At 35.5% G+C, this 72,089-nt stretch overlaps 1 protein-coding gene across 4 annotated transcripts; it reads right to left on the bottom strand.

The window, feature by feature from the left end:
* Nucleotides 1-49,772: 49,772 nt before the first annotated feature.
* On the bottom strand, nucleotides 49,773-71,161 carry LOC133526148 (protein gooseberry). Of its 4 annotated transcripts, XR_009800697.1 has the most exons (7): nucleotides 62,095-63,204; nucleotides 59,434-59,606; nucleotides 59,080-59,338; nucleotides 56,121-56,320; nucleotides 53,621-54,231; nucleotides 53,168-53,282; nucleotides 50,510-50,649 (listed from the first exon to the last, which is right to left on the bottom strand). XR_009800697.1 is itself a non-coding variant. In XM_061862630.1 (6 exons), exons 1-6 carry the CDS (start codon nucleotides 70,242-70,244, stop codon nucleotides 50,532-50,534), a joined length of 1,416 nt encoding a protein of 471 aa, XP_061718614.1. In that variant the 5' UTR covers nucleotides 70,245-71,161; the 3' UTR covers nucleotides 49,773-50,531. The 4 variants fall into 4 exon arrangements, 3 of the variants coding, with proteins under 3 accessions (XP_061718614.1, XP_061718613.1, XP_061718615.1); XM_061862630.1 differs by lacking the exons at nucleotides 53,168-53,282; nucleotides 62,095-63,204 and adding an exon at nucleotides 70,190-71,161 and having other exon boundaries at nucleotides 49,773-50,649; XM_061862629.1 differs by lacking the exon at nucleotides 53,168-53,282 and having other exon boundaries at nucleotides 49,773-50,649.
* Between the last annotated feature and the right edge of the window lie 928 nt (nucleotides 71,162-72,089).

Here is a 72,089-nt window from a genome sequence, read left to right as displayed (position 1 = left end):
GAAAAATATACAATTGATTAAATTTAGAGGCAGACAACAGGCGGTCTTATCGCTAAAAAGCGATCTCTTCCAGACAACCTATGGGTAGCGGAAATAGAGAAGTTAATCGAATAAGTAGGTGTTGCTAAACCGTTATGAAGCCTACATTCACACACACAATTACAGTGAATAAACATACACATATAAGGAATACAAATAGACATACATAAACATACATATAAATATATATAAAATATATAGATAGTTAGTTAGTTAATATATAGTTTTGGAGTTATTATATCATATACTCGATAAAAGAGGGTACGGCCGTGCCCTCAGATCTAAAATTTTCATATTTTGCAGTTACTAAACGTGGTCGTGTGATCACAAACCCTCTAGTATTTACAGACAAAAACTTTTAAAACGTTATTTCAAAACGAGCCAACCAATCGTCGTGATAAGAATCGCTTTTAAAAGTTTGATTAAATATTTGCATACTTTCCAGAGCACGAATTCTCCATTCCCAGCCAAATTTTTGGATAGCTAATTCGGAATTTTTTTTCTGTTACACAATTGTGATTAAGAAATAAAGATATTAACAGATTTCGCCGTAGATGAAAGTAGACAAATATAATTTTCGCAGTAACGCTTAATTAGAAATAATTTAGAGTTCCTTATTCCCAAATAATGCCGCGCCGATCTATGAGTACCAGTTTTTTTTTTCACCTTAGTGCTGCCGATTCTTGTTAGCATGTTTAGTGCTCTGTTAAAGACTTTGTTCCCGAAGCCCTTTGGTCTGGAAAACCGGTTAAATTCGCATATTTAACATAACAGTTTTAACTTTTTGCTTTATCAATTACTTACTATGAAAGAGGGTGGGGTCAACTCACGATAAAAACTATATGGGCTACAAACGGGGAGGCACTTCATGCGACTGCTTGCAACTACTTATGGCTCAGTAAGTTTTTAGCATGATGCTCTTATTTTCTAATAAATATATAATTACTTTATTTTCCTCTTCCGCAAGTTACTAGACCAGGTTTTTGCAAATACCTATATTTTAATACATTTTTAATGCTCGTTAAGGAAATACAAATATTTGAGTAAATAATCCAAGAAATCAGCCAAGATGAAACAATAAATACATATTTGACGAGGTACGGAATTATACGCGCGAAAATTTAACTCGTACTTGACCAACTTCGTTTCTAGAAACTAGAAAGAAAGTAAGGAAAATGGTTATTTTTGTCACGATTGGCACGGACGTTAACACCTGATCCCGTGCCTCCAGCTGCTTGGGATTTGGCGCGCTCTAACCGATTCTCCAAGCTCGCGGAGGTCAGACGAGGTCGGTGTTTTACCGTTGCTTTCAGGTGCTTCAGTTTTCTTTTGAAATTGAAGCATGCCTAACAACCGGACTGAGTTAGATTTCGCTAGTAACTGTAAAGTATGGAACCGGAAGGGTTCAGTCGACGTTGGTCAGACAAGTAGGTAAGTAATGTGTTTTTGAAAATCATAATTTTTTTGTAAATTATTAATTTGAGACGTCAGATGACGGTGGATTTTTGAAAACTGTTGTTTTCGTTTTGACCTATGTTTTCTAGAAATAAGCATAAAACTTTAGACCTAATTTTCAATAATGCAAAATTCATACATACATGAATTGTCGTATATTTACAAAACCAAATACGTCCTTTCTACCGAAAGCTATCTACCGGTTTAGCATATCGGTTGCCAGAGAGTTGTTCAACCAGAACTCCCAACGCAACCAAATAACAATCATTCAATAAAAGCCACACCTTACCCAACGAACATTTATCACGATGAATTAACAAAACTGTAACACAATCAGTAATTAATAGCCCATATTTATCGGGCTCAGCATAAATACCATCATCGTGTTCTATCGCGAGACAACAACTCAAAATAAAACGCTCTCGGAGCGGTAGACCTCCAGGTGTGTGCATAAATATACTAGCCCGACGACCCGCTGGCACGCTCATGCCTGCTGTCATATTAACTGTTACATTAAATTACGGCCACGAAACTGATCAACCTTACATACTTATCATTGAAACCTAAAACAAATGAAATTAATTCTTGAGGATACAATAAAACAGACCATATTTAAATGCACCGTTTAAAGCTATTACTCCCTTTTAAATACGAGCCGTTGGTGCCGGCAATGTACCGCGGCTCGCACATTGATTTCGGCTCTTTCGAAAAGCCTTTTTTGTCGATTTGTTTGTTTTAATAATATTTTATCCGATTTGATGGAGCGGACGCATTTGTCAAAAGCGTGTGAAATATAGGGGGCCCTAAACTTCGCCCTGGACGAAGGCACTTCTGGCTAATTAATTAGTGGGTATTTTAATGAGGGGATGCTTATACAAACTAATGAGTTTTCACTATGAATATTTTATTTATATGACGAAGATAAATTGTAAGTTATCGGCTGCTTTCAAACTCATCTTTGCATATATTTTCTTTTTTTATCAATATGTAGGTATCTTATAGCATTAATGTTGACTTTCCATCACGGTGGCAAGGAATGGTGGAATAAACATTTTGTATAATTAGGGTTTTTAAATATGCAATATTTAATTTCTTTTTCGATTTAAATTAAACATTTACTTTATAGAACCAATGGCTGTAGCACGGTCGCATTTTTAAATATATATTTTTTTATCACATAATATTCTTGCCAAGTAAAAGCCTCAATCAACACTAAGAGTAAGCAATTTATAATAAATAATATATGTACATATATACAAACATCAAGAATATAATATTAAAAGCGGAAAAATTACTGCCTTGGGTGAGACTTGAGCTCACGGCCTCTGGATACAAAAACATCAGTAGATTCATATAGTTGTAAATGAGACTTTTAAATCTTCTAATTGACTTACAAAAAAATACACCACATCGCTTGACAGCGACACCTAGAGTCCTGGCGTTAGTCACAATAGACATAACGTAAAAGCAGCGTGTCGAATACGTTTCGGTGTCGCTTCGTTACGTGTCGTTTGGCTAACGACCTGTAATAGGCGAGTGTCATTAACTGTATTAACCCTAGTGTCGTTGGTAATTCGAATAGCGAAAATCGCAAGTCACTCTCAACTCACGCGCCGGGTTTTGGGACAATCGCCCCTATTAAGAGTCTTTTAGAGATGAGTGCTGCTCAGATACGGAAAACCCCTGACATAAGCGAAATTTAAGTATAAGTAGGTTAATATATCCATATAAACCTTATTGTATATTTTAGTCTTTCTGTATAAGTATGTGCACAATTTTTGCTAGATCAGTCTGCTTTCTTGGTGTTGCTTATGTAATTAATATACTTAAGGTGCAGTACGTTCAGAAAACGGGGTTTTAAAAAGTTGTAGCGTTTTTTTGGAACACAATACGGCTGCTATAAATTTTATTAGCAATCTTGAGGCCTTTCTCTGGGGACTGTAACAACTTGAATCCTGAGTTTTTGGTTTTTGACTTTCGCTCGGTAGAAAAAACCACGAACACTGCATTTTAAAAATGTTAAAAAATTATGCACACAAGTTAAAAATATGAAAATTGCTTCTTAAAAAACGTCATATCATGGTTGACGGAACGTATCAATTACTATTTTTATTTTATTTGAACATACAAAAAAAATATAATTAAGACACATGATAACCGCACTTCCGGGCACGCAGTTCCATCTCACTCACGCTTAGGCTCAGTGAGAGTGAGAGAAGACCACGACCTTACGGGGCCCTAAGCGGGAAAACAGAGAAATATGTAAAAATACGCCATAAGCTTCTATTTTTGGATATATTTACTTATATGTATAAAAATAATTTTGCTTCGTAAGGTCACTACCGACCATGCTAGGATGTAGTTTTATTCATAAATTTCATAATGCATAGGTATGTATTTATTAGTTATATTTCTTGTATATTTTTGGTGTATTGTTGAGTACCTTCTTTTGTTTTGTTATTACAACATGATTTTTGCATCAACTACAAATTATTTATTTGCTTTATCCGAAGATTAAGTCCGACTATTGTACGATTATATTTTCTTTTGTACAATAAATTTAAGTGCAATATTATTGCAATATTGATTCAACTTGGAACTTGAAAAAGGTAAACTTAAATGATTACTGTTTAGTACAATAATTTATACAACAATGGAAATATCAACTTTTACATGATCAATTAGAAATAAACCACAATTTATTTTAAAAGAAGTTATAAATGTTTTATGTATGTATCCTCTATTTACAGAACACTTCAACCTCTGGCCGATATAATCTTAGGGCACCAGCATCTGATTATGAGATACGATACAACCGTCGGCGTCTCTGATGTCTTTTTTGACAACAAAGGACTTAGTGAAATTAGTAAATCGTATTGTTTATTTTTTTAATAACAAGCACCTAATAAAAGTGCTCTTTTAGAAGGCATTTGAAAACTGATAAAAACGGCTGACCATATTATAAAGTGTGAAATATAAAATACTATCATAAATGTGACAATTCAACATGTATTTGGTCATTTATTTACTTTTCATTGCCCAATACTTGATGTCAGACGTAGTTAACTAGAATCCATTTCAAATTCACAAGTAGGACAAAATGTGAATTTTAAATATAATTACTTATACACGATTTAAATCTCCTGCAATATTAACTGGATAAGTAGAGAGTATAGTGTTTTGGTTAAAAAAGAAAGAGGTTTTCTATATAGGTAGTTAGGAGTGTCATAATAGGTCATGGACTATTTAACAATCAACTTTTTATAACAGGTGTCACAGACAGTCCCCTATGCCGGGGATGCATGGAGACAGAAAAAACAGCCTCTCCGGTGTGGCTCCATACAGGGCTAAAAATCTCGGATCCCCGAGAGACCTCCCCGAGGTCCTATTCAACATCAAAGGTTTGATAGGATTCCTCGAGTAGGCGCCAGTTGTCGAGTTGCAGAAAATCACCCGAATAGGGGGTATTACTGCAATGTTCTGCCGCCAGAGTGCAGCACTAGCACCTTTCGTAAACCATAGAGTATACACACTGTGCCTTAAACTGTTTTTTGACAAGTTTTCACAGATAATAAAATCATACATCAACATTGATACATCAAGACGGTTTGTTTACAAAGGGCCTACGCTGAAACGTGAAAAACGAAATTTAGTTATCTGCCTCTTCATCGCGCGAATATGCAAGAGTGATACAGAGGTTAAATAACGAAATGTTGATTTTCTTGTTTCGCGGTTAACCCTCAGATTGTGATGGATTGTGGTACAATGCAATAGGTGGCTAAGAAATTTTCGGCACTTAATAAATATGTTATTTTATTCTTATTTTTGAAAACAGCAGAAATGAGCCAAGCACGGCTGGTATTTTCTGGTAAAATAAAAAATAAGTTTTAGGCAAAATTTCGGTTTTAGTACAGTTTGTAGTGCGTTTATCGCTGACTGTACTTTTAGTAGTAACTTTTCTTACCACAGCCAACCTTCTTATTTTCTTTTGTCATCGGGAGAATTCTAAAAACCCCAAACTGTTTTATCACAGAGTTCCTCTAGCCACCTCCTGTCTCCATCATCAGGTGCCATAATATTGCATTATTGTCACCCGACTTACATATGCATGCTAATTTTTAGTTCAATCGGAAATCGGGAAGAGGGTCAAATTTAGCTTCAAAGCTTTTTCCCACACTAACATACATACATACTAATACTAACAGGGCAAATTAAATAAAAGCTTGTAAAAAGGTAACCTTATCATACCCTATTAATTTTTTTCATAATGATTCAAACTGCCATTAGTCTCTTTTCATGACTGCGACTGCTGTAACGCCTTACATAAAGTAAATGGAACAGACTGTCGCTGGCAGGATAATTTCCTAGTTAGGCTGTAGATCCTACAAACCGTACCATCATTATAAGATTTTACATATTGAATAGATGCCAGAAATCCTCGTAACTAATATCACGCCATTATCCTAAACATGCATAAATATGTTTAAACATTGGGGTTAGTTCAGCACGTCCCGTAACCGCTAAGGCTGTTTGAGCCTAATAACCTTTCATTAAGTCCAATTACGAACATTATTATATTCACTTAAGTCTGTCACGAGGATGACGACACGATGGGCCTAAGTGAATGTTCATTGTGATGGTCTAAGCGTTTCAAATGTGGGGGAAAACGGTTCTGTCCAACTAAAATGTATGGTTAGTTTGATAGGTACCTACTTTCGGGCATTCAGGCGGTGGCCCTTTCCAGGTTCATTGGGATAAGCTGCACAGGGCGTCTATCTGACTGTAATTTATTAGTTTTGTGTTATTAGTTTTAATTTCTATTTTTATTTGTTATTGATTGTAATTTTAATGTATTTCAATGTTTCTTTTTTTCTATATTTGTAAATCATTTATTGTGTAATTATGGATTACATGTATCTGAAATAAATGAATTTACTATTATTATTACACAAGTGTAGGTACTATTAAAAATATGTTTAAGACATGATTTCAATACTAGTATATATTAACTGCGTCGTGTTCTCACATGATTAGGTGTACTAGCCAGGCCTGAATCAGTAATTAGGTAAGATGAAGTTATAAAAAAAAAAATTAGTAAAAACATTCGATGATGTCATTTCGCGGCACGAAGTGAAAAAAGGTTTCTTACAAGCTCATACGTTAATTATTTCACACAATTATTTAGTTGAGATCCTTGGTATAGAATCAGTTTTGTATCTTTCTGCTTTATACAATACAATACACTATGTTCAATAACAATGAAACAATTGATATACTTAAAGTACATATTAATTTAATTTATTTAATTTTTATTTTATTTAATTTATATAACTCAAACTATGGCCGACAACAGGCTTTATGTGGATTTTATAAGGCGCAAGATTTTGGTATTACCTTTTTGAGATCTAAAAGACTATATGAGTAAGTTCGGGAAAACTAGCGTCTTTCCTGTGAACAATATTAAATTATAATTGATCAGACTTTCCCGGGGTAGCCTAGTGGGTAAATTTTCCCGTTGTTTAGCGTTGGCTCTCTCATCATTTATATCTTTTCAGCGTCAGACCAAGATAAGTTGTTAGCGATTTTGATAGCCCAGACGGTGCAAGTGTTATTTTCAACGTCAAACTTCTATGAAATTATGACGTTTACTTAACCCTTGCACCTTCTGGACTATCAGAATCGCTGCCAACTAATCTTGGTCTGCCTTCCTCAAAAAAAAAAAAACAATTTTACTTGAAAGATATGGTTCAAATATTTGAGTTGTTTTTTATATCACAAGTATGGTTGTTTACGAGTATTCTGATCCTTTTCCACCTAATTTTTGGCAGATTTTATTGATATTACAGGAGAAGTACTTTACATGCTAATTAGTATTCACAAGTATACATAAAGCTCAACGATCTGCGTACAAGTCCTACGTCCTGGTAGAACAAGCGATAAGTTTTATCGGCGTATTGTTGGCAGTGGTTCAGTATATCTACTCACCAAACATTTTCATTCGACTGTCACCTCACCTCCAACAAAACTTGACATTAGGAATCATAACAACCATTTGAAACCAGAGATCTAACAAATTAGCCCATTTGCCGCGAAGTGCCTTGTAAAAATCGTGAATAACAGTCCAGCTCTCCGACGAAACAGTGCTCAATAAAGTATTCGGAAACTGCTTTGGAATTTGTTTCACCTATTCGTTGAGTCTTTGGGCAGATTTCAAAAGGCCCATTGACAGTACAGACCACCGGGATAACTGGAAAAGTCGTAAAGTCGTCGGAATATTAATGATAAATGTTTGGGGAATCCGACGCGCTTTTTGCATATGATTAGTATAATGACGCTAAGAAATCTGACCAAGGTACCTTGTATTAGCCATTGTGCATGAACAATACATTGCTTAAACTTTATTTTTATATATTTTCGGTTTATAGCGTGATACTTGTCATATTGGAAGATACCTACGAAAAACGGTACTAAATCAACGGTAAAAACAACTTTCCGACCACGCGCAATGTTACCATCTCATTTATTCTGAATCGTATCTCTATTGCAAAGTCGGTCACCCGGAAAAGAAATAAACCATTTTACAAGCAATATTGGCTATTTTCGGAGAGAAAAACGTGAAGGGTTCGCGCCGAGGTTCCTTTGGTAGGAACATAAGGAAGGCTTTTTGAAGTTCAAAACAAGGTTTTCATTAAGTTTATTGCATTGCTCTACAATTGGGAAATAGTGGCTAACTATTTTGAACTGCCATCTAATGTTATGTTATTCCAGATTATTAAGTTATCCTAGACGAGCTTTGTTACAAGCTTTTATTTAACTTGCCCTGTTAGTATGTATGGGACAAATCTTATAAGTTAAATTTGACCCACTTCCCGGTTTCCGATGAAGCTAAAAAATTTGCATAGATATGTAAGTCGGGTGACAATGCAATATTATGGTACCATCAAGCTGATCTGATGATGGAGACAGGAAGTAGCCATAAGAACTCTGTGATAAAACAACGCAACCTAATTGTGTTTGGGGTTTTTAGAATTGTCTTGATGAGTATTAGTTGCCTGTGGAAAAAAGTACAGTCATCGATAAAAGCTTTGCCAAAAACTTATTATTTTTAGAAATTCACGCCAATAAAACGATGATATAGTTACTCATAACGAAGGTATTAAGTGATTTATGCCTGAATTTTCAAAGACAATTATGCTGTTCGAGCAAATCTCCAGCGGTAGCAGCATGGGTCCATTTTTATCACTTGAAACTATGCCCGTCACTTTTGCGCTTACATACTTGTTAGAACGTGACAGGCATTTGTCAATGACAAAGAGCCGACCATCTTAGCCCTACAGGCCTCTTTATTTTTTGACTAACCTGTAATATAAAAAAATATAAACATAACATTAATTCATTTCAAGTACCATAATTACTCATAAGTACATAATTTAAATAGTATTAACATTAAACATATAACATTTTAATTTAAAACATTAAGGCAATCATCACCATATTGTAACCATCCGTGCCATAATAAATTTCTTCATTATGACGCACAAAGATAAAAATGCGTATTATAATTATACTCGTAAGAATATAAATCTAAGTGCCTGATCATTTTGTAATAGTTACCTATATGGACAATAAGTTTCACGTACGAAGAAGGTAAATTTTGAGAATTTTATTATACTTATGATCATAATTAAATTCTAAGCTACTTTGGATTTGTTTTAAAAAAATTAACATTTTCGTATTTTTAAATTTTATTGCAGCATTTTGTAACGAGTACGAAGCAGAATCCCTTTCTAATCAATTTTAGTTTCAATTTCACCCTCGCAATGTATAATTAGTCAGCTAATTAAAAGTCTCTACATCTCCGTGTAGTTCTTACACTTCATGAATTCACATGGATGTTGGTTAAAACGGTACTGAATACCGCAGGCCATGCGGTACTTGACCGATAATTGTCGTTTCCAATCACCCGAACGTGGATCGTGCAGTGCTGCTGAAGTTAAATTTATGTATACATTTTTGGCCTTATTACAATGGGATAAGGCGCTCAAGTGTAAACATAAATTTGACGACGACCGTACAGTCAATTGCATGCCCATCGATCCGGCGAACAATTAAAAGCTCTATCAAAAATTCACAGAAATACCAATATCGTATTTCCCACGACTTCCAAAATCACCTATTCTTTATAACGATCAATATTACCTTGTAGTGTCTTCATTTTTTATTTTACAGTTTAAGCTGCAAATATTCTAAAGGAAAAAATGTGCAAATTATAACTGAAAAAATTAAGAACTGGGCTAGAAGTAGGGCAATAGTCCTCCCATTTTTTTCGACCATGAGTGGTTGAGGGATTATTTACCCTACAGCGGGATGTAGATAGCCTAATGACCATGAGGATTTTTTTGCTGCAAATCAGGAACAGGTGTCATTACCCGTATAATGTGCCTTTCCCATAATTTAAACAATAATAATTATCGCACTGATCAACAAAAGCTATAATGAAACCGGGACACAGAAAAATTAGACGTGCTACTATGAGCGCCGGCGGCTAGGAAACTAATTTCATGGTCCACAAAACTGTAAAAACCTGATCGATCAAAGGAGAACATCTGCTGAAAATTGTTAAAAATTATAAAAAATGCACTCATCGTGATACTTAAATAGGAGCTATCCATTCAGCGTGGCAACAATAGAGCTTCCTTCATTGGCACACTGACGGTTGATTACAGTTTTAGGACGGTTCGCAGAGAAAATTACATAAATTAATTATTACAACAAATAAATAATGAAATTAATTGATATCCTTATGTTTTACCATAAGTGTAATAATTAAACATATACGGGTTGTAGTTTGTAGTGATACGCGACTGTACTCGTTATTGTGAGCAACTTTTGTAATGACAGCAACCCTGAAATCACAACAATCAAAAACGGTTGAATGGTAAAGAATGCCTTATGGCATTAAGGTCGTCTTTTTGAACAGTGTTTTCTTATGTGCAATAAAGATTAAATAAATAAATAAATAAAAATAAAAAGATCAGTTTGCCTAGCCAAGGTGCCAATCATTACCGCCCCGTAGCGAACGAAATGCTAATGTCCCTATCGCACTAATATGGAAGAGTGATAGAGAGAGATTACCATTTCGTTCGCAAAGGGGCGAACGATTAGCATCTCGGCTATAGGCACCCAGGTGCTCCATACTAGTCCCGTTCGACAATTGTATGGAGAGTAGCATGCTTTGTGATTTTAGCGTTTATGCTATAATAAAAATTGGACTTAGCAATATCTTATATCTCCTAAAAATTACACCGTGTAAGTTTGGCATTAACAAAGCGTGAATAATATACCTATAATTAATATTTAGAATTAATGACAGTTCAATGAAACTAATATAGGGAATAAGCTTCAAATTTGATAGCCAAATAGACTGCAGGTTTTTTTAAGATGCATCCGGGAAAGAAACAATAAGCGACTACGAGTATTCCTTTGTAAACATTTTTATTGAAAATGTAATGTAATGTAATGAAAGTAGCAATTAAGAACAGTTCTTTAAAGTGCGTTTTTCTATGTAATCTTCTTTTACACCGGTTAATGTAAAATTTCGTTCCAAACTTTAATTTGATATAATATTACTCTAGCACCTTTATATATATTTTGCCGACCATACATCACCCATACCCAGCCAGTGTATGAGGAGCATAACTAGTTAATTTCCTTTGTGACACAGGCCGGCGCGGGATGGATGCGTGAAAATCGCGATGCGTCACGGTGAGCCACGCACCCGTCGCGGGTGCGGTGTGGGACGGCTGAAGCCTAGGCAAAAACTACTCTAAGCTGGGAACGCACTTTAAAAAACTGTTCTTAATTGCTACTTTTAGCTTATTTTAGAACTTTTAAATATTGCCAAATTGGGAACCTATAGAATAGAATTTATGAAATAAGTGAACCTGTTCATAGAAAATAGCAGTCTGTCATAAATGTAGTCAACCCTTTAGTGCATTTTTTTTATGACTTATGAAGTATGGAGTAGAAGTAATACAAAACGTATTTAACTTACAAACATAAATAGATGTAATGTATAATTTATACATACTAGTGTAACTACTTAAAAAAATACAAATCAAAATATTGGATGATATGATTTTAGAAACTTATCTACATAATGTTTCATTGAATATATCCAAAATCGAATCTAATTAAATATATATATATTATAGGGCATTATTACACAAATTGACTAAGTCCCACAGTAAAGCTCAATAAGGCTTGTATTGAGGGTACTTAGACAACGATATATGTATATATATTATATAAATATTTATAAATACTTAAATACATAGAAAACACCCATGACTCGCGAACAAATATCCATGCTCATCACACGAATAAATGCCCTTACCAGGATTTGAACCCGGGATCATCAGCTTCGTAGGCAGGGTCACTACTCACTAGGCCAAACTGGTCGTCAGAAATTTAAACATACTTAAGTGATCTCTTTTTTGTGTGGGACAAATGCAAAGATTTATGATAACAGAGTATTATTTTTTAATTAAGCATATTAAACGTAATATTTAAGCAGCCATTATGAGCAGTCAGCATTACTTCAGTTCACACTGCGTGTACGTCTTCTCCGCTGTTACATCTGGCCCATTTACTTATTTATGGAGAAGGCTTAGACTTTAAAGAATACTTATAGAAGCATTCGTGATGTGGCCGCATGCTATCTATATCGTGAAGTTTCCAACGTAGACGGTCACACAATGCAAAGTTGCTTATCTATGGCACGTTCTTACACCTAACAGATATAAACTCCGGCAGCTAATCATGATGGGAAAGGTCGCTGGGAAGGAAGTAACAAGGAAAAATGGCGATCGAAGGAAATCGTGGTTGCGTAACATCCGAGAATCGACCGGGATTCAAAAGATGGCCGAACTCTTTCACCTCGCCTAGGATAAACAAAAATATGCGGTCCTGACTGCTAACCTTCATAAGTTGGAGAGGCAATTGAAGAAGAAGACGCATAAATTGAAGAAGAAGACGCATAAAAAAGAAAATGCATAGATTACCTTCATTAATGAATTTATATTAAGAAATATCATAAATTGCCCTCAGCATACCTTACATTAACTATTAAGATAAGTCACACATTGGTGTGACACTGCAAATAAAGTTTTGGAGAGGACTGATATTGTCCTTAAGCTGAAAGTCTCGTGTTTCTCGCCAATTAACATAAAGGAGGGTACTTTAAAATATAAGCTTGAACCATCATTATGATGGTTCCCGACACATATCTAGTTTAGTTTTATTTGTTATTTTTTGATACAAATCATTTCTATATATCGTATAAAGGAACGCATCAATTTGCGGCAGTAAGTAGGGTAGTTTTTTCGAATATTTTTGACGTTTATAAAAGCCAGTTGAAGGTAGATCGAATTTGATGTCTGCTCATTGTCGTATGCTCAAGCTCATTCGTCGTGATAAAACAGAAATTCGTTTAAACTGTCGATTTGTGTGCTCAAAACCCTCGCCGGAGCCACTACAACATCAGCTCGCCAATAAAGAGTGTCGGTACCAACCAGCTGTTCGCCGTGCAGACACAGGGTGAGTTGGCTTTCGATTGATTCGCTTTCACTGGCATTCGATTGTTAAAATTCTCTCCAAAAAAATTCCCTAAAACTCGAGGGCGATTGTACACATATCATATTTTTAGGTTGCGACTCGCAAATCGCCAGTAATCTCTGACGCATACAGTTGGTATCGAAAGTTTTGCATCTCTCATGAAACTACCGATTTAGACCTACCTAGTAACTTGATGATGTCGCCTCGTCGTCTGCGGAGGTCCTCACTCAGACGCATTCCCAGAATATGGCTGCGATTAATAGCGACACAAACTATTTCCGGTAAACCGAAACAAATCATAATTACTCCTCCGGGTTCTTACGTCCCCCTTTGATGTTTTTATTTAAAATCCCGGTTACGGCCAACTTAAAACAAATAGGACTCACCGATTATACGTTTGCGTTAAAACAATTCGAAACGGTGATAGCTTTCTTGAATTTCGCGTGTGACTGTTTCTTTCTGTGTGGTCTAGCCGCTTGTTTGTTTTGGAAATTGCTGTTTTTATTGTTTGGCGTTCGGAAGTCATAATAGATTTATTTAGATATATTATATTTGTGGTAAGTTTGAATTTGAATGAAAGGCTTAATTCATATTTTTCAATTTCGTTACAATACTCGTTTATACATAGACGGCCGGTCTACCCTAGTGGGTGATGATGGTCCTGGGTTCGAATCCCGGTAAGGGTATTTATTTGTGTGAAGAGCGCAGATAGTTGTTCCTGAGTCATGAATGTTTTCTGTCTATTTAAGTACTTATATATTATATATATCGTTGTCTGGGTACCCACAACACAAGCCTTCTTGGCTCACCGTGGGACTTAGTCAATTTGTGTAAGAATGTCCCTAAACTATTTTATTTATTATTATTATTTATAAAATAAAAATATACATTATTTTTGTATTTTTCATACACTATTTTCCATAGTACTTTTTTTGTTATTAGATATAATCAATACGTATTCATAATTGAAAAACCTGGTTTAACTAAAAATATATATTTCCGTATATATGCAAAAAATAAATAACTATGTAAAATGGGCCTATCTTACACAAATTGACCTAGTTTCACAGTTAACAGGATGTTTGTATTGCAGATATATATTTATATAATAAATGTTAATAACTATGAAAATATTGATTTTATTACAAATGCATATGCATTGTAATTGTAATCAAACAGTAGCCTATTATTTCCCTCCGTAGCCGGCGCGTATTTCGGGCACAGACAGCGTATAGTCGGGCGCAGATGCATCCGTCGCGTCGGTCCCACGTGGAAATCGATTTTCCACGGTACAGCAGCTGGCGCGAGCGACAACTATAAACCACACCTATTTTGCACGTACATTAAAACAGCAACTGCTTTAATACCATTGCATAAAGATTGTTATGGTTTGATACATTATTTTGAGGTGTGTTGTATTAAAATTTGTTTCGGTATTATGTACTATGAACGTCAAAAGTTCCTTTGTTGATACTTTTAATGTTTCGCACATTGTTGGTCGGTGACGGACCCACCGCGTTTGAGCCGATTGCTGAGATTATTTATGATTATTAGAATGGCGTGCCGACGGCGAGTAATTAATTTTTAACGTTCAATTCTTTATTGTAATGTCCCGATATTGATGATCTTAATGTATTAAATATTAATGCCTCGTAGAAATTCAGTTTTGATATATTATGTATTATGTTTATTTCGGTTATATTAATTAATAATTAACGTTTTATAAAAAAGCGTTATTGGAATTTGTATCTATTGTACGAGAATATTTTGCATGTTTATTTCAGATTTACAACCATCCATATTTGTTAAGTATAACTTAGGACTTATGTTAATTTTGTACTAATGTATTTGTTTTCAAGTAAACACAAATAGGTGGAAAAACAATTAAAAACTTATAAATAAAAAATTTGTCCCAGATCGAGACCGCTTGGCAGGGTGCCCAGAAGGCTGGCTGCATTGCCCCTCTGGATAGCGATGCTTATCCGCTGGGCGAAGTACAGGCCAGCCCTCTGATCACCCGAAGCCTCTATAAGGCGTTTTGCTAACTCCTTATAGAGGCGGCGCGCGCTAGGCCCCCACAGCCCTAGGGTTTCAACCCCAAACGCCGCAAATATGTAACTACTGCCGAGGTTGACATACTTGCGACGCTTGAGGCTTTCGGCTGAGGATGCGGCCGCACCAGCGTCAACTTTGGTGCCTGGAATATGGGACGGTGCCAGGGTATCTACGCATGTAGCATCCCAGACAAGGGGCCGTCCCATACTCCAAGGCACCAACGTCATTCCATCAGGCCTCTTACCATCATCCCTGACCAGGCCGTTGGGCTCGAGGACCGCCGGCACCTTGGCACTAACAAAGGCCCTACGGATGACGTCATTGATGCTGGCGTGCCGAGGTATCCTCCCAGCACTTCGGCTGCAAGAGAGGCCGTGGTGGCCTAGGTTGTCTACCATGACGCCGCATTGGCATCGGTGAGGCATGTTTGTTGATGCTCCTATTCTAAGGCAAGTGGCCAACCGGAAAGTTGAGTTGTCCAGCAAAGTTCCTATTGTTGGTGATGGAAGTGCCTGCAACCACAGACCCGACTCCCACTCCGCTGTCGCAATGAGACGAGCTCGATCTGTTGGACTTAGTGCCGTCTCTAGGAGGCTGTTGTTTTGAGACGATTTATATATCGCTTATTTACCTCAAATATAATTTAAAACACTAGCCGCTCCATAGTTCCTAAGTAAACTTTCTTATTTAAACTACCAAAATAGGTATCTTTTATATTTTATCCGTACTTTTACACGTTCAATAAAATTGTATTAAGTAGAAACATATAAAATCAGAACATGCAAAAACTAGAGATCTACAGTGCTTAATGTATTTATTTTTATTCCCAATAAGAACCTATAAATATAAGGTAAAGCGGATAAGTCAAATACACAATAGTCAATACATAATCGCTTACCATCAGGTGATCCGTCTGTTCGTTTGCCTCCTCTACCATAAAAAAAGTCGAAGAATTGTGAACATATGAAAATACCTTTTATTTACCAATTGGCTTTACTTGAGCCTGAATCGATATAACATTGGCAGTGTGTGGTAGGTACACTATAAACTACCTATTACCCGCTAGTGCAAGCAGCGACAGCAACTTGGTATAATTAGTAAACAGAATTCTTAACATACAATAAATATTAGGGACACCTTATTTTAGGATTTTCTGAATGTAATAACGCAATACCCCCTAAATAGCTTTCTGTTATCCTAAACACTCTGAAAATAAATAATTTCAGGTAATTCCTATAACTGCAACCCGTGCCGATAAGATACTATAAGGGACACCCTAATGAATATGTTTATGATATACTATTAGATATACAAACTATATCCTTTCTAATAATATCAATAAAAAATATGTAGGTATAGGTTGGATTTACGTATTTTTACCGATTTTGTAATTTCTTTGCATATTTGTGGTCGGTATCGAAAGAATGTCTTTATACACGCAAAGAGTAAAAAAATTCTGAGGTCAGATTCCTATAAAGTATTTTATCAATACGTGACATTTGTAACAATATTAAAGTTCTTGTATAGAACTCCATTTAATTGTATGGCCCCATAAACTTTTTATTGATAAACACTAACATAGATACAAAATGTTACAGACCTACCTACATAATTATAGGTAGTTAATTGAGACAAGTAACTTTATATAGAAATATAATATATTTTATAGCCTAATTATTTGTTTTATTGTATTACCTAGAACTGTAACATTATCCGTATAACTTTTAATAGTTCCGCAAATTTATGTCTCCAGCAACTTTTGTGATTAATCATGTATTGTAGCAGGAAGAATTTTAATTAAACTTCGATACTCCTCAAACTCAAAAAGAAAAAGGCAAGTTTAAGGAACATGCAGTTGATTGACGAGCGACCGGCGCGAACGTAGCGCAGAAAGACGGATTGCAATCGTTCATCTCACTACCGGCCTTGCAATTGAGCGTAAGTCAGCGTATATGCAAGTTTAAGTGAGCTCTTTTGAACGGTTGTGGCTGCTCAAACGTCCAACTTTGATTGGTGATTCCCATGTGTAAAACTAGTAGCCTTTTCAACCTTCGCATAATGGCATGCGTTTGCTCGAACCATTCTTTTCGAAACGTCAATTTCAGTTGTAATGAGAACGGCAGTGCGCTCGCGATCCATCATTGTCCACTCCAGGCAAGGTCGCCCATAGAAAACAATACAAAAGGCTTATTCGACGAAATGAATAGGAAACGAGTCAAAATGTCGTTTACCGTTTATTGAGTTAACTCAAGAATGTTTCACTTAAAAAGGCTTGAAAATATAAACTGTGATCGGTTATAATCGGTTATAGTTTTAGGCTGCCGACTATACTAAGAATATATCTAAATTTTGATTTGTAAATATATTATGGCTGGTAACTTCAATAGCGGGATAATTTACAATATGGAAAATATTTATAAAACTAGGAACACTTCAGACTTTATGTTACTGAAACGCTTGCCAAGGCATCTCTTTCTTACTGTTGCTACGTAGATATTTGTAATTTTTAATACTAGCAAAGTTGGATATCATAAAATTACCTCTCTTTCAAAGTTAGCAACAACCTGTTAGTATTGATATCTTTTGTAATGCACATGACTTATAATGTTGAATAAATAAATTAAAGTTATCCTAATGTCCCTTACATTTTTAGAGTATTAAAGATTCGCAACAATCGTGTCGGAAAAAAATTAAATAGTGATTTACTTGTATGAAATGTATATAATATACTCGTACTCGTAAAAACTAAATAAAAATGAAAAAGAAAAACTGATTTAATAAGTAATAATATTATTGTAATATGTAATGTATGGATGTCACTTTGTATGCCTTAAGAAATGAAATAATAGATAACCATTACATTATTAGTATAATTACCATTATATTTTTCATTAAATTAGTCAATATATTCACCTTTATAAAGTAATCCAATCAACAACGTGGTCATTTACGAGATAAAGCTTCTTGCACCCGCATAATTTTACGACCGTTTCGTTCCAATCCGATTAAGCCGAGACTATTGATTGTGCACGTAGAATTAGACTAACATAATTAGCCATATGACATGAATTCACCGCCTATCACAATGGAACAAACGAAGCATAGCATTATGATATGACGCATGTTAGCGTCGGTGCGCTATGAGGATGTGACCGCTCAATCCAGCCACTGAATACCTGGAGCTAATCAGCATTTCTACACCCATTTTTAACACTTAATTTTACACGTATCTTACCATTATGCGTCTGATTTTACGGGTGGCCCGTACGTTCAATCTTGAGGGAAATTGTGGCGTGCGCTGCGTGGTGAATCAAATTAACGCTGTGTGACACTGTTGGTTTTTCTCCGAGGTTTTTTTGTGCTTCGTAATTAATAACGAGTAATCTTTGTATTAGTCAAAAATATTCTCGTGGGTGGGTTTTGCAGCGATGTAATATTTTAAACATGGTATTTTTCAATATTATCTCATACATCATCTTTTTATTGAATAATGTAAAAATACTAAAATAGTCAGACTAGTAGGTACGAATTAGCCTTAGACTGGCTAAAGTCATTTTGGAATAACTTCTGCTGCTGTTGCTTGATATAAATACATATGTTTTACATTAAGTAGATAATTTCAATACTACATACGTTTTCATTAGTTTTATTACATTTATTTACGCACAATAATTAAATGCGAACTTGGCTGACACTTTGCAGTGTGTCCACAATTTCACATACAAGGTAGATTAATGTTTTTTTTTTTGGACTTAATCGATTTCTACTTTCTTGTTTTATTTAACTTATTTAAATTATTGTCTATTCTATGCGCATTTCCCAACAAATAAAGTTATTTTCAAACTGTATTCTATTCATCTCGAGGAGCACGTTTGCATTACTTAACTAGAATAAAAGCTTTTAAAGAACTGTATAAACAAAGCAGAAAATCCATTAGTCAATCAGGATAAGTCACACCCTTTTACACACAACGACGTATGTGACTATGAAGTGTAGCGACGCATGTAACATTTGTTGACTAGCTGTATAACGTAGTCTTCAAAAAGATGGATGGTACAGTTAACTGTTCGGTGGACATTATTACAAAAGGCATAAGGTCCACCGATGGAAAGTTAACGAGTGTTGCTGTTTGTAGTACAGGCGGTCGAGTATTACCCTTCTTGTGTTCAGTGGCTGACCCGTCAACTCGCATATTCTATTCGTGAAACAACTTTTTGGAGATGTTGTTTCATAGAACACACGTTTTCCGATAGAAAGTACCTTGCATTTTTATAAATTAAACTAACACATCGAGAAAGGGAGAAAACGATAACACATTTCGCTATTTGGAGTTAATTTATCGTAGTACATGTGAGAATAATTTGAGAATAGTAATAATCAGTGATGAGTAGGTATAAGGTGCCTTTTACTTTACTGTTTTACTGATTAACCCCTTGAGTAGGCAAAGTACTCTTAGGCTTTCCTAGATACTATGTATTATATATAATATAACGCAGTTGTTACGAGAAAAAAGAAATAGCTCATAAACAATACTTATATAATTGTAGCGCCCTTAATATATGTATGTAATTTTTATATAACCAACACCAGACTAATAATACATAAAATTCCATATGTGTAACACATTGTTTCCCACAATCACGCCACGCTATCACGGTTTGGCAATATTCATAATACAATAATGGCCGCGTTATTCAACGTGAATCTTCATGCTCGTATGTTAAACGACGCGTGAAATCATAAGAACTCCAATATTCATAAGTAGTTCAATAAATGTCGAATGTGTATTGCTTAACTGCAAGCGCAATGTTCATCACGTCACTGATGCCGAAGTGAATACCAGGGTGGGAATGAAAAACATTCTAAGATGAGAGCTGATTTTAACGGCCGAGAATGAAATTTTTATTTAGTTCGATTTATAATTTTGTTGCAGTTGTTTACCAATATTGCTGTACATAGACATCATAGGTTTTACAATGCCAATTTAGTGAGTGCTTCAGGTCGCTGTTAAAATAAAAATAATTCTAACTAAAATGAAATTATTGAATATGAAATAAAACGTTTAACTTAATTACATTTACCTCGGAATTTTCAAATAATGGAAATTTTAGCCGCGATGATGTTTATCTACATTAACGAAACTCTTAGCCGGTCGATGCAATCAAATTTCGACCTATTCTTAACCGTTGAGACCGTACCTCAGGTGTAATAGGTAGGTATACCGACTACTATTACTTATGTTGAGGCATAGAAGAAATATGAATGAGTATTATACTAAATAAGTTAGAAATATAATATACATAAAGCATCAACCAAGAAAGCTCAGAGCACGATTGGAATACAGGCTTTAGACGTTGATCCGGGAAACCTCGAAACCTTTGTACTGTGGTAGTCGTAGAGAAGAAAAATACCTTCTTATTAAAAGGACGTAAGTCCTGAGAAGATATACCCCTTTTCTGGTATGGATTTTTATATCGAATCAAGGAACGGAACTCTCCATTATACGTAGCCTTGGCCGGCTTTTGTTAAAAAGTTTTTTTTAAAGATGTGCCAAGTAAATAGAGATAATGTAAGCATAACGTACAAGTCAAATCATTGTATTTCGTTTATTTTTAACAAAATAATAACTAAACATACGTTTGTTGCTGGATATTAAACGTAGAACTGGAAGTTAGTAAATACCAGTTCTAATGTTCTTTGCTAATGGTGTTTCCATAGCTCAGCTAAGTTGCTACTCACATTACTCACAAAATCCTACCAAATTCCCTTTAAACTTCATTTAAATTACAAATAATGAATGCAGAAGGAAAATCGTTGGAAAACCAGTAACGTTGGGCGACCAGATGATCGCCGACAAAACGTCATGCGTACTCGTTCAATCTTCATATTGATAGATCATTTTGTTTGACACATCCAAAAGTAACTATGGTGCTTACTCCCTATGGTTCCGTCAAGTCACTTTTGGTTAAGCTTAATATATTTTACAGTACATATGGTGCTAATTTATAGCACTAGTGCGAAAATTAGCAATATTAGCATATTACGTTACTGTGTCGAACATTTAAAGGACCATATGTACTGTAAAACATTGTACGATACATGTGCGAATAGGCAATTCGCAACTCGTGTCGATTTAAAACACTCCCTTCAGTCGTGTTTTAATTTATCGCCACTCGTTTCGAATTTCCTATTTTTCGCACTTGTATCGTAATGTACTATTTTAAGAAAAAAAATTCTGCCGTATTTTTATTACTTAAATTAAATGTTACATTTCTAAGTAAATTAATGTATTTTAACTTCCAAAAAATAACCAAATTATTTTACAAGACAGCTACTCCATATAAAAAATAACTGTCATAAAGACCATCATTCGACACTGGAGATAACTCGACTAATCAGTTTGATATCTGACTTAATGACGTCTAAAAAGTGGAACTAAAATCAAATTTAACTAAAGTTCCGAATAATTAGGAATATTATTATGTATAGGCGAGCAGCTATTTAGCTGATATGATGATTTTAACCAACTTTACACCATAACTATACGTATAGTGATATTCTTGTAATCATTGACAGATAGATATATAACTTCAAATAATCATTTCATTTAGGATCCCTATATGATCAGTATTTTAATGCAGAAATATAAACAAGTCATAATTAAATTAGTCGAATGAAAACGCATTCCCGCCATTCGATATGAGTTCTACCGACCCCGAACTATAACAATGTGTTGTCCCCCTCACAACGAGCCATGGCGGAACCGCCATCTCAAAGCCCCCACAAACGCTCCCTACTAACATAAATTGCCAAAAGTAAATAAAAGACCATCACTGCCCTGATTATTTCGTTCCCCTAAGTTAAGCGGCCATTTTGAATTTATTTTTAAATCCCATAAACGTTATGACGATAATAATCGGGCATGAAAAGTTATTAGAGTAACGAAAATATATATTTACATAGGAGAACATTTATCAGTATAAAGATTTTAGTAGTAATGTAAGTTTTATATATTTTTGAAACTTTAATATTAATAATAGTACATTATGATACAAGTGTACTAAGTTGGTCATTACACACGAGGCGATATTGTGCGCAATAAGAAAGCCGATGTGGGTAATGACCAATGCACACGCGTTTCATACGACGTTTTTCAACACACTTGCGAGGAAAAAACAAAACTAATAAATCAGATTTTATTGTCAAAATAGTAAAGGTACCTACAATTTTCAAAATAGTGGTTTACAGTTTTAATTTGCATCGAATAATTGCACCAAAGCGTGCTGGGCTTGTAGGCACTTATTCGCCAGTTCATTGGAATAAGCTACGAACACGTTTTCCAAGAAAGACTGGGCGTTTTTGCTGATTTTCCATTGAATAAAAGTTTCATATGCCGCCAATTATTTTTCAGCCGATTTTGATGGTGAAAAGCTATCGTTCTCGGCTCTTGCCTCTACGAGTATTATTAGAATTACTGGCAGCGTCAATTTTATGTGTTCTTCATTTTCAATCATTTTCAATGCTTGAAAATGACATGTTCGTCAATATATAAACTAAAAATATGCGAAACTATTCCAATTTTATGACAAATACGGAAAATGGCTGGCGCGTTATTTTTTTTACGCACGATTCGCGCGTCGAAGGCGCGCACGAAATCGACAAACAGCCAATTAAAAAAAGCTAATATTTTCGTATTTCTTTTCGACGGACGGAAATCAAATCGATAAAATGTTATGTTTATTCATTAATGTAATTTACGAGATAATTTAATCTATAAATTATGTTTGGTGTGATAAAACCTCTTTGAACTACCATTTGTAACCTAATAGTTGGTAAAAAAAAATGTATTACTCGACCAAATTAAGAAGGATCCGTTTCCATGCATATTATTTGCAATCAGTTACCTTCTTAACTCAGTCGGATAATATAACGAAAAAGCCCAAGTGCTCTAATTCTAATATGCTAAAAAAGCACGCGTGTTTAATATCTAGGATTATGAGCCAAAAATCGGTGTAATTAAAACGTCGTTTTGAGCAAGTGTGTTGAAATAGTACATTACGATACAAGTGCTAAACATGGGAAATTCGAAACGAGTGGCGATAAATTAAAACACGACCGAAGGGAGTGTTTTAAATCGACACGAGGTGCGAATTACCTATTCGCACATGTATCGTACAACGTTTTACAGTACATATGGCCCTTTAAATGTTCTACACAGTAACGTAATATGCTAGTTTTCGCACTAGTGCTATAAAGTAGCACCATATGTACTGTAAAATACTTTATTGCACACATCATAATAAAAGTTACAGAAAATTCATTGGAGTCTAAGAGTGTAGGTAACAGGCGGACTTATCGCTAAACATCTCTTTCTTGTATAGACATATAAGTTTTTTTTTATGATAGAGGCAAACGAGCAGACGGATCACCTGATAGTAAGCGATTACCGCGGTCCATGCAAACCTGCAACACCAGAGGGGTTGCTAGTGCGTTGCCGAAATTTAAGATGGGTGTACGCTCTTTTCTTGAAGGTTTGAAGGTCCATCCTGTAGCAACGCACAGTTGAGGACTGCAAACCATCTAAGTGGTGAGGATGGAAATGTTATCACGTAGGGTGATGGCGAAGAGAAGCGGCAGGGATTAATCCGAACAATTCCTCGGAGCACTCCCCGTTATACATGCGATAGAAAATACAGAGCGAGGCCACATCTCTACGCGGCGCCAAGGAGTCAAGCCGATCCGAAATACGTCGTCGAAATACGATATGCACTGTACTGTTTAAAGTTGATGTTCTTATTATTTGAGTAAACTCAAACATAATTCCGTTATGAGGTAACATAGGTTGACAGATAACGTTCTACAACCAGAAATGTCACTGTGTTAACAGCTGATAGATCATTTCCATAACCGTTCCATAAAAAGGTAATAAAGTATCGCCCTCCAATTGATTGCAGCATGAGCTAAATACAGGCATATAAATATTCACACAGGAGCTCACCACAGATTTGCTGACTTCACAATAGACTTAACCATGGAAATTAATAATAATAAATGTAGGATGACAAGTATTTGAATTTTGAAGTGATATATCTATACACCAATGTGGTTTAATAAATTAATCTTTATTAAAAATAATGGTAAATTTAGAACAAAGCTCCCAGACGAACAGCGCTTAATACATACAAGAATGTATAATCACGTAACCGGTGACATTGACATTGCGATTTTATAGGTCGGGGGAGGCTGGAATTTCGGCGGATCGATCCTTGATTCTCTTGCAGCTCCACATTTTCCTAATTCTGGACGTTTCCGTTTCTACGGCCCTATTCAAACTTTAAGATACGTTTTTGGACCCGGGTACGTCCTTAAACTACGTCCAAAAGAGAGGTATGGGCATTGTGAATGTCATCTCACTTTGTGTGGTAGGCCACAGCACAGCGGATGTCATTCCAGATCTAGAGCAGAGCCCAACTGGGGAAGTACTTCCACATTACAGAAAACCGCAGCCAAATAACACTAGACCCTACTCATAGTGTTGTGTTCCTGCCGGTGAGTAAGGTTGTCAGAGCTCAACGAGGTGCGGAGTGTTGGGGTCGGCAACGCGCATATAACTCCTCTGGAGTTGCAGGCGTACATAGATACGGAGACTGCTTACCATCAGGCGGGCCGTATGCTTGTTTGTCACCGACGTAGTATAAAAAAAAACCTTAAATATTAGGTCTAAATACGATATGGATCGGATATGTCAGTGCAATAGTGACGGTTTGTTTTGACGTCACTTTTGACACTGGCATATCCCATCCATATCGTATCTAGACGTAGTATTTGACTTATCTTAAAATTTGAATCGGGCCGTTAGAGTTCTATGATACATAGGTACTATGTTTGAAAATTTTATCGTAGAGTTAGACCAAGCTAACCCCGCCGCGAATTTGATAGCGCAGACTGTGGAAGTGTTATGTTAAACCTCATCATTTCATTTGTTTATTTATTTATAAGCTTAACAGGTGCACCAAATGGTTTCCAAAATAAATAGCTTATAGATAACAGTAGGATTTACAAAACAAAATACATATGTATTTATCGTAGACATTTGACGTTTATGATAACACTTCCACGCTCTGTGCTATCAAATTCGCTGCAGAGTTAGGTTGAACTCAATCAATATTGTTTTTCTAAAAATATCGAACGAAGTTAAAAGGTGATAATTTGATAAGTACACACCTACTCGTAGTAGTTAGATATAAAAATAATTTTACTAGCTTGTGTTAAAATTAGTTGAGTTACAATGTTTCATAAAATTATTCAGTAGGTCACGTTCAAAAATGCATAGATTGTTATGAAAATTTCAAAAACGGTGATTTATTTATTTAATTATATTATAAAATTGCGCATTTGCAGGAAAGGGTGAAAGTTTCCATTAAAAAATGAGAATTTTTAGGACAAACATACGTACATACTGCATGGTGCCATTTTATTTTCTTTAAGGATTTTTATCCTGTTTTCATTACACACTCTGAATAATATTATTTTATATCTACAGAAATGGCTTCCAAAAATTTTCGACAATCTGCCAAAAAAGGTTCTGCTAAATACGCGATACATAATTATGCGAATAGATATTATTTTGATAATTGTTATTGACAATGAATCAATCGAAATTAAACTTTCGTGAAACCTGTTCTAAAATATTTTGATACGACCACGGTTACACTCACTTGTTTTTTTTTCGCCAATGGCGACGGTAAAATTCAAATGAGTGTATACGATGAACTGATGATAATAATATACTATTAATAAAATTTAATTTAATATATACTTAGTTTCCAACTAACGGATGTAAATGTAAATAATTTTATTACGACTGGTAGGGAATGCAAACCGGTTATAACCGAAACCGAAAAAACCGGTTAAAACCGGTTTTTTGACGGAAATCCAAAACCGGGTTTTTAGAATTTGAAAAAACCGGTTTCGGTTTTATTCGATTTTTTTTTTACCTAAGTTGCATGTTTTATTCATTATAAGGGTATAAATCGGTCCTAAACCGGTTGAATCGACATCAAATCAAATAATGTGGTGTTGTGTTAGTTTGATCATTTGTAACGCTAAATGAATTTTTACGGTACAAAATACAGAAATACGAAAGATTTAAATAATTTAAAGTACTGGCAGTGGCAGAACATCCGTGCTAGTGTACGAATTTTATAGTAGTACTTTTTAATAAAAATGGGTATAAAAGGTCTTACTTATAATTTTATTATGCAGCGCATCTGTAGAAAAATTCCACGTAATCAATTATATCAATGGCAGCTTTAGTCTTTTGTTGGTTCGGTGATAACGACTTACCGACAACCTTTTTTGTCTCTTTCGCACCAATAGGAAAGGGTAGTTCAAACCCTAAAGAATGGAATTACTTGACTACCTGTGTTGGCCCAGTTTAAGCTAACACCATCAGTTTCTAATATACTAGAAGACACCGAAAAACTTAAAGCAAGATTTCGGATTGGGCCATTTGATTTAAGACAAATAACATTAAATTATAAATTGATATTGTCATATATTTAAGAAAAAATTACCTATCCCATCGGTGTCTAACCAACAAACCAAAAAAATTATTTAATAAAATTATTTTGTTCCTATTCCTAGTTACAAATAACATTAAGTCATTTGACAATTCCCATACAATACAATAAAATAGTCAGATATTCTGTCTTTAATTTCGTGATAAAATCGTGTATATACTATACTAGCATTCGTTTTTACACGTGAAGCAATCTTTTTTTTATTCCATGGCTATGAATTTAAGAATTGTTGATTCTAAAAACCGAAACCGGTTTTAACCGGTTTCGTTTTATTTTTTGTAAAACCGAAGAAAAAACCGGTTTTGAAAATCCTCCGGTTTTTGCATTCCCTAGACTGGGGGCATTTCATGCCCATTTAATCGTTGGAATGCCAGTTCGAATTATGTGCCCTATTTAAACAAGATGAGCACGTGTCCATATGTAAATACTTAGAAGTAATATGAAAGACTGTTAGGTAATGTTCTTTATTTGTATTGATCATACATTTTATATTACAGTATACAATAGGTGTGTCCGAAATATATACAATTAAAATCAGGTATCACTAATAAACACTGTAAAAAATTAAATTGATAATAAATTAACTACACCCCGCTCGGCATATAATACGATTTTTTTAACCTTCCAGGATTTTTTTATTTATTTATTTATTTTTATTAACACAACACAATAAAACGCCTTTTGGATCAGGATACGCTTAAGTTTCTTTATAAAGATGAGATCGGAGCTATATAATACTAAGCTAGCTTAGCTTTAGCAAATTTTTAGCGAAATACTTAGAGATATATTTCAGGAACAGTCAACAATAAGACTACGTAAGCATTCCAGCGTCCTAATAATTTACTTACTCGAGTAATTACGTGCAACCTGTTTCAGACATTTTAATTTAAAATCCGAAATTGTTTCTCTCTCTTCGTTTCGGTCGTAGATTGAAAATGTTCATACCGATGATGATGTACCGAGTAGTTGGGAAATTAGACTATCCGGCCTCATTTCTCGTCAGCGATTAGTCGGGTGCCAAGTGAGGAAAAAAGGCCGATTAGTTAGTACTTTATTACTATGCGGAAAGCAGGACCAAAGTAAATACAAACAATATTTTTCATTCGCTTTGTGGACATTTTTTTTTATTTTTGTTGTTTTTTTATTTAGATAAAATTTGATAGTTTTAAAAATCTCATTCTAGGCGGAATAAATACAAAACCCCAGTTTGAGACAAAATAAATATATGAACATTTCCGATAAGTTACGAAAATACCATACATTTTAGTTTTAGTTCAAAAAGTTTAGTATATATTATTGACCTGACCGCTTTCATATGTCTGGCTGCCTGGTATTCTCTTCTACTGGTCGCATTTCTCTATCGATTCTCGTAAATTTTTGTGAGCAGGATCGATACTGGGAGCTATCTATAGATGGATTTTTTGGCGATACAAATCTTGGATTTTCTTTTAGGTATCGGAGCCATGAGGGTACGCCAGTTTCACATCAGCAGCCAGTCATAAGAAAGTCAGGTACCGTACTACATAGTTATGTTTAGAGATGCCCCGAATAGTGGTCTCTCTCTCGGCCGAAGCGCCGAATGTTCGACGACCGAATATTCGGCATAACATGTGAACATTTTGAGTCACATTAATTATGAAAACGGCTCGCCAACGAAGCACAACGTTTGCTAAGATTTAATTTAGCGAGTAGCGTAGCGAGTCAATCAAATTGAACTCATGATAAAAATAAAATAATTTGTAATCGACAAATTCTAAAAAACAGGGTCTTCGTATTTACAACTTTAACAGAATGGACCGCGGCCGGCATGACGTTCCTCTTTGTAGCTTACCATAAGGGCGAGATTTGCTTGTATCTTTATACGAATAACCTGTCAACGCGTCCTTATGACGTTTTGATGGCTGCAGTCACATTTTAAATATTAAATGTAGTGGTCCGCGGTTATCTCTATTGTGTAATTTTTCTTTTTAGGTAGTTGTAATAAATATTTGGTATTCGGCCGAATACCGAATATGCGGCAAAGTGGCTGAATACGCCAAATCCAAATACTTGCCGAATATTCTAGGAATCTCTAGTTATGTCGCCGTAGCCCAGATTTTTTTGTAGCTGGCTACAATTCCATTCATAATATTATTTTACTGTAGGCCTTTTTTAAATGTATTCAGTATTTTAAGCTGCTTACACCAACTAAAATGCGGGCCTTCAAAACACGGGTCTCTTAAGAAGTCTATGTTGTTCAAGACTTGAGCTAGGAGTTTCCCTGTGAGAACGAATTAATAATGAGAATCCGCAGGAAAACTATTAATTTCATCGCGGTCTTACTAGCCAGCTAGTAGTCCGATTAATCGTCTATCTGAGCGCCAATTAGTCAGTTATTCGTCGGCTAGTCGGCCAAATCAATAATAGTCGGTATATCACTAGTTTTCATTCCGTCTCTACATCTTACGTGCGCGCTACGAGTACGTTACGAGCGCTAACGTCAAATCACATGTCGTATATTATTTGCAGATTCTGTCGACTTCTGATGGCATTACCTGTCTCGAAAAACAAGCAACAAAGGCCGAACACTTCACACCTATTACGATACACCCCGCTTCCATTCATAAATGTGACGCCACACACAAAGACTCGAACATAAACGTCACGGCGGTATTTTTTCAAAAATCGAACGGTCTTCATTTTATTTCTTTTCTGGCAGTATTTGATGCATTAGCCACGAATTAGTCGGCCAGTTCTTTCATAGCGAGATGTAATGTACAAGTTCTTTTGATGGTGTCTGTTGCATTCAGAAGGTGACAAAGTAGTAACGCCCATAGCTTGTGTGTGGGAATGCTTGGGTGGCTTAAGAGAAGTCTAGAGTGTTTTTGAACGTAATCATTAAGTTAACTAAATTCCAAGTTCTGGGTCCGATCGAACCTTTCTTTAACTTCCGCAAAGGCTTAGTTTTTACATAAGTATAATTAGACATATCCAAGAAGATCTTTTTAGGGTTCCGTAGTCAACTAGGAACCCTTATAGTTTCGCCATGTCCGTCTGTCTGTCTGTCTGTCTGTCCGAGGCTTTGCTCCGTGGTCATTAGTGCTAGAAAGCTGAAATTCGGCATGAATATATAAAACAAAGTCGTACAATAAAATCTAAAAATTTTTTTTTTTTTAGGGTACCTCCCCTACACGTAAAGTGGGGCTGAATATTTTTTTTTGCTTCAACCCTACAATGTGGGGTATCGTTGGAAAGGTCTTTCAAAACTAATAGGGGTCTTCAACAAACATTTTTTTATAAATTGAATCTAATCGGAGATAATCGCTCCGATAGAAAAAAAAATGTGTCCCCCCCCCCCCCCTCTAACTTTTGAACCATAGGTCCAAAAAATATGGAAAAAATCATGAAAGTAGAGCTTAAGAAAGACATTAAATGAAAACTATAGCGGACATGATCAGTTTAGCTGTTTTTGAGTTATCGCAAAAAGTTTCCCCTTCATAGTAAAAAGACTTACTTTAATTAGGTACTGATTATGCAAATTTGCCTATTTGTTTAACTCGCGTGAAAGGTACCGTTTCATCCCTTGGTTAACAATTTACTATACTTTAAGCTCCAGATTAGCTTATTGTGACGGAAGAGTAACTGCGGAACCCTACACTGAGCGTGGCCCGACATGCTCTTGGCCGGTTTTATTTCTATATATGTTTAAGTTCAACTCACTAAAATAGGAGGTATTTAAAATGTTACATTGAAAGTCACTCAATTAAAATGATAGATACGTACTTGACTTATAACGCTTGTAGACAATATTTATGATCAACAGTAGTCCACCAAACTAAAGCTATATGACTAAAGTTTTTACTCACTACTCACAAACTATATAGCTATTTGCCTTCATTTTGTAAGAAAAAAAACTCTTTCCACACAAATATTTACCAAGAAACACTTTAGGTACGCTTTGAAACAAAAAAATACCCGAAATTCAATTATATTGCCACAGAAACGGCCCAGATTGTTACCTCTTAATTTTCTGAGCGTGAAAAATTATTCGTTAATGTACGGCTTACCGCACAATTTCGGACCTCATGCCGTTATTAGAACAAAAGGACCTGGTTACTGTTCAGTAGCAAGTAAAACCCCCATGATGCCTTCGCGTTGTATCAAAACCACAAACAAGACTATTGAGACCAACGTCCTCTGGACGGCTTTTGTTTCGAATTGAATAGAGAGTCGCATACTGCATTGTTGGAAACCAAACTATGATGCTACCGGTGGGTGGCTGCACTCTTGCAAAGGCTTTACCCAATACCCAGCCGATGACAGATTTGCAACCTGTTATTGATTGCTTCCTCGCAGAATGATTTATAATGGATACATTTGCTACTGTAAAGAGTGAATTTGTTGATGGAAACAACCTTTACTAAAAATTCAGAAAATAGCTGTGAAATTAAATAAAGCTGTATATAGGGTTATCGCTTTCGAAGAAGAACAGAGCGTGTCGCTCGCGATACAAATCGCAATCTTAACTCTCAGGGGCGCAAAGTTACCATCAGACGACTGACATTAGAAGTTGCACGTTCTCAACATCACTGTCAGCTTGTCTCTTATCAAAGTTCTATTCACGCTCGCACTACTTACGTTAAAGCTCATTAAACAGGATACCTTTGAAACGATTCAAGATAGTAGGAATACAAACTTCCTTTCGAATTTCCATAACTTAATATAATTATATTATATTTTAATGAAGTCGTGTAAATTTGCTTGTGTATCCAACCATGTTTTCATTACGCTTGTGATAAGCGTTTGAATGTGAGGAAAAACAACTGCCAGAATGTCAATTAAGTAGCAGTGATAAGTTTTATAAAAGTTACCCTTACGTAAGCAATATCCCTCCAACTCTTATTATCCCCGTATCGGTAGTTTAAGATGAGATTTGAATTAATATCGTCTCAAAAAGATTTGTCTTATTTAATGTTGCCAATAATACCTATGTTTTTCTGAAAATTGTCAAACTGAAATTTCGCAAACGAGGTCTGTAGATGCACGACAGCCGCAGGCTAAAGTTCATTAAAGACTTGAGTTTGCAATATTCTTACCCCCGTATTTACACACAGTGTTTTTATTACATTTGCGAAGACAACACAAAATTATAAGCGTAATATTTCTTTTGTACATTGTGCACTTAAGTTTAAATAATTAAATAGAAATTAATACGGTGACATTTCAAACATAAGCCATCGAAGTCACAGACCTATCCGGAATTCAGCCATGATTGAAAATTCTGTAAAAATATTTTAAGCGGCTATTCAATTATCAAAAAAAAATGAAATATTTAGTAAATAAAAAAATATAATTCAATACCAAACACCTTTTAAGATGTTTCCAATAAAATCAGTAGTAAAGCAAGCAATAGTAGCAAATGCGGTTCCTTCTGCTTTAATGACAACAATGAACGTTTATTGTTCAAATAACGACGCTAGCAGGCGGTTCATTAAGGCCAACAGTAACTGCCACGAAAATTGCGGAGCAAACTGTGAAGATATAATTATTATACTTATAGGTAGGTAGTACCTACATGTTCAAGTATATTCTCTAGTTCTTCCGTATTTTTTTTTATATATTTATTTACCAAACTTTTTATACAAATTGACATAACAGATTTAACTTAACATAAATTAGATTTTACAATTAAGCTAATATCCATCGGCCCCAAACTAGGCTCAGCCTGTATCTCGGGAACAGGGAAAATAGATTTTACTGAGAGAGTTTAACTAAACTGAATATGATGGCCGTTTTTTGAATGAGAAATCTTAAATATACAATTACAAAAAGTGCATGAAGAAAAAACGCAAACAAAAAATACAATCATAAATACAACATACAGGAAGGACATGCGTATTTTTTATGCTAGGGAATATGCTAGTCAGTTTGCTCTGGCTCCTACACTAGGCTCAGCCTGTCTCGTTTGTTTTGTTCATATACGAAAGAATGGAATTTTTATCGAAAGTGTTTCGAATCGGTTGCAAACGGAGCCAGGTTACCTACCTGGCTTTATAATCAGTTTCACAATTAAAAGGATAACCTACATTTGTAAGTCAAATGAAACAAGTGACCCCTATTTCGATATAAGTAAGGTATGTAACGAATACGAATATTCGTATGCGCCGAATAGGTTATTTTTTTTAAGCTCATTTTAAAATTCTTACGTTAGCGTGTGCAGAAAATTGCAGGGGTATAATATTATTTTATAAGGATTTTTCAAAGTTATTTAAAAAAATCACTTTGACCATTGCGACGAGTGTTTATTAAATAATTATAGTTAACATTTTAGTTTTTCTTTTTTTTATTTACAGATAATCTTTGCGAGCTTTGTTTAAAACTTTAATGTCAGTGAAACTATAAATCAAATCACATAGTGGCAGCCTCGCCGCCGCAGCCAAAAAACCTTTTTTCAGTAAGTAATTACAGGAACAAATCTTCACAAATATTGTCATTATCTCTAAAACAAGACCGATTTTAGAAAACTTTGTATGATATTTTAGTCTCTAAATGCGGTCAAGAATACACCTTTAAACTTTGTTGGGTTATATGGGCCCACGGTGTATATTTTAAGGTTTCTTCTTTTTTCAGGTCCCCGCGGCAAATTTAAATATACAGAGGTAGCTATAAAATATAAAGTACAAAAACTCAATATTCAAAATGCTACAAAATACCTATAATTTTTACACAGCGGCCCAATTAAATATAGTACTTCTTGACCTTTTAATAGCATTCAGTAAGGGGTGGGTGTTAAGTACCACTTTTTATTTGTTTAACGAAATAAACCCAATAAATTGGTTTGAACCATAAAAAAAATCTGCACCAGATAATGTTAGGTTAAAATGTTGCCGTGTAAAATATTTTTGGTACCCGCTTTTATTGCTGACTGTACTTTTTCTCCTTTCCATGTCTCTCAAGAACTTTTGTGGACTTCTCTTATGTGTGTCAATGTGTTTATATTTTCCATCGTGGAGTACCTTTGGTTCCACAAAACTAATACTTTCACACTCTATTCTATCAAAGTCAGTGCAGAGTTAGCTGAGATCGGCTCCAGTACCTTTGAAAGTACAAATAAACGTTCCACTCGTAAACACTGAAACAAAAGAAATGTGTGTTTATTTTTCCTTTAGATTCTTACGTAATATAGGGGGGGGCTATACTTATATTTTCTTACATGGGGTGGGAGGGGGTCAAAAAGTGACAAAAATCGTCTTACGTAATAAATGAATGGCACCATAGATAATATTCACATATTTTTTTTTTTTTACTTTTTTTTTGTTATTTAATCGCATATTATATCCTATGAAAGCTTATTTTTAATATAACCTATCTGTCTGCCTTTAGGTTGCCTTATTAAGGGACCGGTCAAGTCCATGTTAGGTCCATTAAATATAAAAAAGTAAAAAAAAAAAAACATTTTTTTAGTGTCCCTACGCAATTTAACTAGGCATCTGTCTATTTGCAATGTGTCAATGTGAATATTATCTATCATTTATTTCTCAACACAAATAAATAACAGATGAAGGGATATATTTCTTATAACGTATCTTCTACTATTTGTACCTAATATATATACAAACTTATTCTACGACGCCCCTTTTATTCTAGAGATAAATAATAAATAAATAAATATTATAGGACATTATTACACAAATTGACTAAGTCCCACAGTAAGCTCAATAAGACTTGTGTTGTAGGTACCTAGACAACGATATATATAATATATTATAATTATAAATACTTAAATACATAGAAACACCCATGGCTCAGAAACAAATATCCGTGTCAGAAATGTAATATATAATTACTGAAACCCCCATAAAAGTTAAGTGGCCACGTAGAAGTAACTGCATTTACAGTACAGGAGTATTATTTTGATTGTAAAAATAGGTTATTTATGAATTTGGTCTCCGTTTGTTTTTGATATAATCTGCTATCTGTCAAAAGTGTAATTTATGGAGCCCGATAGTGATTTTGTTTTCTCTTCAATTTAAAAAGAAAAATCTGTTAAATTTGTAAGCAATAACTTTGCCGTAAATATAAATCTTAATGAAAGCTTTGAACAAATAATGCTTATATTAAACAGTTTAAAGCCTGTGAAATGTATAAAAGACAATAATTACTAGAAATTTTTAAGTCAAATAGCTACTCGTAAAGTCGTAAGTAGACTTTTGTAAATGTTCCGGGAACGGTGACGGTTGTAAATCTACTTAATTGCCAGTAATTTAGTTTAAACATTTTAGGGTTCCGTTAAATGCCCGCAGAGGGCAGAGCAACGCGAACCACGCTCGACGTGTTGCCTTTCTGTTGCACTTGTAAATTCTTACGTAAGTGTGACAGGGAAGCAACACGTCGAACGTCGTTCGCGGTAGGCCCTCAGGTAAGATAGGCCTCCGAGTGTTCATTACTCTACTTGTTTACGTCATTAAGACTATTATTGGGATTTGACATATCAAGCACTTGGGCCTTCATTACGTTTCATGAAAGTTTAGGTAAGACAAAAGCAGCAGTTTATTATGTCAAGCGCAAAAGGCTAGTATAATAATTAAAAACTTACATATTCGTTTCATTTGTACCCCTGCCCCGCCGCCGTTTCTCATGTACCCAGACCTTATGCATATTTTCCAAAAAATAAATAAACTACCAGGTAATAATTTCAATACACGCTATACTGCTATATTTTTTTTTTTTTCATTTTTTACTTGTTGTATATTTTTGTAAACCTAAAAAATATCTTTTTCACTGAGGGAACCCACGACTGCTAGCCTAGTCCACACTTATCTTGCTCCAACTCAATATTTAGGGTGCTACCTCCTGCGGCTTCGGGAGCCGTGCAGTAAAACAATAAAATCGCCCGTCTTACTGTTACCCGCTTTATGCGCAGGATTCGCCCTAACTGCCTCTTTGTTTCACCAGACAAATGAACGCGTTGGACAATGCTGTCCGCTTGTTAACGCCGTCAGAATAATTGCTCATTCAGTCCTCTATAGATTATGTCTTCATAAATAATAAATCAGTATATACCAGATTGTCGCTACGTGTGGAAAGTATCCACTTCCATGACTTGTTTCCACTTCCGGATTTTTCGTACCTATCACTAGAATCTTCTACGGACAGGCTTAGGGATTCAACTGCTTCTGCCGAATGGAACTATACTTTGAGCTGAGAACTCAGGTAATCTTGATTGAAAACACAATTGAGATAGGTGTATTTCGTTAGAAAAGGCTTAAGTATTTCTCACATCTCATGCTCGTATAGTTCGTCTTTATGTCGGAAGTAGGCGGAATAAAATTCAGTTTTATGCTCTGATGATGAAAAGATGTGATGACTAGAGATTTCAATCAAAAGAAGAAAGAAATTTGAACATGATGTATTTAATAAATAATCATGGTACGTTAAAAGCTTAGGTACCTACCTACTTTGCTTAGGAACTCTAAAGTCACTGTAAAAGTGGTCCCAAAGCCGTAGAGCCTTAGATGATTACAGTAAATGATCAATTTAATAATTCATCTAAACTCGCATTATGGAGTCTATCCAAAGCTCATATGAGATTATCTATATCTATAGATAGCTGGGCAGCCCAGACACCTTAATTGATTGACATCTACATAGTTGATTTCATTCGCAATGTCTTAAATAAATTCATTTTATCCTTAATGTAAATAAAGGTTTTATATGGGACACAACAATTTATATTATAACATATTTAGTTCATATTTAATTTTTATTTTCAAAACGCTATAGTTTATCAAGCACCACTAAGATATATCAATATAAATTTGATTATACTCGAGAAAGACATAAATCATTCATCTCCTATTGGAGAACATCTTCACTCAATCATTGTCAGTGTAACTCAATAGTCCACCTTCTAAAGGAGCCGTTAGACATAACACCTCAATAAAATGTTAGTAAACAAGCAAAGCCCTCCAGCAGCGCGCGCCGGGCGCAGGACGCGTCGTAAGACAATAATGCACGACTAATAGCTACCGATGACTCATGCACTATAAATAAATCATTGTTTTCATCGAAACTAAGAACCTATTTACAAGAATCACGAGCGATTGTCCTCCGCTCTATGCTAAACCAGACTAATAATTTGTTCAAAACAACATCCCAGACTCTTTCCTTTAAAGGGTCACAGCAAGAGGTCCAACGTCAAAAGAAATTGTCATGTCTATTGTTAATTACAAAACAAAACACCGTGTCGACACCCTCTTTCCCTTTGTCCATGGTAATATTAGCTGTTCTTAAAGGTGCATCACGAGTAAACAAATATGTGTACTTACAAAAACGACATGTCAAGATTTTTTATTTATTTTCAAAAAAATCACGTTTGCATTCGCGCAAACTTACCGTTAATATTTATTTCGATATTTAAAAAGTAAGTACGGAGAACTGTGGCTGCGGATTAAGAGGGAATTATATATTATGCTGAAGCGATCGAGATCAAAATTAAAGTGATTTGTTAAGATTTAATTAGTGAAAAACGTTTTCTCGCAAAATGGAATTTCATATAAATACCTAGTACCGTTATTTCGCTAGGATCGCAAAGCTATTCTTCCGTCTTAAATGTGGCTAGCATTAACATTGGGGTCTGTCTGGGGAGTGTACACCATTGCTTAGCGATCTATTGCGAGTTCATACATATTACCCCGCTGACACACTTGTCGTATTTACTTGCTTTTACTTATATTAACTTAATCAAAATCCTTAAGTAATTGCACTATGAGTATATGGGTCATATATTGGAGTTGTTCTGTTGTATTTTTGGTTCGTTGACTTCGATACTACAGATGTTTAATAAATTATGTTCCATATAGAAATATCTAATTGTTAGGTTAAACAAATAATACCGTCAAAATGACGTATTACATGGGCGTGATGAGACATAATGGTTATTTAACCTTATTTCGGACACACGTGCGTGTAGCATGAGCCCAACGAAAATAACTCATGCATCGTAGCCAACTTATATCAGGCTTGGAATGAGCAAAACGTCCATACCAATTAAATACATGGGAAGCCATCATTGTAAACCGGTATCTCGGCTGTTAGCTCTTGGTCTTTTCTGAGATCCATGAAGAACTGAGGGAGTTCCTAAAATTTTCATGAATCTTATTATTTACATAGTTCTGAAATGACAGATTTGACAATATATATATTCAACAATATATTTATTAAAAACTAAATTATGGTCAAAACAATCAATTGAATTTAGAACCTCTTTAGAATTCCTTTAAAGCTTGAAGTCGGCCAAAAATAAATTTCGTTGATTAATTCTTAAGCGCGCTACAAGACATGCTTTAGTTTCTTCTTCGATTGTCAATAAACGGGCAAAAAGCAGGAATCGATCTATTGAACTTACTACTTTTTTGTGTTAGCGATCGCTGGACATGCACGACTTTCGCGTTTGATCGAGAATTCTGTGGACATTTGTCCGGAATGCCGCCGAATGATTTCTCGTGAGAACCAATAATGGCTGGCAACAGTGGCAACGCGGACACAGCGACAAGTGCCGCTCCGAATTATTGTTGGGTGATTGTGGATTTTCGCCAAGCAAATGGTTTCGTTACGCCTCTAAACAGCTTTCTTAGGAAGCAATTTTGAACAGGTGAATTTTAATAGAATATGAAAGTTAAATTATCCAGTCCTGAGAATGGTGTCAAAATTAGTTCCGATAGATTTTCATGTTAAAATTTTGCGCATGTTAACTAATACTGAAATCGATGAGAGTTTCGGAAACCTAGGTTTAAAAAAAAACTTTTGTATCAAACTAATTGCAAAATAATGATACATGACAATGGCGGCATTAGCACAGTATATGGTTATGTGAACTAAATTATTTCTAGTTTATGTTATGAATTTTAAACTAGTGTATCTACATTAAATTAGGTAAAGTATACACCTGCCAAGGCTGAAGCAGGGACAGTAGATACAGCTCAATCGCGGCGCCGCAACTGCGTCGAATCGCAGCGACACGTGCGTGCACTATCCGACAGAAAATCGATCAGGCACCGAACTTTTCCGAAAAAACTTCAAGCTGACGACCGATTACTGACGATTTTCGATGCCCAAAATCCGAGACTCACGATCCACCTGTGATCACCCCACCTCGGAAAATTGTTTCCACAGTTAACCGTAAACCACGAAACTATCAGTGTATTTTACTCACATACTTCAAGCTGGAGTGGGATGACGATATCAATACGAGTATACATATACGATAGCAAAGAATCATATTCGGTCTGTATAACTGTCGCTGCCAGTCGAATAGTTAATTGCCGAACAGTTAGCCGTAACTCCGTTTTACTGTGATTTTTTTTCTCACGCACTGATGTGTGAGAAAAATCGTGATTCATATGTTTAGGTACTTATTTTTTGGTATTTTATGACTACATCGTCATACTTCGCACAAAATTTTATCAGATGATGTGTAACGCTTACCCTAGTCTTACTGAAGTAAAACCGTACATAACAATGAATGCTCGATAAATGCTTGCCTTGTTGCGTTTATAAAAATATTAAAGCAAATCGGCATCAATTTATGACTCTTTTAATGTTATTGGTAATCAGGACAACAATAGCCGTAGATATACAACTCACATAAGTATTTTTACACTTATTAGGCCAATGACCATTTGATGATACAATGCAAATCTTTAGATCCTAAAAACACTATGAACTACCCGATATGGAACACCATCGAATACTTGATTGATGAGTATATTCTTTACTTATAAGTAGCACGTAATACAATGTAAAATCTTACCTGTTTTTTTGTAAACGAGAGTCAGTGGAATATTTTATACGTAAAGGAAAAGCTACTATAAAAGAATATGTATTCTCATTTATTTCGGGAAGCTACGTACCTACGATCCGTGAGCAACATCGCATAAACAGAAGCCACATTATGTCGTAGCCATAAAATATTCACTGCATAAATTCGAAGTTCGTGCACCGTTCCTGAGATTCACGACCTATTTAGGTAAAGGCATATTTTGTTAAACCAGAATTTACTCAACGGCTTGGCTAAATGGTGGAAGTGGCATTTTCGTCCTATATTGTATTCACTTTTTTTATTAGTAAATTTTACGTTTCTTCGGGTATGTCGGAAAGATATCATTATAATAGGAGTAAACAGGCATATTTAGGGTGACGAGCCCCTAGATTAACTTATTAAATTATCTGCGTTATGAAAACAATAATAACGAATGTTTGTGTGAGTCACAATCCAAAGCAGATTCAGATTAAGAATTAGGTGGGAAAGTATTGACAGAAAACAGCAAAAATACCATCACGCAGTTCAGCTTCACAAACAGTCCCCGCCCAGTTTTTCCATCAAACTTGATTCGTTATGTCCAATTAAAATGGAGGCACGACTCTGCGGCGACAGCTTTGGACAGGCCACCTGGCTGGATGTAGATAAATAAACTTCTCGCTATTTATTAGGTAGACACCTATCTTTCTTTTTTAAAGCCGATTACCGTTTGCAAAACCTTTTAATACGGAACTCTAATATACTTCGAAAGACAAGGGTCTTTAAGTAAGTAGATTTAGGTAAAAACTTAAATAAGGTCCCTCTTGTTTGCATGATGGATAGAAGTTCCATACCTATTTGAAGTTTTGACATGAGGTAAGGTTTGTAGACTGATGTGAATGTCAAAAGTGATGATGCCTATACACCTAGTGTTGGGTAGACCTAGATGTGTACGGGTAAACGTCGAATACAGATTGATATTCTTTAAATTTTCGGACTTTATCCAAAAGGCTTGGGTAATACTAGTTATACTAAGATAAACTTGAGTTTGATTAACCATCCAACATTATCCGTAACATATACACAACTACTGTAATCGGTTTATTAACATTTAAATAAAGCCCAACTTCTTTCTATTTGGCATTCACCATGTTGCGGATTTTCAGTAGTACTAATTTATTTTACCGGCAACGAGTGCTCTTTGACAACAACAGATGTTCAATGCCATCGAATATCATCGATATAAACAAAAAGAAAATATTTTGAATACAATTTGCACCATAAAATATTTGCACCAAAAAAATAATGAAGAGTCGTTTTTTTATTTTTTTTCCGTGACCATGTAAAAAAAATAAAGACGAATATTGTAATAAAGGTATAATCGATGTTGGTGCTCCTGAAAGCGACACAATAGCTGACGAAAATCACTCTTCAACGGAGTCAGAATCTTAAAGATTAATATTTGAAATCAGATTTTGATGAATTGGTCTCTATTGATCGAATATAATGCTGCGATTCTCTGAAAACAGAGTTTTTACATTAGGTATACAACTATCAACACGAAGCCAATAGTACTGTACCGACTATACATGAAGTACGCACATTATTTCCATATGTAATCTGTTTTTAGCGACGCTATCTCAGGGTCAAGTACGAAGTTGTTGGGCTTTATATTAATCCAAAGTTTTATTTTTTAGATTATTTACTTTGAAATAGTTATTTTTTGCTAAGTACAGATTTGTAAGAGCTTTTTTTATCATAATTTTATTTGAGTTTATAATTTTTATCATCATATTATCATCATGTCTTTAGGGCGACCCTTGGCATGGGACGTGACTTGCGTGGATACTTTGGCTCCATCCCACGTCCAGCGCTCGGCCCGAAAACCGGGGACGGCCGCAGAAGACGCCCAATTTAATAAGTGCCGCAAATATGCATTTTTTTAAACAATTACATATTTGCGGCACTTGCACAGTACACTATCAAAACAATTTTTTTAAGAATTAAAGAATTAGTACTCAAGTTTTAGAATTAGAGCCACTTTTTCAATAATTGATAATTATTTATCTATCATATGGCAAAATATAAGATACTCTGTTTGAATGAAACTTCATGAAATTTATAAAACACTATGTTGCCAGTGCCAGGCTCCGTGGACATGAAAGGCGCACTTTTCTCGCAGCATAACTGCTAAACTGTGGAATGATCTGTCGCCTGCGGTATTTCCGGACCGATACGACCTTCAAACCTTCAAGAAAAGAGCGTACTCCCATCTTAAATGCCGGCAACGCACTTTTTGGTGTTTGATTGGTCAACAACCTACCCTACATTATTCAATAAACATACTTGGAATTTATATGTATTTCTGGCTATTATTATCTACCGGAATACATAAACAGCTATCAGATGAAGGTATCCTTATCACCAAATGATTTCCTATGATCTTAATCAGACTGTGAGTCATCCTCGCTTTCGCTCAAGAACATTTTTAGCCTGGTTGTGAGGCAATATAAGCTCACTGCCAGTCTGCCACTTTAAATATTAAAAGTTAGATATTAGATAGCTATCTACAATTCCATTTTAACATTAGATGCACTTAAGTTTTTTTCAAGGATTTTTAGTATTTATTAACCGCATAGCAACTCTAAAGTCTAGCTCAAGCTATCAACTAGTTCCCACGCGTGTGCTTTACCGTCGACTTTTTGCGCTCGACTTCCTTTACAGGAAAAAAGATGGCCCCGATCACGTTTTCCATTGAGCAGTTTTTCTGTTTACGCCTCTGCCGACGATTGGCCGCTGTGATACAATATGACGGCATCTAGTCGCCATTGCCATGACGATTGCATAATACCTAAATAACAGAGTGTCGCTATAGCCAAACTATAGCTATTGTTACTCCTTATTCAAGGTTAAAACCCTGGGCGGCGATTTTTGAATTTCGTGTAATAAAATTGAAAACGGGTGGTGAATTTTATTACTCGTATTTTAACAATTTGCGTTTCGCCGTTTTCCACCGGTTTTTGAGTGACAAAATCGAGTGATCGAAATTCAAAAATCGCCCTTTTGTACCAAAATTGCGATTAATTAGCATCACAAGATTTTTAAAGATGTTTGAGATGTTTTCTATAGGTATTTAATAAATGTATTATTCAACGCTAAAGCAGAGACGCTTTCCATATAGATACTAGTACATTAAACCCTCTGTTACTACCTCTATTGCACTCGCATAATTATATTGCTGTCCTGCCCATTATGCCGGTTGTCAATGTCACTGTGCAAACTTGACAGCAATATAATTACGCGCGAGCAATAGAGACAGCAACAGGCAGGTCAATATAGAAAAATCTATATGGAAAGTGTCTCTGCTTTACATAAAAATGTTGTTTGGTTAACAATTAAATTTTTTTAAAAGCACTCAACTAATGAGATCCGTTATAGTGACCAACTTGAGCTGTAATAGATTATTGAATATGATAAATCTTTAAAAAATCCTACATAATAAGTACATATAAGATAGGTACCTAGTGTATTTAATACTAGTAGCCTTCCCACAATGATTTGAAGAGTAATAAAGATAGGCGTTTAAAAGAAAAAAGATTTGTTTTAAACAAGAAATTAATGTATTCTTAAATGATTTACCGATGATATGAAATCACAGAAATGAATTTGATTTTTTTGTAATACTTTTTAAACCCTTTCATGACACACCTAGCCATTTTTATAATTTGGAAATGGCATTACGTGACAACTTCACACTGCGCCACTTAGCTCCCGACTGAGCGCGCTGGTGTAACTGAATGCGATTTTGACACCCATGAACTGGCCATGGCCCTATTCGTAGTGCCCGTAAGGCCCGTCTCTACAAGGACGATGCCTTACCACGACGCCTTCGCAGTGTCAAACTGACATATTCGCTAACGTCTGCGTAACTTATTTTCTATATATCTCGCTCGCACCAATATGCAATACAAGTGACATGACACCAAAAGAGGGATGATTATTTTTCGGTCTAACCCTATAGTGTGGCGTGTCGTTGGATAGGTCTTTTAAAACTAATAAGGGTCGTTAATAGCCATTTTTTTAATAAACGTAATATTTTCGGAAATCTTTTGAACAATGGGTCCAAAAAATATTAAAAAAAAAGTAAAAGTAAAGCGTAGCTGAGAGTTTCAAGAAAATCTATAGGGAACCTGATCGGTCTTGCCGTCTTTGAGTTTTTGCTAAAGGCTATTTTGACGGATGGGTAACTACGGTAACTACGGAACCCTACAATGAGCATGGCGCGACATGCTCTTGGCCAGTTTTTTTTTTGTATCTGATCAGCAGGTTTAAGCTTGCACATTCTAAAGAAAAAAAAATAGTTACGTTGAACAGTTACGAAAAAACGACGTTTTCTTAAATCGTCTATATTTTGTCTCTTCATTAACTTAAACATCCTGTTGCTCCTAAAGAATTTTATGGTTAAACTTTAGTCCGTAGTAATTATAATGCTATTCGTAAAGATATTCGAGATATGAGCAAAAATCTGGAAAAAATGTACCTTCACCTGACCAAATATATCTACAGTCATCATCAATACGAGTAGACGTAGAGTAATGTATGAAACAACGCGCCAAAAGTATCTGCCACCCTCGATTACTTTTCCAAATACATATAGAGATACAGTAGATTGGTAAATCAGGTTTTTTTTTTATTTTATTTTTTTCTTTATTGGGGGAAAAAACAGATACAGTTTTAAGTTACTTTCCGTTCAATTCATCTCGGATATGTGTATATATGGTATCAATGCCTTCAGTATGATGCCCTGAATACAAATATATGAGATAACAAGCGCGAAAATGGTGGGGGTAGTAACTGTGACGTCATAAAGTCGGCTGTACAAAGTATACCATGTGACATATCAAATGAAAGGAATTGTTGAGTAGATTACAAATATGTAACCTATGAACCTATGATAACATTTTCGCTACTTGATCTGACAAATTATTAGAAATCATCCAAAAAATTCATAATTCAGAGTTAACTTTTAACTGCTTTAGAATGAAAATGGCTGAATGGAGTATTTCAAATTAATTAACCACATATAACAAAAAATAAGAGTAGTATATCAATTTGAATAACACTTAATTTTCTGTTACAAAAATATTATTTTTATACTGAAAACATACCAAATAAGTACATACATAGGTCACTAGATAAGTTTTGCAATAGACAAATATGAAACAAATAGGTGGCCTATCGCATATATTTTATAAAACTATATTTCCATAGACAATGTTTATAAATAGATTATAACTTTGAAAACGTCGGCGTGGGCTAAGGAAAATTTACGCATATTTTATACAACATTTTCATTTCGTACAAAGTAAAGATTTTTTAATAAGTAAATTTAAAAGAAAAGTAAATGTTTTGCGGCCAATCATTGTCTATGGAAATATAGTTTTAACAAGTATATGTGATAGGCCACCTCTTTGTTTCATATTTGTCTATTGCAAAACTTATCTAGTGAGCTACGTATATAACACAGCATTTATTTGTTTGATTGTTCCTACTTTTGATTTCGTAGGTATTTTGTGTAAACCAAAGATATAGATGTAAGAATTAGATATAAGTAAAAATATTTGTACACCGCCTTCACGGTAGAATATGAAAGCACTAATTCTAATTTAATATCAAATCAATGTACCATATTCTGACAAATAAATACATTTCATTTCATTTCATATCTTCTTCCCGCTGACTCGGTTTTATAGCAACGGCTCCGCCAGGGGTCCGTTTGGCAACTAATCCCAAGAATTGGCGTAGGCACTAGTTATTGTGAAAGCGACTGCTATGTATATTGTATATAAGTTGATATACGTATGTATTTTCTGTATCCGTATGTATATCGTTGCCTAGTGCCCATAGTACAAGCTTTGCTTAGTTTGGAGCTAGGTTGTCCCCAAATATTTATTTATTTTATTAATACGATTTTTTTTATATTTCAGTCATTGAAAGCATAAGATAGAGAAAACATATGCTGATATCTTAAGACCTATTGTAATTACACAGATTTTTTTATTCTTAAAATGCAGTCCATGTATGTACTCGTATGACTGAATGCAAACGCAATATATGTATGTATGTATGTATGTATGTATGTATGACTACTGCGGAATCTTATACATGTAAGTATTGATTGATGCATAGTTCGGTATTACATAAATGACGTAGCCAATTAAGATAAGTAAACATGACGAGAAGCGTACGTGTATATACTATCAATAACTAATTTCACAAGCTACTAAACAGCCAGGAAAGGCTTTCATGCACTGTCAAATGCAGATGTAATGATAGTAAAGTACAGTACGTAAATGTAATCTGGTGTATGAATACCGTGAAAGCTGCTGTTTTCTAAAGCTCTTACACTGTTAAGAGGCTTTGGAAAATCAATTTAATACCTCTTTACTTTAAGGTTTACATTTGACAACAGCCATAGTAGATACGAGATTGGTAAAGTATAGGTATGTTAATTTCAGAAACGCCGTTTATCTGCACACGTCGACTGCAGACTAAGGGGCCCTTAGTATTATGTACATTCCTGTTAACAACGTCGTATTTCATACTCACAGTATATACAATAAGAAGTATGTAGTTCAGTTTATAAGTAGTATATAGTTTCATAATATATACAGTACCATACAAATCCTCTTTATTGCACAACCTCAGAATAAATTTACATGGAAAACATATAATACATGAAGATAGAGGTAAACAACAGGCGGCCTTATCGCTACAGAGCGACCTCTTCCTGACAACCTTTAGGTAGTGGAGAAATCAAACTCATAATTTAACTAATTATATATATACATACATACATATAATCACGCCTAGTTCCCGGAGGGGCAGGCAGAGACCACGGATTTCCACTTGCTACGCTCCTGACATACCTCTTGCGCTTCCTTCACTATCATAACATTCCTCATACATGCTCACCGGTTTAGGGTGCTCTTGACCTGGCCTTTCTTCAGGATTTCCCCGATTTGATCAGAAAAAGTCCGCCGAGGTCTACCCCTTCCAGCTCCCTCTTTTACTTCTCCCTTGTACACTCTCTTTATTAACCTTCTTTCACTAATTCTTTCCACCACGTGTCCAAACATACCTTTCTTAATTTTTGTCACTACATCTTCGTTCAGTCCACACTTTTCCCTTATCACACTGTTCCTAATTCTATCTTGTAACTAATTAGGAGGTGAAAAAACTTTGACTTTTTTTAATTATATACTATACTATATAATTCTAAGTCTATATGTCTGCGCTAAGTCACGCTACGTCAAGCATATGTCACAGTCAAGTCAATACAAATCACCGATCTACACGATACACAATCTCAATCTAAAGTGCGATTAAAATCGGAATGATATCAGAAGTCATTGAAAGTATTGAATTCAGAAATACATTGTTTGTTTTTTAACAGTATATTCTGAAATATAATCAGCCACCATATCTTCTGAATACAGTTTATTTGTATTTTCCATTCTGCTAACCTTACATTTTAGCGAATTCAAAAAACCACTAGCGTCCATAATGAAGCTCAAAAATGGGGACGTTTTTTTGATTCGTAGTCTTTTTCGCACCCATGAAATGTTCATATACGTAAAGGCGAGAAGCACATTTCAATTATATTTAAGCGTACGCGTCATTCCAGGCCGCGTAGCCAACATGCATTTCGCTTACGCTCCATAGCGATTGAAACGCAACTGTCACTGTCGCACTAACATGGAAGAGTGACAGAGGGACACAAGGCGTTTCGTTATCGTAGCGATAGCGATTGGCTTAGCGTAACTTACGCAGCGGCTTACGTGAGCGATGACTCGCGAATGCGACGCGACGCGGCGCGGCGCGGCAGCCCAAAGGAACTCGGAGATCGCCCACGTAGGACACTTCCATAGGTATCAAAGGATTGAATTCACCCGCGCCGCGCCGCACCGCTTCGCGTTCGCGAATTATTCGCTCACGTAAGACACTGCCTTAGCGTAAGCGACGCGACTATAGATGCGAATGATCACTTACAACTCCGATCGAAGCGAGTGTCATTCGCAGAGATGCTGATTTATAGATCGTGTCATTCTCGACGACGTGTTTTTGACTCGTATGCAGATGTATTAGATTAGATTTGACAAATCTGCGCGTCATTGTGGAGTACACGAACTAAAGACGAAAGACGTTTAATTTAGGACAATCATATAAACGATAAGCCTGGCTACACATATCACACGTATTGTTTGATTTCCCATCCAGTGTAGTCGCAAAACTTTTAAATTGAGTTGCTTGCCCTTTTGGTTTTTGTTCCCGATCCCGAGACCCAAACTTATGGTCACCCTTGTCCAAGTGATTATTGTAAGATGTTTCTAAAACAAAAAACGAATAAAATTCATTTAGAGTAGGCAAATCTTTAAGACTACATTTAATTTCGTCCCACTTTTTACTTGTTGTTACATCCAATTTAGCAGATACTATGAATATAATAAACGCATCTCGCTTGTCTGTAGGCTGCCTTAATGTTTCGAGAACTCGCAAATGCTTAGAAAAATGGTCGACAACAAACCTCAGAGCTTTGAAAGACTCTTTTGACATGCATTCGAAATTAAATAGTGTATTTAAATGGTTATTGATTAAAATGTTTTTGTTGTTTACCGTTCGCATAAAAGATCGTTCTGAACGTTACTGACAAAGGCTTTCTATTTTTAGTATTTTTTCGAATTTTTGTCTTCGCAGATTTTGCATGATTAAAAAATCCTAAGGCATTGATGCATTAATTAGAATTGCATTTGTGCATCAGTCATACTTAAGCAAGATTGACAATAACGAATAATAACGTAGGTCCGCTTGATTAATTGATCGTCTCTGGGCCGTCTTAGACAAGTAGTCAGGGCTATAACCGGGAAAATCGAAGTTCGTCAATTGCGGGCATTTCTCTCTGTCACTTTAATTACGTCTTAGTGAGAGTAAAACAGAAAGATCCCCGCAATTTGCGAATTTCAGTTTTCGCGGTAGATCCTCTGTACCTATGATAAACGGTGAAGTACTTATAAAACACTTCACCGTTTACTATAAGTACTAACTGTGACTTGATTAATAGTAGATTGTTAACCAGGGGATGACCGACACACATTTTTGTCGAGGCAAATTTGGAAAGTAAAAGGCTCTAGTGCAGAAACGCGTCATTTTCTGCACACTTGTTAGAATATCGATGACCCACTTTCACAGCATGAGAAATGATAAAAATAATTATGTTTCAAATTGATTTAGCTTCGTTATTTTTTTTTTAAACAAAGTATCTACCTACACCTACGTATTTTAGATGGCGGCCATCAGCTTCCTTTAAATACTTATACATGTATTCGAGAAATTAGAAAATGCAAGAAGTTATAAATATTATTTCTGCCATATCTTTTCTCGATTATGCATAAACCTTCTGTCTACAAAACAGGAGCGGGGACGTTGCTAGTGAACAGTTCCATATCAATTTTATCTCCTATGTAATACGAGTATCTACTTTGCTTGCCATTACGCGAATGAATAAAGGATCCGTCTAACCAATTCGACAATAGCTGTCTTTCAGCGCCGGGCAATTAACGTCAGATGCAATTTACCTCATGCTATCGCTACCGCAACAGGCTGAAAGAGCCTAGCTACAGAAGATTTTCAAGTCGTGTGCGACATTATTGACTCGCACATAACTGAGTCTAACACAATATGCATGCGAGGCCACAATTTATACTATTTTCAGGAGCATTTAATTAATGGATGGAAGGAGCATTATGTGGCCCTATTAAATTTTCTTGCGGCATTTCAACGTCTGAGCTTTGACGACTAATTTATTTAATATTCTATTGGTATGTAATTTAATTTGAGAACGCAGTGCCGCATCCTGTACCCCTAGTGTAACTTTGATCGACATCATAACGTGACGAACGCGTTTGCGTTAAGTCTCATTTTGTATAGGATTTTGAGGTTCCAAAACGTCCCGCTTGGCGCGCTCTTTCGAAATCCAATACAAAATGAGACTAAACGCAAACGCGTACGTCACGTTTGGAAATCGAATTTATTTACACTAGGGGTACTGAATACCTTACTGACATTAAGATTTAAATCATTAGATGACATTTTGAGTACAATCACCCTATTAATGAATGAATGATATGAATGAAATTAATTTCATCCAGAAAATTATTTCCATATTAAGAAGGAAAAATTAAAACAAGTTTTTCATTGCATTAGGATTCATTTATTTTCAGTTAAGTAATTATTATTACAGGGGTGCTTAATTCTATATACATATATGATAAAACTCCTATAAAATAAATACATTCGTCATTATTTAATGTAAAATGTCTAATTACAATTTAGTATAAGGCATTTTGTGGGAACAATCGTGTTTATTGAAGCGTGATTTAGTAATATAGGTAAATAGATTTGATATAGGTACAGTACACAAAAATCACTCATAAATGACATACTTAACTAATATTCAACAACTTATTTATATATTTAACAACATTTTATTTAATCTACGAATACTAGTAGAAATTATACAAGAGATATTAACAATATGTGTGCCGAACTGTATAGTTAATATTTACATCTTAGAACTGAGAAGAATATTGTCAGTTCGAATTAATGAGGAACTCCAAAACTCCTTAACTAAATGAAAAATTAATTTATTAATTCTATCTTAACCTAGATAAAGCTGTAAATATAATACAATTTATACAGTAAGGCTAATTTAGTCTCACAATGTTTTAAAGGATAACTTAGTTTAACAGATTACCAAGGCACTATTGATATGTTTTTCGTAGTCATATTTTCAAAATAGCACAGGATAAAGACATTCAGAATATATTCGTGGGGAAAAATGCACCAACATTTTGGAGGTGTATTATTACTTCAAGAATAAATTCATTCATTTTTCCAATTAATGTTTTTTTTTTCAGATACGTCTTGTTCAATATTTTTAAACAAGGTTAATGAACTCTGCCCATATCCATGCCGCCGAGTTGTCCTAAGTACGGGTACCCGGACTTGGCTTCGCCGGGCGAGTGCGCGTGCGACGCGTAGTGAGCGTTCGTGCCGAAGAATGAACTGCAACAAAGGAAAACAAATGTTAGTTCCCACTTAATAATAAGTGTATCAAAACCAGAAATATTCACATTTATAGGAAAATGTGTGGCTACTTTTTAATAAGACACGTCAAGCAAAAAATATTCCGATTCACACAAAAAGTTAAACGCTACACGTGTTTTAATCAATCAAGCCATCAAGATGTAATACATTTATTAATTTGAATCAATCCATCACAGGGTTTAACCCTAGCTTAGCACTTAATCCGCTTGTAAGGGAAGAATAAGTGTTTCGCAGTTTTATATTGTGTTCCTTATGTAAACCACAAATAAAGCGTGGGAGGAAAATAATTATGAATGGATTAACGTATGTCGAGTGTAATTGACATACATACGCCGATCATTGAATACCGCTGAGAACCTATCGACCAACGAATTATTATGAACGTGTAATAATACGGTAGAGGCCCCTAATGCCCGTCTATACTTATGTATAAATGCTACTTAGTTTTGGCCTACCGGAGTGCGCAGTTTAAGTGAGGTCGGAATGATATGCAAGAGTTATATTTGACCGAACCAAATGGCATTCTCAAAAAGAACTCGTGACTAGAGCGCGCAGTTAAACTCTTTTTAGTGAATATGGTGGCTAATATGGTGGCTTAGTTATGTTATTAACGGTCATTAGTGTTGGTTAATTCTTGTCATAAGAAGTCGAATAAAGTTTTACAAATTTCTTAAACAATCCTGCGTGTTTCTCAAACGTTCAACTAGCCTACGTATTCAGGTTCATTTTAGGTTTTAATTACCTGCCATCTACATAGAATATAAGAAAGATTAAGTACTGAAAACATTTTTTTAAATAACGCAGACCGTCACAAAATGTTTATTGATATAGGTCGCAGCAAATTTTATTTTAATAAAATATGTAGCATAGTTTACTCTGAAAAGCCTCATTACCTAAAGAATTTTTGTGATTTTATGTTTTTTTTATTTCAATAAAATATAAATTACTTGATGTTTTGTTTATTTAGCCTTAATTTTGTATAACACCGAAAGATATACTTCTCTTAAACGCCCTATAAATAAGTCTGTTCTACAGGTGCAACTCCTCTATATAAATTTCCGCGGGCGATTATCGCGTGAGCCGAGAGCTCGATATCAAAATCGCATTGAACACTCGAAGTCGAACACGCGAACCGTGTGCCGCAGTTAGGAAGTCGAATGTAAATAGCTGCAGATAAGTTTTAATACTAGGCTCGCGTTAGTTTAATGCTCGGGTTCACTGCACTAATGTCACGTTCGGCCTCTCATTAATTGCCGCTATGCTCTCTACAAAGGAACGTGTGTTTATCCGTGTTTTCCGCCATGAATTGTGGTTACGAACATTGTTGCTCATAATCACACTTGACCTACGAATGTCGATGGAAAATTGTATTTGTATTAGTTTGCCCGAATAACTTAGACACAAGAGTTGAAGAAATATTCAGGAACACGTAACATTAAAAAGTCTCTCCCACTACATTCTACCTACACCAACTCAAAATTGCAAATCTAAAACCTTGTATTGGATCTCATGGAAGTAAATTAATTAAAACTTTGACGGATAATGAAATACAGGCTAAGCTGCTACACACCCGGCAGCAAACTGGCAATCACAATCGCTGTTTACGACCAATGACTGTGTTCTTAATTACAAGTTGCAAATGCATTACAATATCTTAGATGACTAAATAACTAACTCCTGCCCTATACAATCATAAAATATAACGATCAAAACACGTAACTTGCTGTATAATTGTAGAAACGTTTATAAAAGCGCTTATGAATTTAAATTGTAAATGCTTCGTCTACCGCGCGGAGCCGGAACGCGCCATATGGACGTAGGATAATTCGTTCTCCATATTCTCTGCTTTGCATTATATTTTTTGGCAGGCAGAGTAATAAGTACAATGCCGAGCACAATGGAGTTGCGTCAATCAAGCCACGTACAGGACTAGATAAGACAGACCGCCGAATAAACGTGGCTAACCTATATATTATTAGTGTGTCCGTCATTGTACGCGAAGAGATATTGTGTGTGGTCCAATGTGAGGTTTATAGACGTGCTTTGTCTCGATAACACAGATAAATGTCGTTGCCGTATAGAGTACAAAGCGACAATGAGTATGTCACATTCTCTTTCGACAAATTCACTTTGGTAGTAACACATTCTACGGCATACCTACCTAAATGCCTACACGACAACAAAACATGATTCTACCGCCTCGACGCTTTTACTCTTTCAAATTAACGTCTGACGGCAATATTTTAAGATTTCGTGAGAATTGAAATTAAGTGAGCAAAATTTTAATTAAAAATCGATCAAAAATCTCTATAAAATTCGCAGCCCTATGCATTCACGATCAGATCGGCGTATTACGAAGCTCGGGCTGTAATAACCACCCGCGCGCGGATAATGGCCGACTTCTTACACTCTTAATTGATTAGCGGCCGCTCGGACTAATGATAAAGGAAGGTGAAAAGAAATAAAATGGACGCACCCCGATTTGCGATCGAGCTCCCCGCTCCTGATAGCCACCGGTCGTTTTGCTACTCTAGTACCTTCGTCAATGAGTTCACCTATGCGTCTAGTAGCTTGTCCCTCCTCGCCAAACGCTAGTGACCAAAGAACAAATTATGTCATTGATAAATACAAACAGAAACCTACTTATTACAAAAACAATACTCATATCTGAGATTAGCCTAATGGGTAGCTATTTGTATCGTCAGCTGCAAAGGTCAGTTTTTATTAATGTAATTGTATATTCATCCGCACAATCACAGTCAGAATATGAGTAGCTGAGTATCAATCAATAATTCATAAGGCTACCTGCCCGCCGCCGGGCATTATTAAGACGTCATAGTTTGTGTTTATGAATTCAATGTGTTATTTTGTTTATATATTCAATGTGTTAGTTGCAATTTTAAATAATAGATAAGAGGTAAAAACTCACCTATAATTTTCTGGCCATGCACCGACTTCGGCTAATTTGTTCGAGGCATGTCCGCTGAGCTGTCTCGAGGTCCAGTGATTATGTGCGGACATGGCATGATCTTGTTTCGCATAGTCCCCGTAGCCATAAGGGTGGGATACAGGGTCGCTCGGACTCGCATATGTGGGGTGTTGGTAGGTTATCCCAGCACTCTGGTTAACTGACGGACTAGAAGCAGTGGGACTCGAACTGGGAGGTGTAGCATCGGCTGCTACTTGAAGAGGCGTGGCAAGTTCGGAGGAGTGGGAAAGCGGAGTCAGGTTTCCTGATGTGAATGAACTGGAGGTAGGAGGGTGTAAGGACGAAGCAGCTAATGCTGACTGACAAACTGACGGCGTTAACGCTGATTGATGCAAAGATGGAGCCAAGGCGGGGTTCAGAACGGAGCTTGATCCTAGTGCGGAGGAATATGACTGCTGCCAAGAAGCGCACTGAGCGTTGAAACTACTTGGAGGCTCGTATTGCTGGTGGACTGACGGGAAAGCGGATTGTAAGGACATCGTATTAAAGGCACTGAGTTGTTGAGAGTTAAGTTGCTTGCGTAGACGAGCTCTTCTGTTCGAAAACCATACCTACGGAAGAGAAAATTCAGTTGAAAACACATACTGGATTCATTTTGCCTTCGCTAAGCCTTGTAAAAGGCACTCATTTAAATTAATCCACTTCAGTCAAATGAAACTTGTCGCACAAAATATCCCCAGAGGCAATCGCTTAATAGATTTCATCCAAATTGAGATGCATTAGTTTGTATATTATTTCGTTAAAGTTCGCCTCAAATATATGTGAAAATGCTCTTTGATAGTATTTTGTTTACAAATTGTGTATTTACAGAGTCAATAAGAATAATGTTTAAGTTTGTAATAAAAACCTTATATAAAATTACATTGTAATGATACAATAAAAAAACTGAAAGGAAACAGTAGCGGCGCAACATATGGTAGCTAGATTACATGCGTAGGTTATAATTAATTATCAATGTAATTACGTCATTTTTAGGGTTCCGTAGCCAAATGGCAAAAAACGGAACCCTTATAGATTCGTCATGTCCGTCTGTCTGTCCGATTCTGTCACAGCCACTTTTTTCCGAAACTATAAAAGCTATACTGTTCAAACTTGGTAAGTAGATGTATTCTATGAACCGCATTATGATGTTTACACAAAAATAGAAAAAAAACAATAAATTTTGGGGGTTCCCTATACTTTGAACTGAAACTCAAAAAATCTTTTTTCATCAAACCCATACGTGTGGGGTATCTATGGATAGGTCTTTAAAAATGATATTGAGGTTTCTAATATCATTTTTTTCTAAACTGAAAAGTTTGCGCGAGAGACACTTCCAAAGTGGTAAAAAGTGTGTCCCCCCCCCCCCCCCCGTAACTTCTAAAATAACAGAATGAAAAATCTAAAAAAAATATATGATATACATTGCCATGCAAACTTCCACCGAAAATTGGTTCGAACGAGATCTAGTAAGTAGTTTTTTTTTAATACGTTATAAAAATTAAAAAAAAATTTTTTTTTCATCAAACCTATACGTGTGGGGTATCTAGGGATAGGTCTTCAAAAATGATATTTAGGTTTCTAATATCATTTTTTTCTAAGCTGAATAGTTTGCGCGAGAGACACTTCCAAAGTGAAAAAAAGTGTGTCCCCCCCCCTGTAACTTCTAAAATAACAGAATGAAAAATCTAAAAAAAATATATGATATACATTACCATGCAAACTTCCACCGAAAATTGGTTCGAACGAGATCTAGTAAGTAGTTTTTTTTTAATACGTTATAAAAATTAAAAAAAATTTTTTTTTTCATCAAACCCATACGTGTGGGGTATCTAGGGATAGGTCTTCAAAAATGATATTTAGGTTTCTAATATCATTTTTTTCTAAGCTGAATAGTTTGCGCGAGAGACACTTCCAAAGTGAAAAAAAGTGTGTCCCCCCCCCTGTAACTTCTAAAATAACAGAATGAAAAATCTAAAAAAAATATATGATATACATTACTATGCAAACTTCCACCGAAAATTGGTTTGAACGAGATCTAGTGAGTAGTTTTTTTTTAATACGTCAATAAATTTAAAAAAAAAAAATTGTCATCAAACCCATACGTGTGGGGTATCTATGGATAGGTCTTCAAAAATGATATTTAGGTTCCTAACACCATTTTTTTCTTAACTGAATAGTTTGCGCGAGAGACAGTTCCAAAGTGGTAAAATGTTGAACAAGATCTAGCAAGTAGATTTTTTTTAATACGTCTTAAATGGTACGGAACCCTTCATGCGCGAGTCCGACTCGCACTTGGCCGCTTTTTTACTATGCTCTTGCCTTAGGGGCGGGAATTGACTGTGATCCACAATACGTATTATTTATTGTACCCATCCATTTTCGAAATACAACATATTTCTTTCTTTGTTCACCCATCAAATTAGGAAAGTATAAAATGGTTTGCTGGGAAGCTACGTACCTGAACTCTGGCTTCAGTTAATTTGGTCTTCTGAGCAAGCTCTTCCCTGGTGTAAACGTCAGGGTACTGGGTCCTTGTGAACGCTCTCTCCAAGGCTTCGAGCTGATCACCAGAAAAAGTTGTTCGAGATCGGCGTTGCTTCCTTTTTAACGTAATTCCAGGTTCCGATTCAGTGTCAGAGTCTTCGCAAGAAGAGGGTCCTTCGAACAATGAAATAATTTGCTATCAGAAAAGGACATCTTAAAAACCTAGAGGATATTAAAATAGTTGCCAAACTGAGTTAATAAAAACAATTTCATGTTGTCATAAATCTTAACTTTCTAACGTTTCATAATTTTTCTGTTGTTTTATGTCGATTATCGTCGAGCTACCGCGGGGACCACACGCGGTCTTGATTAAATTAAACGTAACCACATTATAACAGCTAGTGAGTTTTTTTAGGCCTTTACAAAATTACATTACTTACGTCAAGACGTTGAATTAGATTAGTAAGCGACAGATGACGTAGATTTATAATTTGATTCGGTGTGCTTATTGTGATAAAATGTAATAAAAATGTGATTTGTAATGGGAGTGGGTGTCGGGAGATGCGAAAGTGCGGTACATGGTAATATTTCAGCGTAGGTAAGACTCGTGCGAGTTGCAAGCCGACCGTTAGTCGTCGTCACAGGGCGAGCACGAACTGCAAATTTTCAATACGCGCTTGGCAAAGGCGAATGGTAAAGGGGCCGCTTTTCCAGTGTACTTTAGCCGCGCACAACTTAATATGCATAATCTTATCGCGCGCAGAATCTCTCCGGCGAAACCGCCGTCGCCGAACCGGGATATTAGGAGCGCCATTTTATATTGGATAGCTATACGGTACAAGACGTGCAGTACGGACAGATTGTCGTAATGCAAGGCCCGCGGCCAAACGCGATGGGATAATAACAGCTTTGGGTACTAATTTCATTTTTATAACCTACAATTTCGAAGCCGACACAAGGGGCGCTGCCGTGGCGTGCGCCCGCTTCACTTTTACCTTGATTATTAACTTTATACGCCATTTTGCGAAGTTTGCAAACGTTCCGACAATCTCATTATAGGTATAAATTTATAATAATAGTGGGCTTTGAACTAAATTAAGTGATTATGGGCTTAAATGAGCGTTAAGGACTACGATGACACGGCGAGTTATTAACGCATCATTAGCTCGAAGGTTCCGTCAGAGTCGGAAACTTCTCAAACAAATTTGTAAATCACCAAGGATTTCTGCATAAACCCCGGTTGCTAAACGAGAGGAGCAAATAAGTTCAACCTAACTAAAAATAAATATAAAAAGATACTACGCAGTATAGGCAGCGTTTTTAGGGTTCCGTAGCCAAATGGCAAAAAACGGAACCCTTATAGATTCGTCATGTCCGTCTGTCTGTCCGATTCTGTCACAGCCACTTTTTTCCGAAACTATAAAAGCTATACTGTTCAAACTTGGTAAGTAGATGTATTCTATGAACCGCATTATGATGTTTACACAAAAATAGAAAAAAAACAATAAATTTTGGGGGTTCCCTATACTTTGAACTGAAACTCAAAAAATCTTTTTTCATCAAACCCATACGTGTGGGGTATCTATGGATAGGTCTTTAAAAATGATATTGAGGTTTCTAATATCATTTTTTTCTAAACTGAAAAGTTTGCGCGAGAGACACTTCCAAAGTGGTAAAAAGTGTGTCCCCCCCCCCCGTAACTTCTAAAATAACAGAATGAAAAATCTAAAAAAAATATATGATATACATTGCCATGCAAACTTCCACCGAAAATTGGTTCGAACGAGATCTAGTAAGTAGTTTTTTTTTAATACGTTATAAAAATTAAAAAAATTTTTTTTTTTCATCAAACCTATACGTGTGGGGTATCTAGGGATAGGTCTTCAAAAATGATATTTAGGTTTCTAATATCATTTTTTTCTAAGCTGAATAGTTTGCGCGAGAGACACTTCCAAAGTGAAAAAAAGTGTGTCCCCCCCCCTGTAACTTCTAAAATAACAGAATGAAAAATCTAAAAAAAATATATGATATACATTACCATGCAAACTTCCACCGAAAATTGGTTCGAACGAGATCTAGTAAGTAGTTTTTTTTTAATACGTTATAAAAATTAAAAAAATTTTTTTTTTCATCAAACCCATACGTGTGGGGTATCTAGGGATAGGTCTTCAAAAATGATATTTAGGTTTCTAATATCATTTTTTTCTAAGCTGAATAGTTTGCGCGAGAGACACTTCCAAAGTGAAAAAAAGTGTGTCCCCCCCCCTGTAACTTCTAAAATAACAGAATGAAAAATCTAAAAAAAATATATGATATACATTACTATGCAAACTTCCACCGAAAATTGGTTTGAACGAGATCTAGTGAGTAGTTTTTTTTTAATACGTCAATAAATTTAAAAAAAAAAAATTGTCATCAAACCCATACGTGTGGGGTATCTATGGATAGGTCTTCAAAAATGATATTTAGGTTCCTAACACCATTTTTTTCTTAACTGAATAGTTTGCGCGAGAGACAGTTCCAAAGTGGTAAAATGTTGAACAAGATCTAGCAAGTAGATTTTTTTTAATACGTCTTAAATGGTACGGAACCCTTCATGCGCGAGTCCGACTCGCACTTGGCCGCTTTTTTATATACTGAGAGGTAAGTACAATAGCGAACTCGAGTAATAAAAAGTTTTATGCAAACACTCGCAGGAAGTGTTTCCTTCAAACATCGGAACGTGCGAAACTCGGTCTAGTGCTCAGTGCAGTCTACATATGCGAATATTTTTTTCACGAAATGAAGTGTCCTTTACGGATAGTTCACACTTCGTTTGTAGAGAACGTGAACAAAAAACACTTATATCCACTTTTAACGGGCGCTCAAATCATAGACAAATCACAATTATCATTGCAAATGGAGACAAATCATAGGTAAGTTTGTACACTTACCTAGAATACCATCAATGCTGTGATTTCTCCTAGGATCTGATTCATCCCTTTTGCCTCCTCTTATTAGCCTCGATATGGAACTGACTGACGGTGCAGTGTTTTTATCACAGATTCCTTCTTTTATAAGTTTATCTCTAATTTCCCAGGAAAATATACCTGGGTTTTGTCTCTTCAGTTCTTCGATCCTGTTTTCAACTTCAGGCGTCGCCACTCTCGGTTTAGATCCTCCGATCACACCAGGGCGGATTGAACCAGTTTCCTGATGACAAAACAATACAGATTAAAGTATCTGTTAAATTATGTCAAGTCCAAATCACAGAAAACAAATCACGAATAAACTCTTTATGTGCTCACCTGATATCTATTGAGGATCTTGGAGACGCAGCCGTGCGAGACCCGTAGTTGACGTGAGATGACGCAGGGCCTAACGCCCGCCGCGGCCATCTCCACGATTTTCAGCCGGATATGGTTGGGCAAAGGTCTCCCATTAATAAAAACCCCACCCAGTTGGTTCATTCGGCCCTGACCTGAAACAAGCAACACATATTGAATCGGATTCAACAACAGCAGTTTGCGAATGAGTTTATTATTAAAGCAAGTTCAAAATGTTTTCTTTCATTTTCAATGCAGCGTAAACGGATGGATAACAACAACTACTACATACATGAGTTTATAAGTGCGCATTGCCAACGTTCATCTAGCAATTTAACGTTCCATTTCATGTGTTCTCAACCGGGAGTATCGAATTTCTTTAACACGAATGCGGTGAAGCGGAGGCCATAATGTTTTTCTGATAATTTGGAACCAAGATAATATATGTCAGATTTATAACTTAATTGGATTTTAAGAAGTCTTGTATAAAATAAAACTCCTACATTGTTTCTCTTGAGAAAAGTTAGTGATAATTTGTGTAATAGGCAAAATATCTTTTTATAGTTAAATTAGAACTACATACGTAGACCCGCAAAATGAATTTCTTAAGAACTAATATTAAGATGCATTGAAAACTAATTGCAAATAAGCCCTATGGGAAACGGAGGTGGGTTAAAAGTGTCGCTATTATAATCGCATCACGCGCTGGGACCACCTATCGTCAAAGGACGCCGCCGCTTCTTGATTTTTGCAATTGCATTGTGAACTTCTATTGAGATGAGTCCCAGATCAAAAAAATATTATACAAGAATGTGGGGTAAATTGTGCCGTGAATGACTTGGACTAAGGGCTTGCATGAAATATTATTTATGAAGCAACGTAGTATGATATAAATTATTCATGCAGAAACATCGTTTCAATTGATTTTACTATTGAACTAAAAGGAAATCGGTTTCTTACGCTTTAATATTTATATGTATATAATACACATGGAAGTAATAATTTTAATTTATTAATTAGTGAATATAGATATTATAGTCAAAAATTTGTAAAAAGCTTTAAGCACTCTGCCAAACGACTCGTATATTTCATATGTAGGTTTAATTAATAACTAGAGCATAACAAAAAGTAGATTAATAGCATCAAATTTATCTCAAATATCCATCCACCTACCCTAAATTTGACGGACAATATATCCCAACAAAAAAATAACAGTGGCAAGTGGCATCTTCCACTTGTGAAGGCATTTATAGTTTATCAATTTCAAATAATTCCACAAAGGTGCCGCCTCGTGTAAAGCCCTAGACCCCTGCTGAGAACCACCAATCAATTAGACAACATGTCAACAAGTATGTCCTTTGATATGATATACGGAGGTGTCTGTTCGGTTGTTAGACAACCAAGAATAAACCGTAACGCAAACAACTTATGGTCAGTAATTGGGACACCCAACATATCGCATTTGTAGCTGAAGGAAGATGGCACAAATTTATATCTATGAACTCTAAACTGTAAATCTCAAAGTTCATTGTTGTGTGGCAGAAAGTGACCTTTTCAAGCCTACTGGACTCTCGTTCTGCGAGTGATCCTCTTTTTTTGTCGGACCCCGTAGACGCTGCGGTGCCTCGAAAGCCTCGTGTTTTTGAGAGTTAATTTTATGTTCCCGAAATATTTATGACGCATAACGCGTTCATAATAACTCCGCTATACAAATGTGGGTGGCTTTGTAATAATGTATCACTTCATTATAATCATTATATTTCTCACTCTTGCTAGCAATGAGTGATAACTGATGCAATCTGGATATACAATGTAATTGTTATGTAGCTGAACTGTATACGTAATATTTAAATTCAACTTACTTAATATAGTAGTTATTAAATAAAAATCTTATAAGTATTACGTGTACATGTTCATATTTTTTACTTTTCTAATGTGGAACTTACCACATTACAATCTATAAATTGTATATACAGATGTCAATCACAATAAAAAAATCAACTCTGGCCAACGTGGGACTCGAACCCTCATCTTACCGGACTCATCTCATCGGCATCGGATCTCATCGGCATCTTTGGACCGGTAATCCAAAGATGTGGGTTCGCGTCCCGCGTTGGCCAGAGTTGATCATCGTTATTTTTTTCATTGTGATTGACATCTGTACATACTATATATTACGTTGTGTACGTTATACTCAATAACGTTACAACGAATATACATAATAAAGATATTGTAATAAAATTATCGGTAGCCACAGTCAATAGGATGGAATAAAAACGATATAGCTTTACACCTAGTAAACGCTTTCATATCCAAACAGGATACAAAGCGAACAATTGACAAAAGGCACACAAGCCTTCAAAAAAATCTATTGTAGGTACAATGCGTAATACAGTTCGCAAACATAGTAACACTATTATCGCAAAAGGAGGCAAAGTTAACAACAAATTCAAACATTCATTGGCAACTAATCGTCCGGAAGAGCTTTGCGAACATGCACAAGTTGGCCACGATAAAGGCCGCTGCTAGGGTGGCACCGATGTGGAGCACCGACATCAACAACTCAACGAACAAAAAATGCATGTTAGTAGAGTAGATCGGTTTCCGAAAAAAGTGCGCAACGCAACGTTAGAAGTTACTCACGCGTTTTATTCATCACAGGACTTCCCTCTACGGCTTTAAATAACACACTAACAGTTTTCTCGGCTACAGATATCGGAATGTGGAAAGCATAAAATTTTCTCACAATCAAATAATCTTGTTGCAATTCGTTCAACCGCTGCATTCTTGTTGAGCTAAATTGAAACAGAGTCAATCATTTAAACTTAAATGCAAGAGCCCAGCCGTGACGGAATAAATGAAGATTTTGAATTCACCATTGGTGTTTCTGTGTCAACTTTAATTAGCAATCACACTTTTATCAACCTCTGCATCTGGTTAATTGCGGTTGTCATTGGAAGGGTTGAGATTGGATTTCTTTGACCTTCCGGCATTGCGTAGAATTTCGTTTTCAATTTGATCGAGTTTGATTTGGTAATCGTCTTAAAGAGTTTCACTGCGCTTTGTTTTGCGTTAATTGGTGTCAATGGCCTTTGACTAATTACTTTTGCCCTTCGCATTTATTGCAGCCGTAATCGAAAGCAACTGTATTATTTGTGCGGCTTCATAAAGCTAAAACTGCACGCTGCTGCAAGGTGATAGACATGCCGCAACGAGTAAGCCCTAATTCCATAATCATACAATTACAGGTGAGGTGATATGATATCTCCTCCAAGCTCACAATTAACCAAAAAACTAAAGAATGATAAAATGTTCTACATATACTACTGCTAGTACATTTAATTTCGTAAGTATTATAAATCGCCAATGTTTTAGAAGCTTTCGTAACAAATTGAAGCATTACTTCCGATTACTATAGGTACACTTTACAAATGCGCCGTATAAATACTCACAATAAACGTCTTGTAAATTAATTTACCGTGTGGTGTGTGAACGCTAGTACCTTATACAATTTATTCTGCTGCTTCGCGCCAACAACGGTACAGTGATAGTTTGTTGTGTTTCAAGTCGATATCGTGGTGTGTAAATAAATCGTAAACCCCATTTTCACAATCATAATATGTTTCTGCTTGCAAATCAATTTCACGTAACGACATTAATATGCCTACAGTAAAATTTATATGACGTTTAACGTCTCATGCCACGCCGCTTTCTTCCACATGAGTTGCGCGGACGATAACCGCTCGTTCCGCTAACGCTGGTCATAGTTCAAGGCACTGAATTAACGCCGTGTGGAAACGTGCGCTTACACAGCACAGCCTAGGTACGCTGTAAACTGATTCGCTAATTATAAATATAGAAACGTTATTTAACTTATTTATATTACGTCGAAACATTTTGAAAAAGTGTTTTTTTATTACCGAATGAAATATTGATGTAGCTATTGAAAAGGGTTACTAAATTATCAACTTATCACACTGCCCTTAAGCAAGCAAAAGTTTACCTAACGTAAATTCATAGCAAATTGTACCTATTCGAATAAATTTGTTTTTAATTCAAGTAAAATAAATATATTTCAACATAAGAACTAGGTTTATCATACTTGGATGACAATCGTGTTTCGATATTGACACGAGATTTCTACTCCGTAACCTGTTAAAAGTCATCTATAGACTAATAAAATTATCTATTACTATCCAAAATCAAGCAACAATGAGAAGAAATGCCATCTGAATAGGCTTTCGAATTGGGCGGCGTCGACAAAGGCTGTGTCATTCCATTAAGCCTTCTTCAAGAGTGGAGGTCTGTGTGGCCCGTGGCAGCGCGCGCGCCGCCACAAATGTAGCGCGGTCGAATATCAAATCAGTTCTATTATACTTTCATACTGAGCATTTGACAACCTTTTTGACGTATTGGTTTGTGCAATCGGTCACAAAGCGGTCGTTCTACGGCACCATACTTTCTATGTTTATTATTAACCCAAGTTTTTTTACACTAACTTAGTTTAAGCATGATGAGAACCTACAGACTTTCAAAAATGCGTCAACCTTCATCAGTCACAAATAAAAAGCTGTTCATAGCTTATCTACTTCCTAGAGTTGGAATAAGCTGGCATTTATAAAATAAAAAACATTTTTATATCGCGAACAGTTGATAATAATAACTTGATATAGGTACCTATAGCAAAATAAAAATTGAATTACCGAATTAATATGTTTTACTCAATATTACAGCGCATTTAGCTCTTACAACGATACTTACTTATAACAGACGTAAAGTAGTTATGTGTAATAGACAACAACAGACTCAGGTGGCGGCAACCGGTAAAGACAAATATTCTAATAACCAATATGAAATGAGAGTGCCATTGAAGGTGCAGCAACTGTTCAAACGAAGCAGCCTTTCGGCAAGTCGAGCTAGAACCGAACGTGTAGCCTTACCTCCGTAATGAATGGAACAGAATATTTTATTTCAATATAATGGCGTATGTTTAAGAATGCCCTGTTTGACCTCATTCATATTCAGACCGAGTTATATACCGATTTGACGGACTCTTTCTTTTCTGGTTAGAAATGACTCTTTTGAGTCATGTTGCCGCTCCCAGTCCATAATGTAGTCAGTTGAAAGTACTTAGGTACGAGTACGGAAGCTAAGTGGACTTAATATTATGAAACTGCTTGTATAATGAATAATTAATGGCCTTTATTGCCTCGCTTATTGAAAGTAGAGCAAAGCAATGTACGCCCTGTAGCATTAATTTAAATACTAGGGTACCTACTGAAATATCAATATAAGGTATACATATCAGATAATATGAAATTATTTTAGTTTCGTAAAAAAATACAACACTTGAGTCAGCTTACATATTTTACAGCGTACATGTAATATAATAATAATTTACTTTCGTAAAGATTACAAACTACCCCTTTTTGTATGAGTAGTAGTAAATATTGAAGTAAGATGGAATTAGTTTAAGTATCGCTAAAACGTCTAACTGCAAAACAGCGATCGTTTATCGCTCAGTAAATTTGCGAGCCCTCTGGTAATTGCAAAGAGTTTATATTTTAATGGAACAATGATACCCTGATCGATGACCGGGCCGTGCACGTGAGCTATTTCGCGCTAAGCTCCACTTCCGCCGAAGAAAGACGCAAGTGAACATTATAATATCTTAACAGTTATTTTCTATTCAACAAGAAAAAAACAAAAGGGTAGAAGTTTATTACCGAATGCTCAGGTTAAAAATAAAAATAATATAGTTATTGTGACTTTGTGATAAGGCTGCTTTCGTATGAAAAGCCTTACATGTATGAACTATTATGCAAAACATGCAAGCAATGCGTGGGTCCCAAGTAATCACACATAAATACTTATAGTACTTACTATAATATATTATTTTAAATATATGTCCTTCTTACTGCAAGAGCGGTCTGAGCGAGTGCGAAAGAGAAGTGTTGACGTCGCGAAATATGGGAAAAGCTGGCGGCGATGGAGATTTTGATCAGCCTCGGCGCATTTATCAGATTTGCGTCGTCTTTAGCCATCTTATCGGTAATCGCTATGAAATTTATCTTATTATGTATCTAGTTTTCTAGTTTCCTATAAGCAACCACTTGCTAACGCTACATTGACTGTCAATTTGTTGAATTTGTATTATCAACCATGTAGATTTAGACCAAGCTAAGTAGGCAGCGATTTTGCTAGCCCAGACAGTGCAAGTATTATATAAACGTCATAATTTCATAGAAGTTTGTCGTTTATAGTGACACTTGCACGGTATGGGCTATCAATATCGCTGCCAACTTAGCTTGGTCTAACTCTTGTTATTTTGATGAAAAACCTTCATGGACCCATTCTCCTAATCACGGAATATGAAATTAAAAAAATATATATGCAGGCACTAATAAATTGAAGCGAGCTCCTTAGCCTAATAAATTGAAAACACTCCCAGTAAGCATTCGTAGTATCCTAATATCAATTTGTTTATTAATAGATCGTCATGAGTAATGGCAAGTAAGCGCCCCGGAGGCCGAAGGCCCGAGCAGGCATTTCGCCGGCCGCGGAGGAGGCGGGGGGCGCGTCATATTATGCGGCTAAAAGAGCCTGTCGGTGCCTTTGATCTGCGCGGACGCTGTGTGCGTGCGCCGAGATGTGCACCGCTTGTCGGTCCTTGATATGAATGTGACTAAACTTTGATTATGGTAGTGAACTCTTTGTAGAGGTCAATTCTTGTAGATATGTGGTTGATTAATCACAAAAATGTATCACACTATTTCAAGAAATTCTTAATTCTTTGATCAAAATAGACAAATCAAATCTGAGAGCTTTTTAGATCAGGTTTGATAAATATTCCCTCGAAAGTGTGGTAAATTACAAGGTGCGCATGCGCAAGTTGCCGATCGGTATCGCGCATCAGCGAGTCCGTCACCTATCCCGAGGCGCATCTGATTGCGCCGACCGACCCGCGACCGTCATCGAATGCATTATGCGGTTTTGTGTCGATTTAACTCACATTTAGGAATGTCTCTCTTTTAATAGAGTCAATATTCAAGTTTTTACTGTTTAGAAGTGTATCTTACCATTTCTTAATTATAAATTGCTTTAAGCAGTTTAGGCGATTATGTACATTATAGGTATAAAGGAGTTTAAAAATCCATCAACATTTTCACACAAATCATTGATCATCGCATTTGCGACAATAATCTCCTTCGGCTTTGCGTATTAAACAAATGTTTTCTGACATCAACAGCGCATCAGAGCGGGCGTGTGACACTAATTCCGACTTACATCGAAAAGTCGTATAAATTGGAGTCGAATTATAAATTCAAACATTTTTAATAACACGAAAGGCTGACCGCCCGGCGCGCGTTTGATTGTGACTCACATACTTAAATATACCGGATAAAACTTTTTAATCATCTAGGTGTCTGTTTAATAATTAGTATTAATTAGTTATTGTAGCTTTAACGCCAATTATGAAAAATGGCCATTAGATATAACTCTTGACGACTCTGACAAAATACATAAACAATAAAAGTAGCGAAACAGTAACCTACATTTTTTTTATTTTCAACTACATAATCCACTTTGTACCTACTTATATTAAAAACATTATATTTAAAATAAAGATTTTGTTAAGTAAGAAAATACTTGACTCCTAAAACATTCCAAAGATGACGTAGAGTTGCGGAGAAAAAATGAGTTCGTCGGCATTCTTCAATAGCGCGCGCTCTCTTTCTTACTTAACCCTTCTGCATTCATTCATCCTGTTCTGTTTTCAATTTAGCTTAGACGAAACAGGTCATAAGTCGAAGTGACATTTTTAACAATGCAGTCGAAATGTTTTCGTATGGTAATGATTTATGTGTAAAACCGTCACAGCGAGTGCTTTTTGGAACAGTATTCGTTGTTATTTATACGCGTTAAACCTTTGCCGCATGGAAACAATGGAATATTTAATTTCTGAATACCTATAATTTCCAGCAAGTTGCAACGAATAGTACTCACCTATTGCGCCGATCTAACTTGACATTTTAAAGTGTGAGAACTTAAGCTTCCGTTTCGTAGCGACATAAAGTAATAAATTTAAAGGGCCATAAAAAACAACAGTCCCAAGTCTGAAACGGTTATTCTTCAAACCGAACTGTCGTCGGCTGTCATAAAAATATCGATACGAAGAAAGGACATTTGAAAACAAAAGTAAGTCAAAATTTTATGCGGGGTAAAAATTTCTTTTAGAACTAGTTATAATAAACTGAGAAAGATCGATTCTTGGTGTTTTGAATACAGGGAATAAAGAATAAACCCCGTATAATTGTCTAATTTAAATTTGTTTTGTACACTCTTGAATAACTGTACATATTCTAAAGTCAACAAGAAAATTAGAACTAACTAAATTGAAAATATAAAATGTTTAGTAGTAGTACCGGATTTCAAGCTGATTGCTAGCCATCGCAAAAATAATAAGTATTGTGTGATCACTCCTCAAAAGATGATATGTAGATAAACGACAGAGAAACCGATATATAAAAATGTATATATCAGATTAAGTTAATTCTATTATTTTTTTTTTGTAGGTTTAGTCGTTTAACAATTAATGATGGTGATTTGAATCAAAACAATACCGTTTTCGGGGTGGTGATAGGTTACAAAGTTAACATTAATGTAGATATTTTGAAAGGATAACCAATTATTATCCATCACAAAAAAATAAAACTTATAGATTTCAACAAAATATTACACTGCCCTTCTGATAAGCCGATTATAATAATTATTAGCAATGACGGTTAGGTACAATAATCTAAAGTTATAGTCGCTATATAGATATCGAATTATTTAGGTGTTCAGTGTTTATAATAACTAGATCAAGATCAATAGAAAGTTAAACAAAGCAAATATTACAATAGAAGCTCGTCTAGTTCGTGACAGAAATTCTTTATTGAACTGGAGACATTTTTTTCTAAAGCATGTCCTTGGCCATTTCGGGTCTAACGAGGTTGAGTTAAAAAACAATTGTTCTTAGAACAGTTTATTTAATATAACAGCGCGCGAGGATGAAATATTGCTATATTGCTAGCAATAAAAAGGAACTTAGGGTTTTAGAATTCCCATGAATCTATGTGTCTCGTTGCGCAAGGTGTTGACCATAATAAACATTTTACAAAAAGAAGTGTCTGTATTTTAATAGTACCCTGCGTTAACTAATACTACTATTTTTTCTTTACATTGAAATAAAATAAGCAAAGTTTGATGCAAGAGGAACGACAAGAAGAAAATTATCCATCTCCATACTATTTCGCAAAATGCCCCATTTTATTAAATCTAGTATGGATACGAATAACATGTTTTATATGATTAATAAGTAGGTGGGTTGGTATATTGATATTTATATCTTATAAATATGTACCTACATGTAGGCAGGATTATATTTGAGAGTTATGGACATAAAAAGGTACTTACTTCTTCTCATCTAATACCATGTTTCCGTACCTATTCATCTCCGTCTAGAATAAGAATGTCTTTCGAATTATTATACTACCTAAGCAGATATTTAGTTTCGTTTCTTTTTTATTATTTAAAGCATCACCTAATTAAATTCGTAGGTATATTGTTTTAGTTTAAACAACCCGTCCCCGTCTCGCACGGGTTACACAAAACCTTAACAAATTATGCACCTAAACCTTCCTCAAGAATCACTCTATTTATAGGAGTAAAATGCATGAAAATCCGTTCAGTAGTTTTTTTGTTTATCGCGAACATACATACATACAAACAGACGCGGCGGGGGACATTATTTCATAAGGTGTAGTGATATATTGAATAATTAACCGTTTTTTTATGCAGACCATTAAATTATTTTACAGCAATTCGTGGATAATGTCGTTGGCTATGCATAGGTATATATGTATTAATTTTATATATACAAAAATATAAGATGACATTAACCCCCGAAAAAAGATTGTTATCCCATAAATTTATAAAATTAATTAGATATGTAAATTTTAGTACAGTAAGTATGTGAAAAGAATTATTTTCTCTTTGGATAAAATATTTAGAAAGTATAACGACTTATACAATATCCGGCGGATCATTAAGATTATAACATTTGTATCTAAGGAATTATTTCAGTGATCTGCAACAAGTAGAATTTTTCATATACATATACAGTCTGCCTACTATCCGCTTAGCACCTTTGCATACAATCTTCTATGCAGGAGCCCGTATAAGTGACCCCCCACGTTTTTGACGGTACCTAGGAACCTAATATACTAACGTATGAATTAACACACATTGTTCACTCCATTACTGACATCCCACATAATCATTTAGCCAAACTAATAACGCATGTTTGAAAAAGCACCTAATATAGCAATACTTAATATAAAACATATTATATATATACACTTCTGACATTGCGATATACTTTTCAGTTGATCAGTGGGAAAAACTAGCTAATAATCGGCCCTTTCAATCAATGACAATTATTTTTGTAGAAAAGTCACCGCTTCTACCCTTAATTATAGTTTGAGGTGCTACCTACCTAATCAGTATTATTTATTGTATATAAATTGACGAGTTTATTCAATCCATACCGGTGAACAATTCAATGTTTTGAAAAAAATACTGCAAAATGATAAAAATAACTTAAAATAACAACATTTTCAGTTACATATTTTTCCAAATAGGTAACTGTCATGATAAAAAAAAAAAACATTTAATCTGCAACCCCAAAACTTACCTTGAAAAGAATATCCTGTGAAGTACGGAGTCATGTTCAGAGTTGAAACAGCCATCGACGCTAGAAACCGTAGCGAAGATGCAGGACTAACACCGGATCAGTCCAAACACAAAAGTCCTGAAGATCACTCTGGATGTTTCACTATCACAACTTGCACGCAGACATGATAACCTAAAAGAAACGTGTGTCTAATCCGTGTTGCTTTGAAGACAGCTCGGTGCCCACTGACGTGTGATGTAAAGATGTATTTCGACTCTCAAGTGTAATCTTTCACAATCAGCGGTGCAACAAAAAATGATCAAACTGGCCGCCTCCGCAGCCTTCCAAACCTCTCCGTCCGAGCACTTGTCTCTTTCTGACGCCCGAACTGCTACATCGGCCAGAATTGACCCGATCACAAATTCATCGTTCTCGGTCTTAATTTCTTAAAATATCCTTTTCACTTCTTAAGTAATCTTCAAGTGGTCTAAACCAAGAACTATTTCTTCAGTCAGTTACACTTTTTCTGGCACTATATATTCTAAAAATGATATCAAAATTTACAGCGGCCGGTGAAAGAGCGAGACGGTATGAATATTTGGATCCAGTATCTTCAAAGCGAAGCGCTTACATTAACAATGTGTGAGTCGCGCCTGAGTCGCCGTTCCGTGACGAAAAACATGAGGCGTGTTGCCACAACGATCTATGCCTACAGCGGTCGCCGATTGGTCGAAATTTGTTTAGGGCGGAGTTTTGGTGCACACTTTGAAAATCAACCGGTATTTCTGTGTGAGTTAATTGCATTGTTGATCTGTGTTCGTGTTGAGTACCATTTTATTTCCAAAGTAATATTTTTTCAGCAATAGGTACGTTTCTTTGAGGCATACCTTTATTTAATTCACATATGTATAATGGTTTTCGACAAATGTTAAACCATTATCTTAATTTACATAAAAATATACAAAGTATAAAAATCCGACTAATTTAAAAAAAATATGACTATCACATTTTTAATTATTATAATAAAATTGAATAAAAACTTCATAAGGTTGTTAGATGACCACAATAATTAGGTAACATCATGTTTTTCGTCTTAATCCATACAAATCCAGTAGTGTTTAAAATCTAGTAAGAAAACATGAATATTACATTTTGTAAGATTGCATAGAGTTAAAAATTCATTTTAAGTTTTTACCTAAAATAATAAAAATAAAAACACATTTACTGAAATTTCAGTTACAGCCACGTCCGCGAGAACACATCTTTCAATTTCAATCGGGTGAGCGTAGGCCGTGGCCGCCAGAGGCTAGTGACTGGATGGGCAGATAACATCCTTATTTTAAGGTGGAATATTCAATTACCAACCTTACACTTTCCATACTTGGTAACATTTTTTCTTATCTAAATGTTATATTACCTAGTAAATCTTATCTAGTAATCTATATTTAAATATTACTTTAAGCACGACCTTCAATTTTTGTGATAAAAATAGATCCAAATTTCTATAAAAATATTTATATAAGGTATAACAAAAATATTGGGAATCCGTTTAAGGGTATATTCAGTATCGTGTTCTGATTATGAACAATAAAAGAAAAAAAAATGACGCAAAAAAAAAAAAACTGCTATGGAGCAGGGCGTCCAAGTCAACCAACTCTCTATACAAAGGTCAAAAATATTTTGCGTCTAAACTTTTTTCTTCTATATTTTTCTAATTAGAACACGATACCGAATAAGCCCTTAATCGGATCCCCACTATTTTTGTAACAACCTGTAGAGTTATTTACCAATGGTACTTAAATAAAGTGGCTGGACTTTTAAGTAAAATAAGTAAATAACTCCAAAAGTACCACCAACTTATTTTAAATAATTTTTAATACAGTTGCTCAAAAAGTGCTACTTTACGTAGCTGTTTAGCGTG

The sequence above is a fragment of the Cydia pomonella genome, chromosome 16 (assembly GCF_033807575.1).
Source record: "Cydia pomonella isolate Wapato2018A chromosome 16, ilCydPomo1, whole genome shotgun sequence".
In the NCBI taxonomy this organism is placed as follows: Eukaryota; Metazoa; Arthropoda; class Insecta; order Lepidoptera; family Tortricidae; genus Cydia; species Cydia pomonella.
The sequence above is the reverse complement of the archived record's forward strand: the minus strand, read 5'-3'. Positions and strand labels throughout refer to the sequence as shown.

What these genes read in the sequence shown, in the direction of transcription:
- LOC133526148 (XM_061862629.1), bottom strand. Translation starts at nt 62,236, where the DNA reads ATGCAGCGGTTGAACGAATTGCAACAAGATTATTTGATTGTGAGAAAA. An exon ending in TAACTGAAGCCAGAGTTCAG is followed by an intron (nt 54,232 to 56,120) that starts GTACGTAGCTTC and finishes TCTCTTCCGTAG; the next exon opens with GTATGGTTTTCGAACAGAAG. An exon ending in GCATGGCCAGAAAATTATAG is followed by an intron (nt 50,650 to 53,620) that starts GTGAGTTTTTAC and finishes CCTTTGTTGCAG; the next exon opens with TTCATTCTTCGGCACGAACG.